Genomic DNA, 72,089 nt, shown 5'->3' with positions numbered 1-72,089 from the left:
TGATTGCTGTAGAAAAATCGTACCGTACTCCTATTGATTCTTAACGAAGAATTCACCTTTGTTACATTGATTCGATGTCATCAATCGTTGAAGCAACTTAAAAATCGAAAGTTTTCCTGCTTGAATGGAAGCTAAGGGATACAGTATTCACATTTTCTAGATGCGCGCTAGAATGCGCGGGAAATTATATTCTCGCAAGTCGCAACAATTGTTCGACATTCGTGCTATGCAATGACGATTTGTATCGCTAGTTCCTGTGTTATTTCTCGGCGGACAAATATGACCGATCTAAATGGTACTTCCCGCGGACATCACATGCTGTGATGGCGGACATGACCGCCGTGAATTTCGAGGCCTGCCTTATGGTCCGTAAAATACGGTAATAAAGTTAGAGTTTTTAATTTTCTGGAATTTGAGAATTTCTCTGGGTAATTTTCTGTTTGTCATAAGAGGATGTGACCGTGTTTGCCGAACGACGCATTACATTTTTGTGTCGTTCGGCAAACACGGTCACATCCTCTTATGACGAACGGCATTAATATCTGTGATTATAGTAGTAAAATAGTAGCAGATAGCCCTCAGAGCATAGGCTTTGAAAATGCAAAAAAGGGAATTTCTCAAAATGTCACGACTTTCTTGTTTTCGACTGTCGATATACTAATTTGCAACTACCAACGTAAACTGCATCCACTTCACAAATTAAAAAATAGGAAGTGGCTACACTTACGGCCGTTTCATGCCTTAAATGCCCGTAAATACAGCCGTTTCATGCCTTTTTTTTATGTCGCTTTTACTGCGCATGCGCGCTGTTGCTGCGTATTTTTTTCTTTTTTCACCTTCTTTTTCCAAGTAAAACACATGAAAAAACGTGCATATATAAGTTCTAAATTCAACTTCTTTTACCAAGTGAATCTGTGGCTCGTGTGATCTTTGCCTAGCTCGCACTCGATAGGTATGAGTTCGATACCACCAATGGTGTTTTTTTTTTTAAACTAAATTCTAACCCGATGTGACTCAATCGTGAGGCTACGCATTTTTATGGCCGTATTTAGTTCTGACCATCACAGCGAAAAACAGTATATGACAAACATAGCAGAGGTCTAGAAAAAGGTAGAAGCGACAAAACGTGGACGTTATAGCGTGCATGATACCAAAGCAGGACAATCAGTTTGACATATGGCACGGGCAAAGTTGTTAATGCTGTGCGAATTAATTCTTCCAAGTGTTCATTTGTCAAGGTTGCACGATATTTTGATTTTACAAAGTTATAAATTTTTATAAAAATGAATAAGTAAATTCTGGTGCTACTTATAAGCTTCAACTAATCGCTGCTTAGCGACTTTATGAAACTCTCAATTGTTGCTAACTGAACGCAAAATAAGCTAGGAGAGGCAAAATGTTGCTTTTGCGACGTCACAACTCTATTGTTTAACAATGGCTACAGTAAAAGAGAGACTCCATTTTGATCCTTGTATGGTATTGGGTGCAAATTAGATTTTGAAGAAAGTGTAAGTCACAAATTTTAAATTTTACCAACCGATTTTCGCGCCCCTATCAATGTAAGCCATGCCTGCCATACCCTAGGTAATGTAGGTATGCCACTGCTCGGTTGACAGCGCGAGATAACATATTTATAATGTATACCGGTAATCTTAATTTTTTTGTAATATTACAATTCAACACAAGAGCCACAAAATTTATGTTGACGAGCCGCAGTTTGCCCACCGTTGGTTAAGACTATAGAACATTTTAAAGGTCCTTGAAAAAAATGGTTGAAAATTAGTATATGTATACAATATGTACATGGACTACACTTGTAGATTTATTTTTTTAGCAATGCATCCAAGTGAACACAGTTTGGAATGTTAGTCAGTTCCAACAGCGGACATTGCATGATTAAAGCATTTCTCCCCATTGAATTGCCACGGTTCAATTCTTGTGACAAACTAATATGTGCAACACAAACTAATGTTACCACGAAGTCCATGGTTATCTTTCCAATATGATACTTTGGCACACAATGCTCTCTGATGATTGAAACAGTGCGCTTTTTTAAGAATTAGTAGTTTTCCATGTTTTTTTAGGTGAATGCCAATGGTAGAAGGCAATATTTTGTAATACGGCAACTACACTTGACACAAATGGATCATACTTCTTCGCAGGCTGTATAAGGATAGTTATACTAGTTAATTTATGAATCATGATTTTTGTTTTCAACAAGTAGTCAAGCACGAGTCTAGGCTACACAAAAATTGTGCAATGAAGTGTTTTTTATTTAATATCCGATTTTAATTATGATATAGGATAGAAATACGATGTAACTAATGCTGATTATTATGGATGTTTATGAGAAATTGGTGATTTTATTTAATAGTTTAACATTATAGAATGTAACTCAAGGCACACCTAGGCTTATATACTGTGTGTACTGTACAGGTATTGGAAATTCCATTAAATTAAGATTATATTAGGTGCAGTACAGTATTGAATTTGATATACTACTTAGGGAACGTTCAAATATTACGTAACGCCTTCGAGGGGGAGGGGGGGGTTTATGCAAAGCGTTACGTTAGCGTCACATTGGGGGGGAGGGGGTTCAAGCAAAACGTTATGTAACGCTTTCGAGTACGGAATGGTAGTTTTTTGTGCTGAATTCGTACTGAAAAAGCGTTACATGGGGGAGGGGGGGATTGAAAAAAGCGTTACATGGGGGAGGGGGGGGGTCAAAAATTCGGAAAAAAAGCGTTACGTAATATTTGAACGTTCCCTTACAGGTCATTTATTTTATAGATTGCTCAAGCTGACTGCAAAAATTTGTTGGAACATCTGTCTAGTTTAGCGATTTTTTAGGCCTATGTTTGTTTTTAATTTCATAATATGTGGAATGTGTCGTAAAGAAATAACTGTCTTGCAGGCTGCAGCGAGCTTGATGTGTCTGCAATGGTGCATTCTAATTATTAACACTTTTTCATGTGATACTGTATATACTTTTATTTTTGCATTTCTCAAATGCTGGCATTGGCACAACATGAACAAGCTAACCTCTCAGTGTCCCCAGGCTACTTTATTTAGAATCGATTTCACTCTAATAATGGCAAATTCAGCTTATTCTAAATAAAATATTCCATGTGATATGTCATTTAATAGTTAATAATAATATTAAAAACAATAATAGATCTATTTCCACAATTTATTAAAGAGTTATTACAATTTTTTTCGTATAGGTTTGTTTTCCTGGCACCCAACATTGATGTCACTCGCTTTCAGTTTTCTGATGGTGGAAGCCTTACTTGTGTTCAGTCCTGAAAGCAGTTTATTTCTAAAATCATTAAGGAAAACAAGGGTTTGTACCGTAATTGCTTAGTTCGTGTTTAAATTTCGAATATTGGTGCCACAACATTGCTATGTCTGGAAGTGTTATGAATATTGAATTGATATTGTGTACACCAGTATTATTTTATTGCTTGTGTTGCGCTGCAATAAAATATTGCATTTACATTGTATAAAAAGAAGTTTTTGTTCAAACCTATTGTGCAATCATGTTATTGATTTGAAATTAAAATCAACACTAGTATTCATACAAAGTTATGTTATTGTAATGTTGATGTTATTATCTTGATGTTATTGTTATTTTACATAATGTTTGCAATTTTTTTCCAACTACTAAAGATATGTATAAATAAATTACAGTATATTCAAACTGTATGAGCACTGTTTCGTTATGGTGTTTTAGGTTACTCTAAAAACGTCTATTATAAGAAGCTTTCTCAGTCCGAGGATAAAGATTCAATCAATCAAATGCCAAGCACGCTGATCCTGAATCATTTCCTTCATGCACAAACACAACCAGGAGCTTAAACTAGCATTGCGTGCTGTTAACATGAGTTGCCTTTTAACAATGGTATGTTTTTCAGGTTCGTATTCACTGGATCTTGCAAGCCTGTGCAATTGTTTCAGCTTTACTGGGATTTTCGGCCATTGTTTTGAACAAGATTCGAAATGATAAAGACCATTTTGTGACGTGGCATGGAACGTTTGGTGTCGTCACTGTTGTGTACATGGTTGCTCAAGCGTCTTTTGCCGTACTTTTGCTTTATCCTCAATTTGCTCAGAAATGGACGTATATGCAACTGAAAGTTTACCACGCTACATTTGGCCTTCTAGGCTTTACCTTGGCCTGCACAACCATCATACTTGCTTTATTTTCAACTTTCATGCTTTCGACCACCGAGGGGTTCTTATGGGGTTTATGTTTTTTCTGCCCAGCGTGGTGCGCTCTCGTTATTATGAAACAAGTCACCAAAGCTTATTTGCCCATAACAAGACCGAGGGCTTACAACCCCCCACTACGAAAAAAACGCAAAAAGTGATATTTTTGCCATATAATACTAGTTTAAAAAATTAATTGCCTCATAGGGTTTTGTACCGCAGCGCCAATCCCATATTTACCATGTTCTTGAATACGGGAGAAAACGATGAATAAATAGTTGAAAAAGGTTTTAAAGTTTATTGCTCGTTTACGGAATGGGTAATAAAGCCATTACTGCGTCTGCATCCGTTGCATTTGGGTAGCCTTTATTCTAAACACGCACTGTGATCATTTTAAGGTTTGATTTCGAGCTCGCCAGCCCAATTTATTTTTGATTCTAGTTAATTCTTACATGAAACGATGAAAAAATGACATTGTTGCCTTTGAAGTCACCTTTTGGTGATTCATTTTCGAAAGTTTTCATTCTATCATTGCGAAATTTGCAACGCAACTTGGCATGTTGCAGTGATGTTTAAAATAGGAGTCAGCACGTGGTCCCTGTGGAACTCCATGTGCATTGCAGGAAGTCGTGATCAGGTTTATTTGTATTTTTTGGCAATAAACGAGTAAAATTTACATGAAGTGGTTACACTGTTCATTTAGAATCAGCAATAGTCGATTTGGGGTATCTAGACATCCAACCTGCACTAAAATCGTTACCAAGCTTTCAGAGCTGAGATTTTACCGTAGTTCATTGCGTATCACAAAATTGTTATAATGAAATCTACATAGGCTTAGTAAAAGAATGTAACATCCAAAAACTAGACACAAAAGTGTTTGTCGATCATGCTGGAGATGTGTGAATGACACAACAATCTCTTTCTAACGACAAGTTGGACAAAAGTTGATTCATTTTCCGGCAAACAACATCGCTGGAATAATTCCCCGTAAAATTAAAGTTATAAAATAACTCGATGGCAGAAGATTCTTGCTATGAGATAAGGCTACATAAATCACCACAGAGGATCAACATGACATTAGCTTCACTTGGTATGACTAACATGTGTACAAGAGCAACCACGTTGTCAAACTGTACTTTTGGCATTTTCAAGTAAACTGCACTTACAAGTGTAATAAGGTCGTGTTTTCATAGTAACATATAGCCAGCTCATGTGACGACACTTTTCATAGTAACTCGCACTCCAACAAAAGGCACCAGAAGTCTCAAAAGCCAAACTCTGTACAATAAATTGCCTTTCAAGGCGGATCAGCATTTGAAAGAAGTTATTACCGTAACTAACTTTAACCACTCTTCTCTATCTAAATAGCCAAATCGCAGCCCCAAGTTGTGATAAGTATCAGATACGGCAGAAATCAATTCCCAGAAAATTACCTATTTTATAATCGAGACTTAATCGAAAACATATCGAGTTAAAGTTTTAATATGGTTAAAAGATCTCAATGTTCATTGCGTTAAATCTCGGTTAAAACATGCGTGGTTAATACTAATGTCTTTTCTGTGCTAGAGAGTCAAAGGTGCCAGGCAACAAGGGTGAGCTATGTGGAGAGTAAGATGAACGTCATATGGTTAATTAAAAAGCCACTCGAGTCGTGGAAAATAGATGTGACACTCCACTACGGTTAAACATCGTTTTGTTTGCAAGCAGAGTTGGGCTAGGCAAAAATTTCACATTTTATGAGAATAAGAAAAATCATCTTCCTCAAACTGCAACTAAACGTTGTGCGCAGTTTTCTCTGACGTACCATGCAACGTAATTTGACGAAGTAGCGTAACACACGAAAGATTGGATTCTTAGTTCACATTCGTTTTAAAAAGGGGCCTTTTATGAGCCATGCTAACAGCAGGTACCGTTTAAAAAATTCTGTTCTGGTACTTCTTTATCAATAAGGTCATAAATAAGCTGAACTGTCCGAATTTGACGCATCAGTGTTAGCGAGCAGACAGCTAAAAGTACTTATTGCCCAACGACAACGCATCTCTAAAATTGAAATTTCAACGTTAAGTTATTGCAATTAGTCGCAGGCACCCAAAAATATGACAATCAACATTGCAAGACATCAAATGATAAAACCAGAACACTTTCGTCTATGGCTTCATTGTTTATGAATTTTTCGTAAAGTTACACCGTTAGAGGGCGCGTCACCCTGGCCTCCAAGCTTCGACTTTTTGTCCTCGGTTTCTTCTTCAGACTCAGAAGCCTCAGTGTCACTGCGCACGTCATCAGTCTAAATGAAACATAGATGTTCGTTAAGTTTGATCCTATGTTTGTGCTGCTAACCCACGTCTGCTTGAAATAAGATAGCTTAAAGGGCGGGGAAACCCAAATTAACTTTTTGCAAGTTTTTTGTTTCAGCGTGATGTCATTGTGTACAACATGCGTTTTAGCAAAAAAAAAAATCCAAATTTTGTTGCCCTCGTCTCGCTAAGGCCGCTTTTGTTTGATACCCGTTTGCGAGGACTCGCGCGCATCAAGCTGTGATGCTGTTCGCTGTGACGTCACAAGGTACATATAATTGTGGCCAAAAGTTTAAGACCAGACTTGATTTATGACCATTTTTGCATTACTTCAAAATACTGCATCATATATTGTTTCAGTTGCATCATCTTATATCTGATGCAGTATTTTGAATTTTTTTGTTGCTAAAACGCATGTTGTACACAATGACATCACGCTGAAACAAAAAACTCGCAAAGTTAATTTGGGTTTCCCCGCCCTTTAACAGCTGACCCGATGGCTCAGTTGATAACTACCCTGATAGATTGGCGGATGGTAATGTGCGCGAACGGGCTACTTCTCCTTTATTTATTTCTTCTAAGTTTTTACGCTATGCCACTAAAAAGAAACTATCGTGCAACTTTTGTTTTATTTCTTCCTTTTTTTCCAACTTTGTGACAAACAAAGAAAACGACCAACTTTATCTCGACCAAACTAAAAACTAATAAATTTTTGCTCAACGTAGTCAAAAAATGAAACGTGTAACTTACAAAAAATGTGAGCTCATCTGAAGGCAAGCGTGAGACTAATTTAGTTTCTCGCGCGGGCTTGCGGTGATCGAAGCCAAACGTCACAGTAAGATCACGCAAAAATGGTTTAAGTCTCGGGTGTTTGTGCTTGAGCAGCACACTTCAAAGTCACCTCTCCAACCTCCATTCAGCGGCATTGAGTCATCATCATCTATTTTGCTTCTAAGAAAAGAAGCCTGGTCTTCATCCCGAAACATCAGTGTCGACCAGTTGTCTGCAGCGACTCCTCCATCTCTATTGTTGGCATTTTCAGGTTTCTTTTTGTCATATCATCTTTCAAGGCGTCATAACACGTTTTCTTTAGTCTTCCTTATCTCATTTTTTCTGTCACTATCTTACTCCAAACTCGCTTTGAAAATTGTTCTCATTCATTTGTTTAGGATGTCCATTGTCCAACCTATCTCAGACGATGACCACGCAAGTACTCTTCACTATTTTTAACATCAGTCCGCTTTCTCAAGACATCATTTATATTTTTGTCGAGAAGTGTCTTATCACACGAACCATCCTCAATTATGTCGTCTTCATTCGCCTAATATCTGCCCTCTTCATTGCTCAGTATTCACTGCTATACCACATCACGCTTCCTTCTTACGTCTTGTACAACCTTCCTTTCAATCTTAGAGAAACCATTTTGCCGTGCCTGACATTTCTTTAAACTTTTTCCAACCCGCACGTAGCCCGGATCCATAACATTGACTGCCAATACCTCATCTGTACATATTTTATTCTTGTTCTCGATGCTTTTCGTTTTATTCAGCGGCATTGAGTGAACGAAATAATGTACAAGCAACAACAAGCGTCAACTTAACTTTATCGGTGTTGGTGGCTGGGCCAGTGGACTTAAAGTAAAATATTTCGTAGTAATTAAAAGGGTTTTAGTAGTCCCTCCAAATTACGAAAACTGTTGTTCTCTCATATTTGACGTACATGGACGTCATGCTTTAATATGTCAATTATTAATTAAACAAGAACATATGCTGCCAGTCGTTTAAAAAGCTAAGGTCTAAGTCCACTCACACTGCGGTTCTGCAATCAAGACTGTTAACAGGCTTAATGTTGTAATTTATTGATTTGTAGCATTTTCGTACGATGTGAATTTCGAACAGACGAACCATAAAGTTGTATAAAGTAAGCTAACCATGCCATCCTTATAACCTACAGAACGATATTCTTCGAAAACGATAAAGCTGAAACATATCGTAAAAGATATTACAAATACAATTAGGCATATTTCGTGTGTTGAACTCAACGACAAATAAATTCTTTGAACAAATGAACTCACCTTTCCTTTATTCTTTAAAAGCTTGATAAAACCTGTCACTATGAAGGAGCACCAGTATATGTGTAATAACTGCAAAATGGCAAGCCACACGCAGAATATGTACCACGATGGAAAAGGTCCAACCACATCAAATGCGTCAAAATATATTGTATGAAGGACCCTGAAAAAGAAAAACTTTTTATTGATATTCGGACATGATACGTTCAGTTTGTTTTTTATATGCCCAACATAGCAAAGGTATAAAAAGGTAGAAGCGACAAAACCCGGACGTTATAAGGTGCATGATACCAAAGCAGGCAATTAATGTAAAACATGGCACGGTCGCCGCATGTTATGTTGCGCAGTACTCATATCGGCAGTCGACTAGAGGTAACGACCTTTTCACTTACCTTGCCTCATCTGACATAATCTGTCTTTCTGCATTGATTAAAACTCCGCAGGCGTTGAATCAATGTAAAAAGATCAAATGTTGCCAACTGAAACAGCAAGGGAGAAAAGTCGCACCAAATGCCGTTTCTCCTCAGACAAAAATTAGCTATATTCACTATTCAGCCTCAGCCAGTATACAGCACACGTAGCATATGACCACATAATAAACCTTTGTATCCTAAAATATGGATGGCATGGTGAAGTAAGAAGTCAACGAAGCATGTCAAATACCAATCAGCGAGCCGCATCAAAAGGGAGTGCAAAAGTAATGGCGAAGAGAATTTCAAGTTTTTTAGAAGCACAAGTCTTTCTGCTTTTGATGAAATCTCTCTGTTTTCAATGCTTCCACAGCAACCTTCTAACTTTGCTGACAAAGCTTCCACAACAACTATAAATCCACATTGTTTACGCAATTTGAGCCTATAGACATCAGACAATTGCAAATTAAGGGAGTTGGTTCATCACGCCATACACCAGCGACATGCTGTATTGAAACTTTCTATGTATGGAATGTACATTGACAGCACAAAGAAATAAGACAATTAAGACATTCTTTCACCATAACCCCCCTCAAAAACAATGTTTATGCATTTGCTCAGTAGTCAGTAATCAAGAAAAGTAAACTCCACATAGCTACGCAATGTAACTCATTTGCCTGATCACGCCATAATGGCATGGATCGTGGCCGCGGCATGAATACGTTTTAACAGTGCTAACAGCAATTCAATGATTGATTGGAAGTGCAGTTACAATGGTTTAACATTTACAATACTGCTGTGCAAGCAAAATCGATGTTTAAATAAACGAAGCAAACTATATTTCTCGTCGATACCCAGACAGCAAACCCAGTCGTTTTTTTACATTGATTTTCAGTGCAAAAAAACGACTGCTTTGTTTGGGATGCCTGAACTTCCCACCACCCTAACTTAAGCTGTGCACACTGCACATGCATTCAACACAATTTTAATATAATGTGTTTTAAAAGTACTGATACTGCAAGTGGTCCAAAGGCCATTGCAAATCAGGATATGGTCGCTCACATGATGACTCAAGTTAAACATAATGCATCAATGCCACAACATCATACGTCTAGCAAAGTTAATCTTGTTACATTGATTCAGCGGCTGCAAACCCCGATATAATATAAAAAGGGTGGATTTAGCTCGCTGGGTAATTATCATACATCAATGTGCTCTCACCAAAATGGAAAATATACCAATCTTGCGAGAATGAAACTCAATGCAAAAGCAATGAGGCCAAAGGTTCCCAAAACTTCTCGTTGAGTATATTTCGCTATCTTGGAACTCTGTAGAAAACAATAAGCAACAATTAGATTCAACAAAAATAAATCCAGCTTCAGTTATCGCTGGCGAAATGATCAAAGTGCATTTGGGTCTCACCGATTTACTTTCCAATCGTTTAAGATGGCTGAGAATGTATATCTAGTGCGTTAAGTAAATAGCAGAGTAGGCGGTAAATTATCATTTTTTTTTAAATTTATATTTCCAATATGCTTTCTTGTATTCCCATCAGAAATAAGATTCTGTGCAGAGTTTTCGACTCGGCAACGAAGGGGTAAGGTATGGCCAAAATAAACAATTGACATCTCCTTTAATTAAAACAGATCAGAATCGCACTTCCGGCTTCCGCCCAAATCCTTCATAAAAAGCAGGTATGGTAGCCTATCCCCAGACAACAAAATCCGTCATTATGATATCGTTGAATCAATGTAGAAATGACGAATTTGCTGTGCTGAGATTATTACCGTGAAGTAACTAAAAGCAATAAGAAAGCACTAGTTCGACTATTGAAAGAAAAAACATGATTTAATGTCAATTCAAGCTATTTTAAAATCAAATTAAAGCTGGACAAACTGTTCCTGTTATCTTACAACCACATGTAAACTGGTGCAACTTCGAACTGAGCGAAGTAACGCCGTGATTTCTAATCCAACATCGTGGAGGACTTTAGAAAAAGTTCATATCGACCTTGCAGTGCCCGTTAATTGCTTCAAATTAATTATATGATTTATTTTTATTTACTTTCTCTTCACTTTGTTTATTGTTTCATTGCCCAAAGACTTTACCGATCTCATCAAGAGCTTCAAACAAAATTTTCAGTAAAAGTGGGTCGTAGCTGAAAAAAGTTGGGAAACACTGGCGTTTACTTAATTACCTAATGTTTAATCGAGTTACTAGATTCACTAGTAAGATATTCTATCTAAACGACCCTGCGATTTCTCTTCTAAATGAATAGAAGCATCATCAAAACGAAACTTTAGAGAACGTCCGCAACGAAACGTTCATCGCCGAAACGAGCCATTATGGAAAGAAACCGCCTACCTGGCGTGTGCCTAAATTTTATGAACAGTGAATTGACAACCAAGGATTGACTACTTACCTCTAAAAAGATGTCTGAAAAATCATGAAGTAGCATAATTAGCATTCCAACGTTGAGCATGTTGATCGAGTATGAAAACGCAATGAGAAAGATCGTTGCCACGTGATGCATGAACATCACCCAAAAGTCCTGCGGAAAAGAGAGAAAGAACTTTATTTGTCAATCCGGTTGACACAAATTGGCGCTTCCGAATGTAAAAATGACGGATTTTGCTGTTTGGGATAGTACAGGAAGCTTACATCTGCACAAAGCTTACATCACAATATCACACAATTGACAAACTGAGAGAAACGGTAAAGTACGTTCAGTATTGAACAATTCAAACTGATTAGCCAGGAACAGCGAAAGACCATTTGGTCGTCCAGTTAGCTACTCCGATAAGATATAAAAAGTTCGAAGAATGACTCAAAAATGGCATTCTAAAAATCAATAATTCAAACTGAAATTGCGGTAAGTTCCGCGGTCGGTATATCTCATCTCGGTCGAGCCTCAGGACCGGGTGGCATGGGGAAATGCCATCAGACAAAGTAAGACATTCGTTAGCGTCCAACCTTCATAATACGGGCAACAAGAGACGCTAAATCAAAAAGTTATAGATAGACTCAAGACACAGTTAGATATAATAATTTATGCTCTTTTAAAATGGTATTATTAGGTCCTAATTAATTAAACTTAGCTATATAAACATTTTAACTTTAACGACACTTAAATGTTTTTCTCATTACATTATATTTATTATTACGTACCATACTAGATAACAAAATCCAAGCCTTTTTACGTTAAGTCAACGTGAGCAGTAACAAAATCATGTAAAAAAAGGGATTTTGCAAACGTTTAAAAACTGGTGATATGAAAAAATTTACATTGTCGGCAGACTACATACATCATCATCATCATGTTCCTTCTTCGTATAGACTACATAATACATGTAAGTTGAAATGCCATCTGAATAGTTAAGATTTGTAAACTTTGAATTGAAATTATAATAATAACAATAACAGCGTAATAATATTTTGCATGATTACCTTTCTCTTTATATCAAAAAATTGTGATATCGTACAAGAGGCATAAAATGCAAGCTCAGTTTGATAGTACCAATAATTGAGCGGTTTGAGAGGCTGGCCGTCGGGATAACCCTCCCAGCAGGTGCGCATCTTTGTTGGGCACTCACTCTGGAAGGTTGTTATCAGCCCATATATAAAGACAATCGTATAAAATAGAAATCTCCATCTGAAATCATATAAGTAATTGTTAGTAGCGGGTCGATAACGAGATTGATAGAGAATACAATTTCCACTTGTTGTAAAATACGTTGTTGTCCGTGATTTATTAAATGTCCAATTGGTGAGCTATTCTTGAACTGCGTTGGTCAAGCACATGCCCAGAGAGTCAAACCATTGTTTCTTGATCTTGCTATTTTTGCATTCATAATCGATCGCTTAACCCAGGGATTACCAAACTTTTTTCTCTGAGGGCCGGATTGCTGCGAGATTAACAATTGCGGGCCGGATACAAATTGCGAAAAGATATACAACTATTTAGAATTTCCATTGACTTGAATTGAGCACAATAAATAACAAAGTCAGCAGTGGAATAGCAAAGTTGTGATGAAAATCGAAAGGTTGCTGGTTATCCCCTGCTGTAATACGCTATAGGGCATCGTGCTCTTGAAAAATCATTACATCTTTCCAAATTTGGCCTAGGCTGTCCCCATTTGTGGTGGCCTAATGATAAAAACAGGACACCAACATGTAGGCTGCCTGGTGGAAAAATGTACAAATTCAACATACAACAACGAATTGCAAGAACGAACAATTTTAACAAAGAAGTCTCTATTACACAAAAAAGCAAAGCCAAAGACGGTTGCTAATGCCAAGGGAAGCACATGTACAGAATTGTAGTGCAGCTGTAATTTCCGCAGCACGTGGCGGGCCGGATGAAATCAGTTCATGGGCCGGTACCGGACCACGGGCCGTAGTTTGGTAACCCCTGGGCCCTGACTTAACCGAATGCTATTGGAGAAAAAGTATTGAACTGCACTGTCTTCAGTATGAGTTTAGTATTCAGCAGATAAAACTATGGCAACAAATATTAAAGTGCTATGTCTGTGCTACTAAAGGAAAAGTTTGCTTTTAAATCTTTATACTCAGACTAACAAGGCCTTTGACAGGTTGTTCTTGGCATTTTGCATACTTGCAGAAGCAGAGGCTTTGAACCACTGAAACAGGGCCGTTGTAACGGTCCAGGAGTGACCGCAGTCCAAGAGTTACCAATGTTGCCAAATATAATTAATTATTTTTATGAAAATAATTGAAATTTCTACTGCTCTAAAAGGTACATTGACAAATTTAGGCATTAATTAATCTTAAATGAAAAGGTATGCATTAGTTTGAGAGTAATTACTCAATTAAACTTAGTTGTAAAACTTTTGTTTTGTATCATATTGCTTTCGGAAGCGCCGGGCAGCTCTGGTTATTTGTGGTCTGACATCAAATCTACAGTGCCATGCTGAAGCAGCACGGTAACTTTTTTGAATTTTTTTAAAAAAATTGTTGGGTACCGTAGCCTAATTATCATTGCCGCTTTTACATTGTTTTAACTACGCTAAACGTTAAAATAATACCCTAACCCCAACCCTCTAACCCTAACCTCTAACCCCGACCCCTAAAACGGCAATGATAATTAGGCTACGGTACCTCATAATTTAAAAAAAAATTAAAAAAATCGCCGAATAGGGAACTCGCCGAAAAGGGCTCTCGCCGAATAGGGCACTAGCCAAATCGGACTCGCCGAAACGGGCCATTCCGGTTTTCCTGACCAGCACACCGATGTGTATAATAATTATCATCAGCACTCGGTAGGATAAAACTCACACAGTCTCTGAAAACTTTGTCAACTTGGATGGTCTATTAAGATCTCTTTTTCTATGAAACCACCTTAGCACTTGTTTCTCTTTCCAATCCAGCTGCTTGCAAAGTCCTGAAAAAGAAAAGAATGCAAATAATTTACCATTATCTACTCACAAGAACAATCAGGACAAGGAATTGAACGTCTTGTTCTGTGCAGACAGTTAGTTGCCTGCCAAATAGGTGTGCACACTGTGGCGTCAGGATATTTAGGTGCAGCACCCAGTCATTTAGGTGCTACCCTGTGTCAACTTACACTCATTATCATTTACTAAAAATGTTTGCTGATGTGACAGTTCTCTCCGCTATGTTACAAAGTGAAATTGCATTCCATATTTAAACTTTGGTAGAGAGTTCGTGTCACAATCAATGTGCAAGGCCTCGCAACGGGCTGCTTTGTATCTTGACCGAACAAGCTGTTTTGATTGTGGAATTCTTGAGCGATATGTTATTATCGGTTACTGTCCTGTAGTGACCTCTGATTGCAAAATCTTTACTATGTGACGTATTTCTAGAACATTCTACCATACGTGAAAATCTGGAAGCTTCTTTAATTTGCTTGTTTACGTGTAGTGCAACTTGAAAGAACAATGAGTTCTTATGATGTAACATTATGTAACCTTCTCGAAGTTACTAGACCGAACAACCTGCTATAAATAGTGGTGTAATTTGCGTAATTATTATGAGCTGTAGATTGTTGTTGTAGTAGCCTAGTTGGTAATAGGTGCAGAGATTATTGTTGAGAGTTGAAGTAATTGAATACAAGTAGATGAGAGTTGGTGCTGATATAAATTGTGATCGAAATTAGAGTTACATGAGAAGCTGTGAGTGAACTTCGTTAAAGTCCTTCAAGAATTTTCATTATCATTTCACTAGTAGAAGTATCCGACCATTTAATTGACTGCTTTTTGGTGATATCTCATTAAACTACATCATTAATCCTTTCCAAGTCTCTTTCCTGGTAAGAGATAGAAGGAAATCATGACAGTTTGCTTTGTTGTACCACAGGCATACAACATGCGGACAGGCATACAACATGCGGTACTCTAACTTTCTCAGAGAAATTCAATTCATGCTTTAATTAAGCTAATGACATTGCCCATCATATGTAATAATTCAATGCGTAAATACAGTGGCGTACGCAAAGAATGTGAAAGTTTATATTGCAACAACAGATAGCCTAGGCTACTTTAAAGCTTGGTCAGACTATGTAGTATTAGGCTACACTTGATCAAAAATATCAAATCATATTGAAGGCCCGCTCCAACAATAACAAAATTCTGCATACGCCACTGATTGCACTTTCAACATGCGTGGTTCACTGGGTTGAATAAGCCAATTACGTCGTCCACGTAAAACATTGTATGCGAGACGTCAAGAGTGTTGTATAATATCATATTGTTTGTTTTAAATACAAAATCTATCAAAATGAGTAACTTAGCTGTTGCAAACTAACACAATTATGATATTGTATATATACAATGTAACTTGCTGGTTATAATTAGCAAATGGACTTTCTTTCTTAGCAGTATGACTATATTTACAGTACACGACATCTGGGCGAGCCCATCTGAGCGAAGCCCTCTTGGGCGAGACCATGTGGGCGACGACCGAAGTGGGCAATGGTAGCGAAAGTTTAGCCATTCGGAACAGTGGTACCTATATAATTTATCTAGTTGATTTGCAGTGTCACGGTTTATCATGAAGCTTAAGAGAAACCTCTCAGAAAAGAGACAAACAAAGACCTCCCAAGATGAATGGCTAAAAAGTGGTTGACGTCAGTTATGAACACTCCCTTAGAACCGTTATCGAAACTTATCAGTCGCAATACCGATGCTGATAGTGCATTTTGTTGAAACATTTTTGGTATAAGCGGCAGACAGCAGAATCATCTGGCAACCACTGCAAAGTTCTGATTCCGTGTGACTTGTTGTACTAACCACACGCAAATCAGTAGCTATTATTGCTGTAGCAGCGATGTGTTTTTACTAATGTAGCACCATCTCTGGTTACATTTATGACATAAAGTACAATTTTCTACTTCAGCTCAAAATTCTGAGCCACCCTAGTTTATAGGCCTACATAATACATAAACATACTGTTCTATAAAAAATAAAAATTTTGTTAATACAATTTTCAGTAATGTACTACAAAACAGATATACTAACCTTGTAACCTTTCCCCTTCAGGATGCTTGGTAATAGAGTGATAAACTTTTTCCAAAACAATATTAGACGATGGTGGCTTGTTTGGCAAATCAGATATGTTTAACTTCTTTCCAATCGGTCGAGCAACAAGTCTGTTATGAATAAAATTTTGCTTAAGTGAACTGTTGCATACCAGAACATTTACACACAAAAAACACTAAAAATAAATAAACCTACCATACTAACCTTTCTATTAACAGCCTAATTCCATAAAGAAGGAGAGAATAAGGAATTACTATCCAAAGATCAGTTGCTTGTGCAAATGTTACTTCTTCGGTATTACGAAGGTCAGCCCAAGTAATATTATGAGGAAGCCAAAACCTTTCATTCCAAAACCAAGCCAAAAATGCAGATACAGCCATGTCAAAATATTATACTACTGCAGCAAGTCTTTACAATGTATTGACTTGACAAAAATAGCATAAACTGATAGCTAATCAAAACTTTTAATGTAGTCCATTCAAACCTAGTTAATGCAAATCAGGTAAATAGTACTGCACCTGCACCACAACATAAATAAGTAAAGCATTGCTTAAACTTCAAAATATAGACCTACCAAAAATGGTTCCCACTCATACGTGTGGTATCACAGACTGCAAAGATTGAAGAGTTGTGAAAGAACCAAATTGTTGAACCCATTAGTATGCTAGGCTATTCTAATTAGCAAGCATGAATTTGTGTTCACATTGATTCAACTTTTTTGCTGCAATGGTCTCAAACTGAAATTGAGCTTCACTTAAAACAGATTCATAAGCCCTCCGAGTCTGCTCTCTTGTTTTTGTGCAATTGTTTTGTTTGTCTGTTGTATGTAGTAGACCAATATTTTTTTGCATTGTTGTTTTGCACACCAAAAATACTCTCCGGCTCTACCGTCTGAGCCTAGAAGTGTTGTACCAAAAAAAAAACAACCCATGACTATGACTCCCTCAATAAAAGCAGAGATGATGAAAGTCTACAAGAGTAAAGGCAGGTCAGGATTCCATCATTTCCACTGCAAGTCCGCCCCGATAGCTCAATTGGTTAGCGCGTCACTTCTGGAACGAAGAAGCTTCAAGATCAAGCGGCGCTGGTTCGACTCTCGGGGTGTGCGCTTGAGCAACGCACGTTAAGGACTGCTCTCCATTCAGCGGCATCTAATGGATGGAATAGTTCCCCGCCAACAAGACTTCAACAATCGGAAACTTCACTCTGTCAATCTCGGTGACCGGGCCTGCGTCAGTGATTCAAAGCCTCTACAAGTATGCGAAACTGCCAGGATTAAGCTCTGCAAGAAAGAAGCTTTCCCAGCAGGGTTGCCAGATTCTGCAGAGCAATATATACCAAATAGTAAAAAAAAATATACCAAATATATACCAAACTTAAAAAATTATACCAAGTTTATACCAAAAAGATCTGAAAAACAAATGTTTACACAAAAATTACGTTTTGCACACCTCAACTAGCTGAACAATGTTTAATTTTTAACTTGGGCAAAGACGTTTTAGTTTGGGCTAATTTTAATATATATGACCCAAACATGAATTGATTACCACAGCGATTTTGCATGATATTTATTCAAGTTTCAGAAAACACAAAAAAATAAACGTTGCTGGAGCGTTAGTTCCTGTGATGCAGACGAGACTACGCCCACTTGGCTAATGCATAAAACCCACCATGCAACCACCAAGAACCCAACAAAATAGACTTTATTCCGAATAGCACCAAAATGACCGCGTGCCACACCTAAATGTCCCGACGTCACAGTGTGCGCACCTATCTGGCAGGCACCTAATTGTCTGCGCCCAGTGGCGTAGCCAGGAATTTTGAAAGGGGGGGTTTGACGGTCGGCGGGCGACCCAGCGACAGAGGATTGGTCACAGCGGTAAACCATAATCTCTTCGTGGGAAAATTGTAACGTAAGATTCCCGAGTCCATTAATTCGTCTGCATGTAATGACCGAAAAAGAAACACTCCTTCGAAACGTCTATTCAAATTTGTATTTCTGTAAAATTAGCCACCTGGCTGTCGAAATTGGATGTAACGCCGTACACCACTAAAACTTGTCACTACAGAACAGATTACTTAGATAAAAGACGGAAAATTTGTCCAGCTAGCAAGCACCAAGCAAACAGTTAAACTTGCGACTGACTTCCAACAAACAATTTTACGAATGACTAGAATAATTTGCGATATCTCAAATGCACGTAGACAGTAACTGTGACGCAATAATGAAAGACAATTATGAAGTCATTCAAACAGGTGTTCAAGCGGCTAATGCAATATTTCATCAGGTCTTACGACCGATGGTGCAATATTTGGACATTTTCTAGCAATTTCCATGACGTAAGATGCCAGCTAGGTTAAGTAGACCATAACGGTTTTTATATGACGTTTGATTTGGTGAACAAAATTGTCGGGAACAGGGGTATGGACCTCCCCTAAAAATTTTGAAAATTTCTTTGAATTTGGTGCACTCTGAGAGCATTTTCAACAAAAATGTGGGTATAAATATTCCTGTGAAATGGTGCTGTCCGGTGGCATAGCAAAAGTATAAGATCATGTTTTCTTCGGCATTTTTTTGGTAATACAGCAAAGTCTCTATGTTTTCTTGTTGCTAATTCCTGGCTGAGATATTTAAATGTTTGGTATTGGCAAAACTTGCTCTTTTTAATGCAGTTTCGTTTAAAATTAGGCAAACTTTGTTTTAGAGACATAGAGATTGAAAGCATCATTTTCAATATCGTGGCGTCACAGCCGTCACACGCGTGCCAAAGGGGGGGTTGTAACCCCCCCCCCCCCTGGCTACGTCACTGTCTGCGCCTAATAGACGTGCTCCGAAAATTTAGGAAATTTTTCACTTTGCCAAAGTATCAACGTCAGGGTAATAAAGAATTAATAGTAATTATGATTCAATAATTACCTACAATATAACACAATAAAGGGTATTAGTAAGCATAAAAAAAGTTTTAGTCACACATTAACAACACTGTTCAACATTTTGAAACAAAAATTTACATCCCATCAACAGCACAGTAAAAATCATAAGTCAACAACACTTGCAATGTTGCTCACTGAGAAGCTTTAACATTCTTTAACACCTTGAGATAACAATACGTTGTAAAACATTATAGATAAGCAACTCCAATGACACTCATGCTTTAGAAAACCTTTAGGTTTTTATGGTCATTGAGCTAAATCTCAAATGGTACATCTATTTTAGTATTTCAACTTAACTTTTTTAAAGAAGAAACAAGTTTTTATTGGTTAACACACTCCAAATTTGCACATTGAAAAAAATACTAGTCAATTGACACAATATTATAAAATATACCAAACTCATAAAATAACCTACCAAATGCTACAAAATATACCAAATATATACCAATATACCAAACGAAATTTTCAACTACCAAACATAAAAAAAATATACCAGATTTGTGAAATTTGGTATATAAATATACCAGATGGCAACCTTGTAATTCCCAGTCCGAGGATAAAGATTCAATCAATCAATCAATCTTTTAGAGTTTCCAATTCCAACTTTTCATTTCTAGATGAAAACTTTATTTTCTGCCAGAAACTACCAGTGTTGCCACAAACTAGGGACCACAAACACAAACGTCCGTGAAAATTGATTGATTGATTGAATCTTTATCCTAGGACTGGGAAAGCTTCTTGCAAAGCTTAATCCTGGCAGTTTCGCATACTTGTGGAGGCTTTGAATCACTGACGCAAATCAAAATATGTTGGCTAAAGACCCCAGCCAGCAAGCCCATATGGGCCCCATATACTATTTTAATGGGCTTGTGGGCATGTGGGCAGTGGCTCCGAGAGGGGGGGGAAGTCGGGCCAGTTTCCCCCCTAGCAAAACATTGTAAAGGAAAAACGAGTAGTTTTTTGTTTTTGCACTTTTGAGGGGGGCCCATTTTTAGTACTAAAGTAAAAATGTACCAACTAAATAATCAACAAATTCTTAAATGAAGTGCGTAGTTCCAAGTATTTCTCAATCATTGTAAATGTCACTCTCGATGCTTCTCATCAAGAACAAATCATTTTCGTGTTAAGGTAGGCGATGTTGAACAGCTTCAAGACGTAAAATCTAAAGCTGAAATGATTTCTGTATCACTGAACGGTTTCGATTGTATTGATAGTGTCAACTTGAAAACTGGTGCTGTTTTAGCTAAGCGGGAACTACTTTTGTTTGACAACTGAACCTTAACTTCAAAATTTGCGTTGGCCAGGCGTAGGATGTTGTATTTAAAATAAGTTATCTGGGAAAGTTAAAGGTATCAGTCCAAGCACGATTAAAGAAAGCAAATCCTGTATATTTTTTGTTTATGGATCATCATCATCAGTCATCATCACCGCCTGCAGCAGATTGCGCATCAACATGAGCTATTTGCTTCCAAGAGTGGCGATTTTGAGCCAGCTCGCCCAGTGTCGCCAAGTTGAGTCCGGTCCATGATTGGATCCCAGACAGCACTATCCGTCATTTATACATTGATTTAACGTCTGCAGATGTTCAATCAATGTGAAAATGACGGATTTTGCTGTCTGGGATGTTGTCTTGCCATCGTTTTGGTTGGCTGCCACGTTTTCTTTTTCCTTCTACTTTTCCTTCTGTGCAAACTTTGCTGATTCCGAATTGTGATCTTTTAGTGTGACCGAACAGTTTTAAAACTTTTGATTTTATTAACTTATTGCTGCAATTGGATGTAATTTTGTCGTAGTTAAAAGATCTTCTGTTTTCGTGTGGTCAAGTAACCTTTTGTTGGTCATGCTTCTCATGATGTGATTTTGGAAGGTAGTGAGTTTTTTCTTTATTTGAGTTTTTTGTTTATGAATGTTGTTGCTTAAATCTAGTTGGATTTCATAATGTTGCCTACAGACAGCGTTGTTCAAATGTCTTATCATTTTTGGAGTAATTGATTATCTGTAAGCTAGTGGCATCTTTAAAGCAGGGTTGCATTCCTGGGGGGGCTCGGGGGGGCTGATCCCCCCGAAATATGAAAAGGCTTGATGTAGGGGGGGCTCAGGGGGGGCCCGTTCAAGCTTCCATTTTTTAGCTTTTCTGGCTGAACAACAACTTCTCGACTGAACAAGTAACACTTTAACAGCTTTCTCACAGCAGAACTGCAAAAAAACACGAACATAAGTTGATAGCAATCGCCAATTATCACTTTTGTCAGAAACTCTCCAGACTGGGAATATCAACTTCGTAGTAGCTAATCGTCATGTCAAATGGACTGTTAATTCTCTACTTCAAATAAAAAAAGCTATTCAAGAAGGAAAGTATTCGTTTAATGAAGTTGTTAACTTGAGTCCCGGAAGTACAAAAAACAACTCCTTTAAAGGCACAACATTGAACCAGTTCAAAGCTCGACGAAGAGACTACCCTTCTTTTGATCGTAATCGGTTTATTCAAGCTTTGGTTGACAACATTGGAAGCAGGATGGTGGACACCAACAGTGAAAATTCTTTGAAGAGCTTGGAAATTATTGTACGAGAGTTATGGCCTGCTGCAGTCGAAGTTCCATGGCAAGAAGGGGAGCAGAGATTACGAAAAATAGAGGAGAGATTTCATGTCATCACTCCTATTTCCGATTTTCGATTGTATGTTGACAATCCTTGTCATATACCAGATACGATAAAGTTGCTCAAGAGCGTAGTACTAAACATGATTGCTATAAGTTCTGCTGAAGCCGAACGTGGATTTTCACAAATGAACTTGGTCATCACACCGCTACGATCACGGCTGACCATATCACTTGTTTCAGCATTGTTGTTCATCAGCATCAATGGAGCACCTCTTCATTTATGGAATGGCACTGCAGCAACTTAGAAGTGGTTGCAGACTCATCGGTCGGCTGTGGATATTCAAGTTAAGCATTCTAAGCTGCCCACATTGAATGAACTCAGATCTCTGCAAAAACTGTTTGCTGGCTAAAATCAAGGACTGTCGTGGTGCTTATAACTTAGCCCATAAAACCAAAGACCTGGCAGACAGGCTATTTGTTTTGTGTAATCTCGTTTGCACCAACTTGGAATATGCTTTTGCTGTAATTGGAGTTTATTAAACTGTTCGTTAATAACTAAATGAAATTTTAGTGTAACTGTCACATTGGCAGCTTATTGGTTCTTATATAGCAAATCTGCAACCACAAGCGCTCATTTCAAGAATTGCATTTCCTTACTTGCCTATAGCAGTCAATGTTTTTGCAAGTGTGCTTAGGATTGGCTCATACAAATAAGTTTACAATTGAGTTAAGAGATTGGAATTAGCTCATGCAAATCGAGTTTCAAGTGTAGGCCTACGCAGTAAAAAAAAGCAAAGGAGATTGCAGTGTAGCAACCAAGCCAAATTTCAAACTTATAATTTTATATCGGATTCAACCACGTTTTCACATTTTATTGCTTCTACCTTTTTTTGTACTTCAAGCTATGTTTTAGCATGGGTTGTTTTTCGACATGATGTTCAGAAGTAAAAACAAACTGAACTCTGAACAGTGTTTCCTTTTAAAAAAGGTAAACATTGTTGGCTAACCTACACCGATTACTTATACATACTTTGTCTATAAACACAGCTAAGTGTTAGAGCCCCCCCAAAAAAAATTTTAGGAATGCACCCCTGCTTTAAAGTTATAGCCCAGTCAGAGGAAAAATTCTGAAAAATCTAAAGAAAGCTGTCCTATCATCTTGCAAAGAAAATTTACTTCGAGAGGGTAATCAAGGCGTGGTGCAGTCAAACCCAATGCTTTACATTACCCTTTTGCAATTGAAGACCAACAAGAGCTTGATCGGAAGCTGAGTCAATGCTAAAGTAGCCTACAACTAGCAGTTTTAAATTTGTGACTGCTTTGCATTATGTGGATTACGCTCCTAAACAAGATTCACTGATGAATTTAATGAAATTAAAGGAATATGTAATCTAAGTAAGAGAAAGCTGAGAAGAGTAGGCTACTACTCGCAAGCTAAAGTGGCAGTGGCAACTATAAATTTAAAAGAAAATGATTTTCTTTTCTTGAGGACAGAACGCTTTTATAACTCCACTTAACTAGCTGAATCATTCGAAGGAAATGTATTCTACCGTACATTGCAAAGCAATCGATAGTTGTTGGTTATGAACAAACTCAAACATAATTATCGTCGATGAGTTTGAAGTTCCATGAAAATTTCATTGTATGTCTGTTGTGCAGTTGCGGGCATGTGGGACAAATTTAAGCCATTTGGAGGCTACAACAATGACATTTTTCAAGACATTTTGGATGAGTTGGTACTTTTGACAGAAAGCCACACAGCAAACTTCAGCTGCAAACCACAACGAACCACCCCATAATCTCTACACAAGGAATCATTGATTGCAACTTTCGAAAGGTTTTTCCAAATAGTTTTGTTATGATTTTTTTTTGTGTTTCAGTAGCTACCTCCAACGGTTGCGCTTTGAGAACTTGGTTTTAGCAATTACTGAAATTTGTAAAGAATTGTTTGCGCTCCAGTAGGCCTATGACTCAAAACCGATTGAAAAGCCTAACTATACATGTTGTGCATCAATTCAGATGTCGCAAAATTTTATGATTTGATGCTGTGATCCGTAACTTTGCATTGCAAAAAGTCCAGAAAGGGTTGAATTAAATCAGGGATGTCCAAAGTCCGGCCCGCGGGCTAACTCCGGCCCACGAGACGTTTTTTTTATGGCCCGCGCCTGTTGTTGTACAATGTGTTATTTTTTCGCCTGCAGACACACAAAAATCATATAAATTCAACTTGCAGTTTTCAGAAAAATTATTGTGGCTGTTGGCCCGCGAACACTTATTATCAAATCTGGTTCGCGTGGGAAAAAGTTTGGACACTCCTGAATTAAATGCTTGGTTGAACTATTTTCGTTGCCTGTAGGCCTATTGTGTGTTTACAAAGCTTTCTAGACAAAATAGTTAGCCTCAATGGCATTTTTGCTGCAAGTGTAATCCAGTGATTAATTATTATTATTGATGATTTTTACATTGAACGAAGTTATTTTCATGCTGAGGAAAGTAGGCTAATTTCAGCTTAACACGAACATGCAACGCAATATTTGCTAAAAAATATTATGGGGTCCATTTTTCGTATTGTTTCCCGACCAGTGCTGACTTCTCTCGGAGGCCCTGCATGTGGGTTCTATGTGGGTTTTTGTATTTTTGCCATATGTGCCCAATATGGGCTTTCTTACAGAATGTGTTGCTAAATGACAAGGTGGAATATAAAACTTCCAATCTTCAAATGCGTGATCATATAAATGCATTTTAATAAATTTAGCCACATAAAATTATTGATCATGGGCTAAGCATGAAATATTGATGGGCTTCCCACTTTGTTTATGGGCAGACCATGGGCTGCCCACTTTGTTTATGGACAGACCATGGGCTGCCCACATTTTTTTATGGGCAGAACATGGGTTGCCCACATTTTTTATGGGCAGACCATGGGCTGCCCACATTTTTTATGGGCAGACCATGAGCTACCCACATTTTTCATGGGCAGACCATGGGCTGCTCACATTTTTTATGAGCAGACCATGGACTGCCCACATTTTTTATGGGCAGACCATGGGCTGCCCACACTTTTTATAGACAGACCATGGGCTACCCACACAGTGATTTAAAGGTTTGTGGGCAACCCATACTAATATGATATAAGCCTACACCTCGATCAGCATTTGTCTAGACTTTGAGATTTTTTAGTTGTCTCAAACGACTTTTATTGATCTTTTAAACAAACACAAAATGAAATTGAACAAGCAAAATTACTGGGGGCACCTTGCTGTGCATTGCGCAAAGCTCACTGCTTGCAGTTGGAGCACTTTGACAAGGTTGGCAGTAGTAGGCTAATATTTTTGGTGCTTACGTACCACAAATAGGAAAATGTCACGGCGCGGATTCCCTTCGAAAAGCCGCCGACAGAAAACACGACAAGTACGGCGAGTTATATGTAAACATATTGGAAGACAGGAAGCGCCCTTGCAGGGACGTCCTGTCACTTCCGTTCGTCGTAGGCTCCCTCGGGAGCTATGCTCCGTTGAGCTCTTGGGCTTTGGCGGCCTTGGGTGTTCCTGCTCGTGGGGTAGCAGAGGTGGCTAGAAAAGTGGCCTCCCTCTCAATCGAAGGATCCCTCCGTGTCTAGAAAGCTTGGAACGTCAGGCTCACTCGTGGAGAGGCTACGTCATAGAAAAGACGATTCCAGCGATCAGAAGCTCAATCCCCCAACAACAGAAGCTCTGCAGTAAACATCCGAGCGCGCAAGACAGCAAACCTCAAAACCCGCCAGTAATTGTGTGACGTCATAGTATGTTAAATCCATTGTTTCATTATCAATTTATCTGTAAACAATTGTCGTTTCATCAGCATGCTGCAGCTCAATGAAAAATACAATCATCATCAATAAAATAAAATAGCAATATATGAATATTAAGTATATATTGCATATCGTGAATGGACTCATATCATCTATCAATGACGTAATATCATTAACAACACTGGATCTGTATTTTCATATTTTCAATATTTTAAAATATCACACACTACCTTCTCCCGATATGCTGCTCTTTCCCGCTCGGATCAACCTCGCGTTGCTTTTAACACATCGATAAACATGATTTCCCGATCAACTCGATGCAACCTCCAAAGTTTCATCCCACTATTCTATATTTTTCCTGGTAATGTAGCCTAGTCATATCTACGCTTCGATCGCTAATCCCCCCGACCCATTTGGGCGAACCTGCCTCAACGTCTGGCCAGTGCACATCAGTGCTCGTTGGTTCAACGTCAACACTTTTCCAGTAAGTAAAGCATACAATATATTCCCACATAGCCTACCTTCTTTTTTTTACACCAATTAATTGAGCCTTAATTTGCTCCAGATTTTATATAATTTTCGTCTCCCACCAGTATTCAAATCGTCCTTGTAGCTAAGCTTCTCTTCCTCGTGGGAGACCCCAAAGTTTATCCGCTCTGCCTACGGGCAGACCGGGTAGCCTATAGGAGTCAAACGTACCTGTGTTTGTGTTACGGTCACGTGATGGAGACGTGGGCGCTGCCTGGCTTTATAAAGTTTCTGTCGCCCGGCCCGTCGTGAGCTGACCTTTTTGCGTTTGCAGAAAGCTAAGCTCGTATCCCTGGCCCGTTCCGCCATTCTAACTTTTGCGGACGAGTCGCACAAAATTCTCGATCCACACTTTCCTTCCACAGGTACCTAAACTCCCCAGCCTGGCCCCCGCGACCTAAGCTGGTGGACTTCCTTCCGGGTGCATCGCCACCCCATAATCACGACGCTCCCCGCCTCCACGGGGCGTGGCAGGCCGGTTCTTTACTGCCAGCCACGTGGCTGGCAGTCTCTGACCTGGCTATGTTTGTTGTGTTCTTCTCGCCGTGTCAATTATTTTGTACTCGTGCGTCGTTGATCAAAATAAAACAGTTCATCATCGTGTGAGCAATTTCAATCATCACTAGATTCTCTATGTATTAATCAATTGTTTCGAACTGTCATACGCTGCTTTCGCCTTGTAACGCTGTTCTTGCCCGCTCGGATCAACATCGCTCCGCTTTCGATGCATCGATCAACACGATCCCCTGATCAACTCGATGCAGCCTCAAAATTTCTACCCCAATTTTTTATTTTTACCGGTCCAATTTTTACCAGCCTATCAGTGCCTCTGGTTTCGATCGCTAGCCTCCCCGACCCAGCTGGGCGAACCTGCCTCAACGTCTGGCCAGTGCACATCCGTGCTCGCCGAATGAAAGCTTACTCTTCTCCAGTGAGTATTAATTACACTCCCACCTATATACTACTCCTACTCCCACTCCCACCTATATACTACTACTACTCCTACTCCCACCCACCTTTTTTTTTTTGATTACAGTATATTGATTAATCGAGCCCCTGCTCTACATTTTTATTGAATATTCGTCTGCCACGAGAGCCAAATTATCCTTAAATGGTTCGACTCTTTTCCTCGTGGGAGACCCCAATTTTATCCGCTCTGCCTACTGGCAGACCGGGTATAAGAGTCAAAGTACCTGCGCGAGGACGCGTGAAGGAGACGTGGGCGCTGCCCTGCGGTCAATTACTGCCGGTTCCAGCGTCCACACGCGACGGGTCGCCCGGTCCGTCGCAAGGCTTCTTTCTGGGCTATGCAGAAAGAGCCTGTCTCCCTGGCCCGCTCCGCCATTCTAAATTTGCGGACGGGCCATATAGTGTTTCGATCCACACTCCCTCTACAGGTACCTCGACTCCCCAGCCTCGCCCTCGCAACCTAAACTGGTGGACTTAACCCTCCGGGTGCATCGTCACCCCATAAATCACGCCGCTCCCCGCCGCCGCGGGGTGTGGCAGGCCGGTTTCCTAAAGTCTTCGACCTGGCTATGTTTGTTTGTACTTTCTCGCCGTGTCAATCTTTTGTACCGTGAGCTACTGATGCGAATAAAACAGTTCAACACTGACGCTCTTGGCTTACGCCGATTGAGCACTTTACTGGGGGCACCTTGTTATGCATTGCGCAAACTTCACTGCTTGCAGTTTGAGCACTTTGGCATCTGTCTGCAGTTAGATATGGGCAGCCTGTATTAAATTTATGGGTTACATATGGGCAGCCCATATTAGATTTGTGGGTTGAGTGTGAGCAACCCACATGAAACCCATAAATGAATATGGGCAGCCTATATGGGGGCAATGTGATGCCCGCGGACACAATGTGTATGGGCCCCATATGGGCAGCTCACATGGGGCCCGTATATCAGCCCATATGGGTCCCCATGTGGGGCCCATATGGGCTTGCTGGCTGGGAACACATTTTGAAAATGATAGAGCTTCAGTAAAGAGTTTGTCTGGTGCGAAGCCGAGAAACGCAACTGGATATAACCTTGACTATTTAAGATTATTTATGTTAAGGTTCTGTAACTGTTAAAAATAAACGTTAATATGTAATTGGACGGCAGCCACTTAAAATCTGATTAATTAGCTGTGTCGTTGCTGCAATTGGGCTTTCACTGGGAATCAACATGTTTAAGTGGCTACTATTTGGTGTGCACATCTCATATGCAGTGTCTTTCCGGGGCAGCATGCCCCCGGATCCCCCTAGAATACGCGCGCCTTCGGCACGCTTTAACCCCCTACCAGTTTTATTGCTTCCCTTGCTCAACCCACCAGGATACGCCACTGCACATCAGGTTACGATGTCTTAAATCAAACACTTTGTCCTTCTCTTCAATTCATCAAATGTTTGCCTACCGTACCCCCCAAATTTTTTACTGGCTACGCCACTGGGTCTGCCCCTATTTCGTTTGCCGTCATTTTTCCTTCTAGTAGACTAATTGTTTTTGAATAGAATTATTGGGAATCCTGTGGTCAAAATATTTTTATTTTCTTGATTTAATTGTTCGTGGAATTTCCATGCTGGTTTCTATTCTAGATAGTAGCCTACATCTTTGTTTGTGATTTTATCCTTCCATGAAATTTTAAGCATTCTTCTATAAATCCACATTTTAAATGCCTCAAGTCGTTTAACCATTTGTGATGATAGTGTCCATGTTTCTGCATTGTAAAGTAACGTAGGCTAGTCCATAGGTTATATACAGTACGGTAGCATTTGTTAATTTTATAATCGACTTGAATAACATGTCAAGTAGCAGCCACTCTATTCTTTGTTGTTTTAAGAAAACCTCTGAAACGTCAATCGCGTCTTCGTGCTGATAGAATTATTACGTTACTTTTACAGACATAAAGCTTGTGTTTACTTAAATCCATATATCTCTCTCCAAGGAATTAGTAGTCTATCGAATTGTACGAAAACAATTTACATTTTTAGCAATTCCTTATTCTTCCCGAAACACAAGCTTAAATAATTGCTGTCAGTTTCTAGACAAGAGACTGGGCTTGCAAGGGATTGTGACTCATGAAACGGCACCAGAATATCTGTAGTGTGTTGTTTTAAAATGCTATTTTTAACTTCTATTGCTATAAAAAACAATTTATGTCATCTTGTGGGCTGAAAATTAATCGTTGTTTTTCATCATCCATTTAAACGTTGGCATAGCACAGCCAACGGTAATTCAACGTCTAAATGCTGTGTGTCTGTATGTGACTATAAATACTGGCTGAGGGCGTTATTTCTTCGAAGCCTTTCGCCGCATCTTGAAAGATGTTGTATCAACGTTGGCGAACGATTGTTATCTGCTTGCTTGCTTGCTTCAACCAAGGCATATTATTGAAGTTACTTCTTCTCTTCGCTGTCTTTAAATAACACAGTTCCTCTGTGTTTTGCTGCAATCAGCATAACAGCTTAGCATGGCAAAGTCTGTTTACTTGTGAAGCATAAACGAGCAATTCTCCTTGAGTTTTGTATTAGCTGCATTTGGTAAAACGAGATGTTTAAATCTTAACTCTTAAGCATAAATTGAGAAACTTTATGTGAAATATTTCTTGACCATTTACTAATTGTACATTTTGTATTCTATTTGAATAAGATGCACTAGTAGAATCAATTGCTGTATGACTGTTACGACTATTATTATTTGGATTATTATTTGTACGGATTATCACTTCAAGCCTTGATTGCTGTCTCGGTGAGTCTGAACTAATCACCAGCTCTATCTAGAATTGAAGTAGCCTATATCTGCCCACTAAGTTTGTTAAACGACCTTGCGACCTGCAACCCCGTAGACCTTGCGACCTGCAACCTTGTGGCTGACCTTGCGACCTGCAACCTTGTGACTGAACCTTCGACCCGCAACTTGTGATCTTGTGACCTTGTGATCTTCTGACTTGTGATCTTGCAACCTATCTGCCACAATAAACTAACAGAACTCAAGACCGCGTTCAGATTCAATCTACTTGGCTTGTTTTTCTGTCTGTTGTAGGCGCATAACCGTATTAACTGAGCGACGCATATAATAATCCAATCCACTGTTTGGCGCCAGTGAGAAAGATATTCTTTAACGTAGAATTCGCGTCAAAATTCTACAGCATTTCATAATTCGTTTTCGAGTGTTGATGTTAATTTTGTGTGTTGTTAATGTCTTTTTCATTGTTACGAAGTTGTTTCTTGCTATTTCTATTCGTCTCAATGTTTCCGTATCGCTTCTGCTATTTTTAGTTAGGCTACTGGTCCCAGATAGGTAGGCTAAAGCTTTTTTCTTGCTCGACCAGCATTCCGTCAATAGTAATATTTAAACTTGGAACATTTTCTTTTCACAATCATCGTTTTCGCCTTGTTTGTGTTGAGTTTCATGTTAGGCTATATTGCTTTCCAGTATTGTTCACTTTTTCTATTATTGTTTGGAGAGCTTCTACTGATTCCGCCAACAAAACAGTAGGCCTATCGTCTGCATATCGTAGGTTGGACATATTCATACCTGATACTGATACCTCCTATGCTGATACCCTCCATTCCATCAATCTGTCTGAAGATCATTTCAGTATACAGGTTGAATAGGCATGGAAATAGTAGCCTACGGTAGACATCCCTGGCGAACTCCACGTTTTATGTCCATTGCACTATCTTCCATCTGAATATACGCTTTTTGCGTCCAATATGGATTAGCTATCAGTCGCAGATCTTTTCCATTTAAACATAACTTATGTCAGCCAAACATTGCATCAATTTTTCGTGTTTAACTCGGCCAAAGGCCTTTTCATAGTATATAAAGCAGGTAGGTAAGCTATAATAGCCATAAACGTCTATAAAGCATGGGGGTAACGCTATAACTAGCTATAAACGTCTTTATTGATTTGGTTGTAGCGTTCACATATAGTTCTCAAATTCCTTCCCGTGTTCCCTTTCCAGGCATAAAACCACTTTGGGTTTCATTAATTTCATTTTCGATGATTTTTTTATTTCTTCTGAGAACAACTCTTAGCAAAATTTTTAGTACCGTACTGTATATGACTCACCAGACTAAGGATTCTAAATTCTGCCTACACCGGGTGGCTTTTGGCTTCTTCGCAGTTAAATATTTATTATATATATTGATAATATATATAGGCCTACTGATTAATTGAAGCGGCATCTAATGGATGGAATAATTCTTCGGCAACATGACTTCAACACTTGGAAACTTCAATCTGTCAATCTCGGTGACCGGGCCGCGAATTTTTTTCACATGAACTTTCTGCCTCATTTGCATATTTCTGTAAGTGTAGCCATTAGGCTACTTATGGTTACCGCGCGGCGAGCATAACTGTTTTTACCGATTTTCGCCCTCCAGGTCCAAATCTAAACATTGATCTTGAAAAAATACGTAGCCTGGAGACACACCTAGTCTGGTCAAGTTTAAAAAAGTTGAGAAAAGAAATTGATTCTGGTCACTAGTCTCAAAGTAAGATTTGATTAATTGATTAAGAATTAACCCTAATCCATTAGCCCTAACCTTACTTTGTTTGAAAAGCTTTCGTGCACCGCAAAAATTAATATAGGCTTAAAGAAAAAAAAATTGACTTCGATGGGCGTCGAACCGATGTCCTCACGATTATAAAGCAAGACGAAACCACTGAACCAAACGCGCCAGCGAAAAATGTTTGCATTCACACGCAGTTACGTTCGGTGGCTTAAACCAGGGGTGTGCAACCTGCCGCCTGCGGGCCAAATGCGGCCCGCGAAGAAAAATTGTGCGGCCCGCGAAAGGTGTTTATAATTTAGTTTAGTCTGGTAGGTGTGAACAGTTCATTGTAGAATGGATTATTGTACATTTCGCACCTTCTGTTAACCATCAGCACAGTTGGCCATATTTGTAAAAGGGGTGGACAAAGACTTAAACGAAACGGAACAGCTTCTGTCACTACAGTCAATGAAGGGCACGACAGCTGGTGCTGACATCTTCACTGAAGTAATGGATGCTTTTGACAAGTTCGAACAGGACTTTTCCAGCTTATGCGGAATCGCAGCTGATAGTTCTTGATCCATGTCCGGAACTGGCATTGGATTCATGGGTCTCTTGAAGTCTGCCTTGAGGGAGAGAAAAATCGATGATGACAAAGCAATTTTTTATTGTAAGCTGTCATTCACCAGCAAAACCTGTGCGCATAATGCTTGAAGTTCAAACAGGTCTTGAGCCCGGTTATTAAGGCAGTAAATTTCATTCGAGCACGAGGGCTCAACCATCGTCAGTTTCAAAAGTTCCTGGATGATCTCAACACAACACACAAAGATCTACTTTTTTCCGAGGTGCTTTGGGTAAGCAAGGGCTGCATGTTGCGACGATTTTACGAACTGCGGAAAGAAGTCGTGAATTTTTTTGAAACTTAAAGGGCACCCAATAGCTGTAATGGAAAACAAAAATTGGATATGCGATCTAGTTTTCTTGGTTGCTATAACTACGCACCTGAATGATCTCAATACAAGACTGCAGCAAAAAATTCAGTATGCAAATGAAACGTGTGGTCACATAAAAGGCTTTATGAACAAATTATGGCTTTGGAAAGCCCACATACAGACAGGAAATCTTTTCCACTTTCCAACTTTGAAAGACTATGAAATGCATCTTGAGAAGAAAACTGAATTTGCAGACCAACTTGAAAAATTAATTATTGTATGAATTTTTGGCTCGTTTCGAGGACTTCAAATCTCATGAACATTTGTTTGATATATTCTCTTCGCCACTCAACACGGACAGTGACAAAGCACCAGCTGATATCCAATTCAAACTGATTAATCTTCAAGAGAAAACGGATTTAAAAGCAAAGTATTTAGAAATGAATCTTGGCGATTTTTACCAAAAACATCTCAACCAAGATGACTTTTCATATTTGAAAAAATTCATGGCTTCAAAAATGGCTCTTATTGGCTCAACGTATTTGTGCAAACAATTTTTTTTTAAATGGGTGTCAGAAAATCTCAATATTGATCGGTTCTGACATACGAACACTTGGAAAATGGACTTCGAATTGCGAGCACTTCCATAGTAAATTTGGAAATAGTCGTCGGGAAAACAAGCCAGCTGCAAATTTCTCACTGAACTCGTTCAAAGTCGGTGTGACAATAAATTTGAATAGCAGTTTTCCTCAGAAATTTATGTATTATAACTTATTATTTCTGTAAGGAAACCCCTAATAATGCCATAAGAATAACATAAATAACAAAAAACTACTTTTTTGTGCCTGCAACTACTAGAAAGCATATGTTAAATAAACGTGCGGCCCGCGGTTTCACACAGATATTTATATCTGGCCCTCTTGTAATAAAGGTTGCACATCCCTGGCTTAAACCGTTGGGAAAGCAACTTGGAAATATTCTGCAGCAAGGTAGTAGGCATAGGGCTACCATATGTCCTCTTTTAGGAGGATTTGTCCTCTTTTTTCATAAAAAATGAATTGTCCTCCGAGGACACTTGAAAATGCTCAAATGTCCTCTTTTTTGCATTGCTATCATTTTCAACAAGGTTTTATTTTTGTGTGACTTTGCAAAAGTTAAATAAGGCTAAGCAACGATACAAAAAAAAGGAAAAGTATGTTTTCTGTGAGCTGTGGCAGAAGTAGGCTATCCTTGTTTAAGAAAAGTGTTTATTGACTTTGAGATTGACAATACATTGCTTGCTGTGGATATGGTAGATACAATTATTTCTGTGGCAAACGAAGGCAGTGTTACTCGATGACTAACTCGATGACCATGTCAAATGTATTTTTATTGTTCGACTTTTGTGTTGCCTATTTGGATCATGAATAGACCACTAATTTCATTTTTCGAGTTCACATCCTTTGATTGGATGCTTATTGCTTATGCTGTCTTACACCAAAGAATAGGATAACTCTTTTCAGCGGTGTGTGGAAGTATCTGTCAGAGAAAAATGTTGACATTGATGATGCTAAACTGTTCGATCTATACCAAAGCTAGTGCAAAGGCGTCTTAAACCTGATAGTTAGCTTGCATTAGCTTTGTTTAAATGATGGTACATTAGAAAATGGACAGAATAGTTCAAATAATGCAGAACTATAGATTTTTTTAATGAATTGCTAAAAATCGAGCAATTCTTCATCTGCAATAAGCTATGGCTCAAAATGCAAATGTAAAACGCATGTTTTCTGTTGAGAAAATCAAATGAACAGAAAAATGTTCATTGACTGAATCTGACAAATAAATATGTTATCTTTTTATTTGTCACATTTTGCTACATAGGCCTACAATCATGTAAGATAGTGGTTTTTAACTTTTTTGTTTTGGTGGACCCCTTTTGGTGCTCTCGAAGTGGTCGCGGGCCCCTAAAAAATTTATAGCATATCGCGTCTCCTTTTTCATAAGTTTTGAAACGACACAGTTGGAAGAATCTGCTGAACTCGCTACGCAATTTTGACGATTGATGACATTGACGAAGTTTTGTTATGAGCTATATCTTGGCACACAGGATCAAAAATCTGTGTTCTATATGCTGATTTAACGCTTTTCTGCAAATTTTATCGCAAATGAATAGAGTTTTTGAGACTTTAAAAAGAATTTCTCTCTTTTTTCATTAATAACCAATATTTCGTTGTAATCACAGCAATGGAAAAACCGTGAGTGCTAATGGGCTACAGACCAACGTTTCCATATCTAAATTAAGCATTGATCAACAACCTGCTGTCTCAAAAGAATTAAGTTGAACATACACAGCCTTATGAAAAGATTTTAGTCTTTTGTATGAATTTTTTTTTTAGTTGGGAAGCCGAACCTTTGTGCGACGCCCTTTGAAATTCCAAACGACGCACCACAGCGTTGCGTGGTACAATATGAAAATCATTGTAAATACACAAATAAAACACAACTAATTTTTCAATGTCGTAATTAATATATCAATTATGCTGCAAATTTGGAAACTTTCGCGGACCCCCTGAAAACGCTTCGCGGACCCTTCAGGAGTTCATGGACCCCAGGTTAAGAACTACTCCTGATCTAAGAAGATGTAAAAATTGTTTAAACGTAAAAATCCACTGGCATTTTACTTGCTTAGTAAACATGTCCTCTTTTTGGGTGATGAAAATATGGGTCTGCTACTATTCGGTGAGTTCCTAACCACTAACCCCTAACCTTAAAACGGCAATGATAATTAGGCTATGGTACCCGATAATTTAAAAAAAAATTTGAAAAAATCCCCCGCTAAGGGATCAGACTCACCGAAACGGGCCATTCCTTGAAAATATGGTAGGCTTAAGTAGGCACGAAGGGCGTAACCGTCGGGCGAAGCCCGAAGGCGTGTTGCCGAAGGCAACACTTTCAGCGAGGGGTCTGGGGGGCCTCCCCCAGAAATTTTTGAAAAACACTTCCAATTTGGTGCGCTCTGAGAGCATTTCCAAAAAAATCAAAATCTGTCAAATTGTGCTTCGCCTATGTCGTGATTATACATCCATTTAATGTTTAGAAGTCATGAACAATCTTAATTTTAACGTTGCAGGACCAAAATTCAGTGTTAAACATGGAATAATAGTTTTCTAAATATTTAATTTGTCATGAATGTTCATTCTCAGATATTCAGTTAGGCCTACACTACAAAAACTAACACTTAGGCCTAAACATTACAACCGCAAGCAATTTGTACAAAAAGCTGGATAAGTTTGCTTCCTGCGTATAGAAGCTTAACGAACTAAATATTGCATCCGCACCTGAACGTTCATTGGCGAAGTAACGTTATATCAGAGCTGTAAAAAGGGCAAAGGCATGACTATGAAAGCTTGTAGGCTAAAGCACATGGCGAGGAGACATCAAAAAACAGCAACAATCTTTTTCGCCTTTATGATGCTGTGTACCGTGACGAGAGACCATTCTATGCGTATGACCAGTTAGGCTAGTCTAGCGATTGAACGCATTGACGTCACTGGGAAAGCAACTCTAACCATAACACATCTGATTGGCTAAGCAGCTGGTGACGTTTTGCAAAACGAGTGAGGATTGGATAAAACGAAGGCGTTTTTTGACGTGGGGAAAGCAACTTTGCAAGTTGATTTCCCTGAAGCCTCAGTGGTTGTTTCTGACAGGAGCGTTTGCGTTAATTGGCATTTATAGGCAAGACATGCGGTTTGGTGAGGACTTAAACTACTCACAAGCGTTACGAGTAATTCTAGTCACGAACACAGTAATTTTCAAGTTAAAATAGACGTGATAAAAATAATAAGAAGTTAAACTTAGAATTCAATCATTATATTTTGCATAGTTTTCGCTCAGGTAAGCACTGCTTTCCCTCACCGATCGTCACTGTTCACACGGTATAAATACAAACTCTATGCAAAGTAGCAAAAAATTCGTGGGAAAAAAATTGCAACCGGGCCTGTGATTCAAAGCCTCTACGCTAAAGTCTACAAGTAGGCCATGCAAAACTGCCAGGATTAAGTTCTGCAAGAAGCTTTCCAAGTCCGAGGATAAAGATTCAATCAAACAACTCAAGCTGATAGAATAAACCATATCTCAAGAGTTTTTGTGCCTTGAAAGTCATCAATTGCGGCAGGTAGGCTAAGGTTCCTCATGTTAATAGGCAATAAATTAGTCTACCCTGATTTACTTTTGTGCTCATGGTTGTTGATGTAGTAGGTTACAGCTTCCGTCACAAGCAGTGGTCGAGTGGCTAGCGCGTTGGGCTCGCAGTCGAGAGCCTGCAAGCCCTGCATGTTCGACTCCAGCCACCCGCACTTGCTGTTGTTTCTCTGGGCAAGAAACGTTACGATAATTGCCTCTACCCAGTGATCGATTTCGAGTAATGGGTAGTACCAAATTTAAGTCATAAGTAGAGTAGACAACCGGAAACAGACATTGCCGTCTGCTGCAGCGTGGGTCAGGTGTACGTCGGAAGGCGTACACCGATGCATAGTGCTCAAGTCCTCTTTCCCGCAATGCAGGATAGATATAAAAAACAAACAAGCGTAATAACACCACGATGAGGATTTCTATGTAGGTTCGCCTATGCTTTTCTCCACTTAAAATATGTTACAAAAAAGGTCCCACTAGCCAGCCCCATTGTTGCAAATTTTCTTCACTTTTGTTACTAATTTACTGATTCAAAATGGAGTTAGTCAAACTCACACAAACTTAAAGCACTGTGCAGAACACCAACCAATGCTATTTAAGCAAAATGTAAATGGATGTGTACAGGAAGTTGTATTGTATTTGCAACAAATACAAAAGCAGTCGACTTTGTACAAAAAATGATGATGGCTACGTAGGTAACATCAGAGTCACTTCAGCTCGCACCGAAACACGTGAAAAAGCTACAACACCACAAAATATGTTGATAAAAAGTATATATACAATACATGTATAAACCGCTTGCAAGCGGAATGGTGAGTACCAAAAACTGCAGCAAAATATTGCAAAGTGCAGACTTATGGCACGCTATAAAAAACAGATTACCTATAGCAATGACGTATCAACAGCGTACCACAATACAGGATTATAGTATATGAATGTGCACAAAACAACCTTCTTCAATAGTTCACAATTTCTCATTTTAAAGGCAGCGCATAACGAAAGTTATTAAATCACAAAAGATCGATTCAAATCACGACATACAGATATTGTGTGCTGTTGTGTCTATTGAGCATTTTTTTTGTTGGGGTACAACTAAAGTGCTACACAATGGAGCACTTTCAAAGAACAGAAGCATCATGTCAGGCACAAGTTATAGATTAACGCATAGCAGCTCATGAGCTTCAAACAAAACATAAAAAATCAACTGATTAAATTGCGATGAAGCATTTGCGTCTTGAAAAAGCACCAGACGCAATATACTTGTGGCTTCACAGAACTATGGAGCTTTAACGATTTTTTTTAAAACAACTCTTTTCTATAAACAAACCAAAGGAGCAATATATGCCACCGCCCATGTATAATGTATATACCATACTAGTTAAAAGTACCGGTAGCAGAAAGCCTGAAATAAAAGCAAACGGATTTGCATGAAAAAAATCTTTGTTTCACGTATAGTCAAACTGGCAAATGCGCGGTCGGACAGTTTTTACGATAATGTGCGGTCCATCAATTCAGAGTATAAAAACAAGTATTAACAACCGGCAATTCAATTCGATAGTATCAAACCTCCATCTTTACACTCTGACTACAAAAAAGTAATTATGCCTATATCACGTGAAAGTTAAGAGTAATCAAGCATTGATTTCAACGACTTAATTTTCGCGCAAAATCAAACTTTACGACCGGTTTTGAAAACTTTGATCTTCCGCTTTGCAAGGCAGCTTGATAGAGTTACTTTGCGCTTCACATAAATTATATCACATGAAGCTCATCTACATCACATAAAACTCAGAAACATCACATTTAAAATAGTACTTCAAAACTTTCAACGTCAAAGTAATACTGCACCAAATGGACAAAAAAGCATGAAACAAAAAGAGAAATAGCTGTACCAATTTACTTCCATTACATGTCATACTTTTTCAGCTGTGAGGCATCACATATGCATACAGTTTATACAAATAGGTAACGATTTAAAGCAGCATTTATACATCTCACGATGCCCCTTGATTCAGACAGTACAGTCATAATCGCAGGAAAGAATTTACTTTCCTGCGGAGACGCAGCTAAGTTAATCAGTGATTTAGCGAGTATATACCAAGTTTGCAGACAGGCAAGGATGTTACACTATTGCAATCTACCTCTAGTTTTGTGGGGACAAGTTCAAATTAGTTTTCTGGTTATTACCCCACTGAAAAGCTTGCCATTCGATATTTGCGCAAGAAGCTGAGAGCATAAATGCAAGTCGGCCTTGTTTTTAAGACCGGACAAAATTATTCGTCTAAAATTTTCTGATAAATCAAATAGACAAAGACTACTTGGCCGATATAATCATCAAAGTTACTATTAACACTCTGGTTTGTTCACAGCTTCCTGTTCACTGAAGATGCTGTTACTATGGCAAAATGGATTCTTAATAAATTACACTTAAGAGGTTAGATTGTTGTACAAATGCCAGCATTTGATGAATACAAAATAGCAGTACCACATGTATTGTACATTTGTGTAAGGAAATTGCAGAGCAAATTCCGACACTAAGCTTTATCATACATCAACCCGATTGTTAAAAATCCGATTCGTAACTCTGTTTGGTAGCAAAACATTCTCACCAATACGGTATGCTAAAAGTAGTGACAGGCCAAAGTGTCTAGTGTATCTTCAAATATCAACTCTCCTTGCAAATACAGTGCCGGAAAGTAAAGTTTTTTAGAAAAAGTACAGTAAACGAGATGTAACATCACTTTAAACAACGATTTGGCAGATTACGTAATAACCAGTTAACCGGTTAGTTATACTGTGGGAGCAAGCATGTTTGTCCAACATCTTTCCACCAGGAGCAATCATAACTTGAACGATATCTCATGTAATCATCTCCCAAGTAAGCCTACAAACAGCAAATATTATGTCAGACAAAAATGAGTTTTTATGTAAATAAAATGAAAATTCCTATGACATGGAAAGCTAGGCAGCTCTACAATTCTTCTTCTCTCGTTTGACTTGTAGCAGCTTAGATTGGCAATGCCTCCTCGTGCAGCCAAGGTACGGTAGTTGGGTCCAGTTGTCGAATACCAGTGATTCCACTTGGGGGCCGTAAGATGGAACATTCGTGGAGTATGTGTTGCATTGTTTGTTCTACCGCTCCGCAGACACATATTGGCGTATTATGCAACCCCCACCTGACTCTACAATTACAAACTCTACAATTAAAAACCAGTCGTAATTAATTAATCGTACCTGCGCAGTGCAATTGAAACGCAAGGGTATTAGTTTTTTTGTTGCATCTTGGAACAACAAATCTTTTCCGCCTGTACTTTTGAACATGTTGAAGATATCCGCATCCTCCACTTGAGATCCAAAATACAGCTAAATAAGCAATATTTTCACATCATTAAAAGTTGAATCATCGTCATCGTGTAAGCCTCTGGGGCCGAGGGTTTATCGTTGTTCCACCCCAGATTCACGATGTACCCGAACTACACTAGTAGAAGGCTACTAGAGGGGCAGCCAGTCTTTGGTTTTATCATCCAAGACACGCAGATCTTCCATTCCGTTAGGAGGTTTGAAGATGGTACAATAAAATATTCGCTCAACGTGGGGCTCGAACCCACAGCCATTAGATTAAGAGTCCAATGCTCTACCGACTGAGCTAGCCGAGCGTGAATAAAAAGGCACAAAGCTTAAGATTAAATGCATTTTCTCAAAATCAAAACTAGGTTGAACCATGGCTACCTAAAGATTAGGTTTCCTCAGTCATGGTTGAACTAGTTGTATGTTTGACAGCGAGTCTCTGTGCGTGAGGTATACTGTACAAGTGTACATGTGATGGAACAAACATATTCGTACCTGAGCTACATGCAAAGTTTCAGTGATATCGACCTGTATGTCGGTATCTGCTCCTGATCGGAGCTTGCTGGAAATAACGATAGAGTTTGAGGGCTCCCAGAACAAGTAACAAAGCAAATAGTCATCCAAGCTTTTTCGAGACCCATCAGGACACAACAACTCATAATCCTGTGTAAAAAAAAGTTCCCGCATTATAACCACAATTTTGTTTTTATTAGACGCTTTGATCCAAACTTTTATAGTTGCACGTTTATATATATAATAAAGAAAATTTATGCCCAAGTGAAGCATTTCCAAGGCTATTTAATTGAGAAAACAATTGGGCAACAGGCTCAGGGATCCATCTTTATGGCAGTGATCTCTAACCTTTTTAAAAAGCAACCTCAAATTAAAAAGTAATGAAATTAGTGTTTACATGCGACCCCGTTTTGTTTTCCAGTATATATAGAGGAAAATCTTTTAAATTTAAGTACACATAAATCAGACTAAAACCACAACCTATGGTGAGTTATGGCAACTCCACATGAGCTTGTGGCCAACAAGTTGGAGACCAAGGTTTTATGGCACTGGAATTTCGTAGCACATTTTTAAGGATTTATATAGGAGTCACTCTTGCGATGCCACACTGCTTTTGTTTATAACTACTCGTATGGCAATAAAAAACAAGCGTTTCTCGACAGCCGAGAAACACATGTTTTTGGAAAAGTCTAGATGGCTAGTGTGGAGGCTACACCCGTACACCGGTCCAGTATGGTTAGCGAAACACAATGCTCACTGTTCTATTAGGCGGGTCAATATATGAAAAATATGGGGGCAACCCCAAAAAAATTTATACAAAAGGTTTTTTTGTTCCAAGTGTATGATTAGGTTGTACTATACCCCAGAAAAAAAGTCTACAAAAATCCGACCCCGGGAAAGTAGTTAATTAACATAACTATTGGGTCATTCCATGTCAAGTGATCCAGAAAAATGGGATTTCGTAACCCTCCGTTTCAGATTTTAATGAAAATTCACACACTGATAAAACTTTTCTTTCTGATTTCAAAAAACTAATTTTTTTTTAAATTGGTCAACTAAAACAAAAGTTACGGCCACTTAAAGTTGACTGCTTTTTGTGATCGCTGAAGCGTAAAGTCCATTTCGCTTTCACAAGTTTAACTATAGGAAGATATTTCCCAGCTTGTAAAAAATTGTACTGATTGATATTTTCAGGTATTGTAGGACATTTACTTCTTCAGCCATATCACTCAAAACTAAAGCTCTTGACCATCACCTTTGACCTTAACCTCATGTTTATTAGTAACCCAATTGTGCTCAATTATGCGGAACATAATTTTTGATCATAAATAACCCATGGTGCTCACTAGTTACAATCACATGCAATGCATCATTTTAAAGGTATTTTTAAGGAGAATTGATATCAGAAATAAAATTAATGGCTTATTGAGTATTTCACCTCACAAAGTGAAAACAAAAGCTTGTGTCTGAAAATCAGTACTATTTTTTTATTGCAAGTGCGCTACGGTATGCCAAGTTCCCCTAGTGATGTTTTGTATATTTATAATTTAAAATAGGCTCATTAAATATTATAATTGAAGAAGATTGTGCCAAACAATGCAAAAACACCCTCCACACATCCAAGACACCCATTTGAATGCCCCAAGCTCCCAACTTCCCTGGACACAACCACCCTATGGACAAATCCCACAAAAGCGACCAAGCTTGTGGCTGTGTGGGGGAGGCCATGGCTTGACCACTAAACAACTTGGAATGGCTCCTCCTCAATGACTTTCAGGGAGAGGAGCCAACAACAAGATTGTGCCAAAAATTTATGTTTTTCAACTAATATGGGTCCTGCTACTTAAAAATTTTAAGCCTTAGATCCATCTGAGCAACAATGATAAATTCTAAATTCCAGAACAACATTTTGTCACTTAGGGTACATACTCTTTCTTGACCTATTTTGAAGTTTCACTGGTGATTCACCCAAATTGCCTAAACTTTCATTTAAAATGTTCAATGAGTCACTACTGACACTATCTACCTGCAGTGATTGTATATCGCTTTCACTAGATGAAGAAGCTCTTCCAGAAGTATCTATAAATTGTTGAATTTTCATTCTGCAATTGGAACAAAGTTTTTTTCCAGGTATGAGTTTTAATGAAGGCTGACAAGATTTATATAACTTTTTCGTGCCATTCCAGACTGATAGTGCACAAACTTAAATTTCGTACAGGTTTTCTATGGACTATGAAAACGTCACAGCAAGTCTTCTGCTTTGATGAGTAAGCATCAATATACGTACAGTATGTCTGTGGAACATACAGATTGTCTCAAGAATGCATTCTCTTTTATTCTCATCTGCAACTCGAATATGAATAGGAGGAATTCTTGTCACAGGGCTGCAATAAGCAAGGGCTGATCAATATGATAAGCAACAAACTGCGAGAGAAAGGCCCCACAGTTATAAACGCTGAAGGAGATGCCGACTATGATATTGTTCAGGCAGCTATTGCAGCGTTCTCTTGATCCTTCTCCTCTATCATATGGACAGTCGGAAGAAGACAATGTATTTTCGTTCGGACAAGAGGTCTAAAGATCAGAGGGTGTACAATATTAATACCCTAAAGGAATGTCTCGGACAACAGCTATGTTCTCAGTTACTCTTCATCCATGCGTTTACAGGATGCGATACTACCTCACGAATCTTCGGAATAGGAAAGAGAACACTCTTTCAGAAAGCCACCAAAGGCGACAAAGTGCTAGAATCCTTGGCACTTGCATTTACAAAACCTGGCCAGAGGGTGGATGCAATTGAAGAGTATGGCAAACAGTCAATGGTTCTACTCTATGCTGGAAGGCAAAGCGATTCGCTGGCATCTTTGCGACATTCTGTGTTGGAAAAGAAAGTAGTTTCAGTGTCATCCTTCGTGGCGCCAGCCCGACTCCCACCAACTGCATCTTCTACAATATTCCATTCCCTGCGTGCTTACTATCAAATAATGATATGGTTAGGACTAGAAAGCAATTTGGACTCTACTGGCTGGGGTTGGAAGATTGAGGACAAACAATTCGCACCAGTAATGACTCTGAAAAACCCTGCACCGGACAAGCTGTTAAAGATTATGCATTGTAATTGCACGATCGCTTGCACAACACGGCGATGTACATGTAGGAGGTACGGATTTCCGTGTACCTCTGCTTGTGGACAATGCCAACTTGTGTCCTGTGAAAACCTAAACAATGACCTTCCATTGGATCAAGACAACACAGACAGTACCGATGATAATTGTGACGACTACTAGTACAGTATGTAACAATCATAACTTGAAAAATGGTAATTCATCTACTGACGTTTAGTGCATATACTCTTCCATCATAGGCGTCGATTCCCGGGAGGCAGGGGGGCGCGCCCCCCCGTAGAAACTGTTTGAGGGGGCAGCCACCCTGTTTTTTTGTTCTTTTTTGTAGCTTTGACAGTGTAATTTTATGGAACTGTTCAAATTTGGGTACATATTTCACACTTTTTATCATCTTGCCCCCTCAGATTTTTTCTTACATGTTAAAAAATCTACGCCTATGTCTTCCATGACATCATAATGACATCACAGACGGATTCTGATATGTTCATTTGGTGCATAGATACCATGTTTATATGTGTTTAATACATTTATAGTGTGTTAATTGAAGTAAAAAAAAATTTTGTGTACATTGAAAAATTTGGGGTTCACCATTTTCAAATTATTTAATTGACCACTTTCCCGGGGTCAGATTTTTATATACTTTTTTTCTGGGGTATATTACAACCTAATCATACACTTAGAACAATAAAACCTTTTGTATAAATTTTTTTGGGGTCAAACCTTATATTGACCCGCCTATATAGTGAATAATCAGGTAGTAGTGACGCCAGGAACGTCGCTCCTTCTCAACAATAAAAAACAACTTAGTTATAGGATAGTAAGTAAAACTTAAGGTAGATAGACATAGAAATGTATAAATTACAGTGCGATGGTATGAACTGTTGGTTTTGAAATAATCTTCCAAACTGATATGATCAATGAAGCCAACCACAGGGCCATCTCCTCTAAACAAGCATCTGTAAAATGTTATGAGTAATTGAGTATCATGATAAGATGCATAGTTGCATACCTGTCCAGTGTCCATGTACATGATATACATTATACAATAATAATAATTATTTAGTTATATCACATTTTCTCTCAGAGCTTAACAAAGCACTTTCAAAGAACAGAAGCATCATGTCAGGCACAAGTTATAGATTAACGCATAGCAGCTCATGAGCTTCAAACAAAACATAAAAAATCAACTGATTAAATTGCGATGAAGCATTTGCGTCTTGAAAAAGCACCAGACGCAATATACTTGTGGCTTCACAGAACTATGGAGCTTTAACGAGTTTTTTTTAAAACAACTCTTTTCTATAAACAAACCAAAGGAGCAATATATGCCACCGCCCATGTATATTAGGGTGAGGCTGGTGCCCCTCAAAAATTAAAAACTTGAGCTAGTCATTCGGCCCTTTGTATATATGTACTACAGCCTCTCTATAATCACTATTTGAAAGAAAAGATGTGAAAAATGACCACTTAAGGGTGCCAGTTTTAATCTGAAAAATTGAAAAAATGTGGTTTTTGTTAAAAAAAAACCCACATAAAGTGCGTTTCTAATTCAATCAAAAATTTGTTTTTGCCAAAAGAACTTCATTGTCAATACCATTTTTCACAGTTTGATGTTGTTGAAAAGACCCAAGGTTAAAATAGGAATGATTTATAAAGTCAATTTTAGTCGTTTTTTTTGGTTAGAGAAAGAGCTTTGGTTCCGCTCATGTTCCACAACTTGCAGCACATTTTGAAAGTTTTCTTCCAGCCTACATCTACTGATAAAATCACTTGTGAGTTTAACACCTTTTTCTGCACAATCATTGGTAACCAGCAGAGATTTGATAATCTTTGGCATTAACATCTTTGGCATTAAGAAAATTGATATCCGTTTTCCACGAGCAGACAGGCTTATGCAAAAACTCTGTGTTATTGTTCAACACTTCAAAGAAAAACCAAGTGTCTCGTTTGAACCAATTCTTGTATGTAACTGAGTAAGCGAAAGTGCAAATATCAGGAAACTGTGGTTTTCCAAACCCAGTGCCGTATCTTTTTAAGAGTTTTATTGTTTTTTCAAAAAACAGCAATTTTGTAGTTTTAGCTTGCTTGTCACTTTCATTTACCTTGTCACTGAACAAGATCATGAATTCACAGGGACAGATTCTGCTGTCAAATACCAAAAATGTTTTTTGAAGGCAAATAAAGCTGACTCTGCAATTTCTTCATCAATTTCTTTATAAAGAAGGATTTTTTCAGAAGCTTGATGTTATTGTAAGTAGCATCAGCAGAGGAACCACATTCTATCCACCACTGAACATAAACGAACACAACAAATTTTACAAAACGTTGAATTTTCTGCATTTGTTTTGGGGTACAAATAGTGGGACTCTTTAGAAGAGCAAGAATTACTTCGGATAAAAGTGACATTTTAACAGCATAAATCAGTTTTGCCATCCATGATGTGGCCAGTATTTGGAGCTGGTGGTATCAAACACCATACCTCCCACCGATGCTTTGCAGTTCCAATCATCAAGTAGCTTTCTGGTTGCAGTACTGATCAATTCTCCAACAGGTTCTGATGAGCTAGCAGGCAACTTAGGCGTTCTTAATAGTTTAACGCCACTAGGACCAGAAACAAGGACAGGTAGCAGCCTTTCATCAATAACCTTTAAATTGAGGCTGGACATCAGCTTTCTATGTAGGGATCTAGTTCCAGGTAACGGAGGTTGCCACTTTTCTTTAATGGCACTGGAAATTTCTTTAGCTATTTCAGTGCGATACCTCAGTGCCTGCATATAATTAAGGTTCACCTTTAACATGTCTCCACCACACGATAAATTCCCTTATCATTGTGGAAGCGGCCACAGGGTTAATTTTGTTCCTCAAACAACACCCAACTATCGAAGGATAGGCTATTTGAGAATATCATAAGGCACCCGAATCGTTGTGCCATCTTTGACGATGACATCTTTTGGAAGATGTTGGCAAAATAACTTCAGTTCCTGAGTCACTATCAGATAAAAAGTCTGCTGTTTCATCAAGTGTTGTGTCTATGAATTGTCTAAGTGGCCATGTACAATTTGTACATGATATACAATAATAATAATTATTTAGTTATATCACATTTTCTCTCAGAGCTTAACAAAGCAGACTTGGAAATGCAGCTGTAAAGTGGCGCAACCTAGTAGATTGCATAATGCACATTATGCCACATCAACATAATGAAACTAAGCTTCACTTCTTTCCGCAATAACATGTATCAGGGTTGGTTGATTTAAATCAAATGATTTAAATCATTGATTTAAATCATGATTTAAATCAAACAATAAAAATCAAAAAAATCAATTAAAAAAATCAAATGATTTTTTATTTGCTAAAATAAATACATTAACAAACGTTTCACTGCTTCTCTGTAATACAAAAATTATATTTCAATACTTAAGGCTATAGGCTATGCATGCTTTGAAAGGCAACTTAGTTTACTTGGCAGTTCACTAACGGTGTTGTTCACTAAACATAGTTTTTGAGCAAGTTTTTTCCACTTTTGGTCTGGTTCAATCAAAAGTTCGAAATCAATTGGGCACTGCAAAAGCTGGCGAGCTTGCATTTATGTACAAACTTCTCAATGCAAAATAAACTGCAATTTTGTGTCATCTGAACTTTTATTGTTTTGGTATGGTACGTCGGTAACATAATTATACTATATACACTAGGGTGTGACAGCCGCCCCATGATTTTTAAAACTTGGTTTCACAGAGCCTACCTTTTTTTTGGTGGTGAGGTTTTACCTGTATAAGATTCCTGTAAAGTTTCAAAAAAATTGGTCAAGGTTTAGAGGTGGCCCGTGGCCACTAAAGTTTTTGGGGGTGGGCGATGCATTTTTAGGGGTGTTTTTGCTATATCTCAGCTCGTAGACATGATAGAAGGTCATGCTATAGCTCAATCGATGCAGTATAGGGAAGTTTATATCAAACTTGTGAACAAATGTTCAGTCTAAAATGTTTAGTTTTTGAGTTATTTGAGAAAAACCTGTTTTTTGCATATTTGTGAGAAAAATGTTCTTAGCACCTTTTCTTCTTGGGTTAAAACACATGGAAAATCAATGAAATGATGAATTCACATGTTTAGTTAATGTTAAACAAAATCACAAAATACATTTGAGAGCAAGGAACAGCGATGATAAAAATCACAATGTAAGAAACCAACACCGAGATGGATGTAAGTATTGTTTCGGAATGGCCCATTTCGGTGAGTCCGATTCGGTGAGTCCGATCCCTTAACGGGGGATTTTTTCAATTTTTTTTTTAATTATCGGGTACCGTAGCCTAATTATCATTGCCGTTTTAGGGTTAGGGGTTAGAGGTTAGGAACTCACCGAATCAGACTCACCGAATCGGACTCACCGAATAGTAGCAGACCCGTATTGTTTACCCTGATTGGGCATAGAATTTCTGCTGTTCTCAACTACTTGAAGAATATTTTGAAATGAAGCTTCTGTCTTAGTAGTGTCTATAAAGTCTTGGCACAGTTTGACACCCCTTTCTGCTGCATCATTAACAACACAAAGATTTGAAACCCGTTTCTTTGCTCCACAGTAGCTGCCGTTCTGGCACCAATCGACAACACCAACACTTAAAAAGGTCGTGTCAATCCTCAAGATTCTGAAGAAGCTCCAAGAATCTTCTCCAACAAAGGAGCTCAAGTCATCTGTTGGTTTTGTAGCAACGGAAGGAAAGGAGGGTTTGCCAAAATCACTTGCTTCTCTTTTCAAAGAATGTCCAGGATCTTCGAAGCTTGTCAGCTTTTGAACAATTTTCTGCTTTGTCCCGTCAGACACACTGCTATCGAAAAGGGTAAGGGGGATAAGTTCTTCACTAAGATATCACATGTGCCCCTTTAGAGCTTCAAGAGCTGCTTTGGCCATACTGCTTCGATTTATTCATACTCGTTGACGTTGATAAGTTCTAGGTGCGTTGCAAGGAGCAGAAGTTGACACAAAAGTGGTTAGCCACCATGGCACATAGGAATAGACAACACGCTGAACAAATTTTTGGATTTTCTTTAGCTGTTGCTTTGAACATATAAAACCTGCAGGAAGATCTCTAGTAATAACTTTAGTGAGAAGAACGATCTTGATGCAGTATAAAATCTTGGCCATCCATCTGGCGTGGTGACAAGCACCCGGATGTAGAAAACCTCCAAAGGTCTCAGCTCCCTCACCAAGATGCAAAAGCACTAGTTTGACTAGCTCCTCATAATCATCCATCACAAATCCCTGTGCTAGGGCTTCCTAGCAGATCTTCACAATCATCCCCTTCTTGATCCTCATATCTGCTGGCCATCGCTCTGATGGTAAGATGGACTCACCTAGTCAAGCCTGAAGACAACATCCAGTTTGGGACACTTCTATCAAAGCTCAAAATAAAAGACATCAGTGAAGTCCTCCAATTAGGCAGACTGAGATGGCTTGGTCTCGTTGAGCACAGCTCAAGCTGGATCTCACAGGTCAGATGTGTTAACATCGCAGCACAGCGGGGTCAAGGTAGACCAAAACTTTTTTGGGAAGAACTTGTAAAACATGACCTTGTAGCCCTGAACATGAACTCTGTCAACCCAATAAATGAGGTGTGGAGGGGAAGACTTCGTTCTCGACAGACAGGCCACACCCTCGACATGAGGATTAATTCATGGCCTGTATAATCAAAATTGGTTGATGATGATGATCTTTAAACTGTGACATAGCATGTAATATAAATTAGAACTTACCACCATAAAAATTGCCTTAACAGTAAACAAAATGTTAGTGTTCAGTTTCTATGCTTCTAACAAAGCAAAACATGAGGTAACTTAGGTTTAAACTGTGAAGAGTTACAGCTTCTGTATATACTTCTCCAGGTGTTCCTAGGAAGAAAAAAAGTGAAAAAGATAAAACATTCAATTCATATGTAACAATTTTTCACAAAATTTTTACAAAAAACAGGTTTTTCTCAAATAACTTGCAAACTACACATTTTAGGCAAATAGTTTCTTCACAAGTCTAATACAAATTTGCTTATTCTGCATCGATTGAGCTATAGAACGACCTTCTATCATGTCCAGGAGCCGAGATATAGCAAAAGCACCCCTAAAAATACATCGCGCACCCCCCAAAAACTTTAGTGGCCACGGGCCACCTCTAAACCTTGACCAATTTTTTTGAAACTTTACAGGAATCTTATACAGGTAAAACCTCACCACCAAAAAAAAGGTAGGCAAATTCTAAAAAGGTCGGGGCGGCTGTCACACCCTAATATACACCGCACCGGTAAACTTTCTTTGCAAAAAGTCTGGTTGTAAGCTATGCATCAGTTGAGCAAAAAAGCAAAGTGATGTGCGCTCAAATGTAAGAAAAGATCTTAGTGTAGTGAGATGACAGTCTGAGACGTACCTCAATCTCGATATGCACATTATGATTTAGTATAAAGCAACATATCACACCTACTTAAAAATATGTGCAATAGACAGGCTAGCCTACAATATGATAATAAAAATGATTAAACACTTGCAAAGCAAAGCCTTTCAATCAATCAAGGGGTTAAAAATAATTCTGCTATCTTACTAAAATGATCTCTTCCCCCAAGTAGACTCGACGCTTTTTTATATAAAAAAAAATCAAAAAAATCTGATTTAAATCAAAAAAATCCGATTTAAATCAAAAAAATCCGATTTTTTTGATTTTTTTAAAAAAATCATGATTTTTTCCAACCCTGACATGTATACATTTTACACACTGTGTACACGTTTGTATCAGTATATACATTATATTTTCACAGCAATGTATGTTATTTCATACAAAAGAAATAACCTGCACCCAACATCAACAAAACTTGTAAAACTATAATTCACTCAGCAATGTGTTCATTCATGGTGGCAAGCTTCTCCGGGCCACATCCGCCTTCAAGTTTGTCCGAATATGGAACACACAACTGGGATCCAAATAAGTGAACTAATGCGTGAGGTACTTTACATGGTTCCTCGGTTAAAACACCTATCAAATTAAAGACATACAATTACCGTACGTAATGCGCCATATCAAACAATTCTTTAAATATATTTTTATGTCTGTGAATGCAGAATGCTAATTTGAAGCTTGTGTGAGCTTGTTGAAATTTATAAATGTTAGTGAAGATTTTCAACTAACTCAAAAAATTGAAGCAATAGTACAGGAGAAAACAAAACCAAATAAATCAAGGCACTGCCCAAACTTGCAATTGGTAAAGGTGTTCAATTTATTCTTCACATTACTTTGATTATAGAAATATCCAGTTACAAGTTTGACGTTTTCAACGCAGGCTCGTTTGTTCACCAATCCTTCGTGTGTTAAGTTGGCATGCAAATCAGTTTTTTGGACAACGGCAACGTAATATGATCCAAAATCATCTGCAATAATTCAATATCAAATGCAATTGCATTAAAATATCATCATTGTCTGCGATGTGTATCTGCAATTCTTCCTTGCCTTGTAATGCAATTTGGTAAAACAGCGTAAAATTGTATCATAAAACTGGTAATCCTGGTAAGTTTGCACAAAAACACTAAAACCAACATTAAGTTAATATAACTTATTTATTAATCTAAGATTAACAAAACACATTTGCAGGAGCAGGAGAACTTTGCAAATTTCGTGTGCATTTATTTAATATCCTATTCATCAATTCACCTTAATTTTATACTTTTCCATATTCAGGTGCAAATTGTGATTTTGAAGTGTAGGTGTTTAAAGTAAACAAAACTAGCAACTTTAGTAATAACCCAAGTAGAATAAGTAACAGAATCAAAAGCGGGTGGATTGAAAGTTTAGCTTTAACACACCCATGTACAAAAGTTAAAGGTCATTGCTGTCTGGGTTAGGATTTCCAATCTTACTGTTTCTGTAATCTTCAGCCATTATGGGAAGTAGCCGGTCTTCATACTTGTACAGGTTTGAATTATCAATTGTGATTACATCAGCAACATCGGTATCAATCTTGTTAACACAGTCATCAACAGACTGTCCACTAATACAACTGTACAATGGTCGAAACCCTTCAAATTGGAATGCATTTGCCATTTTTTCGCATTTTTCTAATTCTGCAGCACCAATTGTACACCACTTGACTTCTGCAATTTGTTAAACACTAAAAGTTCACATTGCATTCAAAACAAACTCTTTTTCATGACATACCATAATTGCAATTTATATGCAATGACTTTAAATTAGACCTCACCAACAAACATCAATCTACAAGAATTAGACAATGAAGTCAACATTTTGCTGTGGTTTCTTTATCAATATCTAACAGTGAAATATTGTTACTTTTAAATCTCCATAGAGAATATTATATTTTATACCGGTATATATAATAATATTTAGAGCTCGACCGATATCACTTTTTCAGGCCGATACCGATATTTATGAAATTTTTAGGCCGATACCGATATATATCGGCCGATATATATCAACTACGAAAAATTTGTTACCAACAAGGTTATTAAGCAACAAACCAGTCCAAGAAAGTGTATGCATTGGTTGCTGTCATAGGCGCCGAGTTTTCAAAATAGCTGGGCGGACGAACACATACTGTCACGTCACGTCGTGATCACCAATAATAATGTAGAACTCCACTGTTGTTTTCCTACCACCAAGGCTCCTTTGAAGAACAATGCTACAGTTTTTACACCGATTAACATCTGGCAATGTTAAAACGATGTAACAGCAGTGGAAATTGCGGTCAGACTTTTGCTGCGAATGAAGTTCCTCACAGGTTTGCGCAATTTACTTGATTTATAGCACTGGGCTTACGAGTGGCAGAGTAGAGACAAACGGCGCGGCTGGACACTTTTGCTCGTTTAACGGCGAATCAACGTTGTTTAACGTTGCATGAATGTAACATGGCAATAATTGACAAAACTAATCGCTTAATTAGTAGGTCTAGAAGGGCCCATCATATGGCGACAAAACCTTGCGAATAAGGTAAGTAGGCTAGTATTAGAAGGTGGCAGATGGTTACAGAAATTTTGGACTTAAAATTGAATTAAATTTTTTTTTAATTCCTGAAATGTCCGGCGGGCGCGGCCCACCCGCCCGGGACTCGGCGCAGGTGGTTGCTTGCTTAATTACGCCGCGTAACTTCCACCGAAAGAGGTCGTGTGGCTTCTTGCGTCACAATGCTCTGGGCACGAATCGGAAAACTTCTACAATGACGCTACTATTTTCTTCTGTGCAAAGTTTCACTAGGCTTTTTTCTTTGGGTTTATTTTTGCAACTTCTACAATGACGCTACTATTTTCTTCTGTGCAAAGTTTCACCAGGATTTTTTCTTTATTGTTGCAGCTTCTACAATGACGCTACTATTTTCTTCTGTGCAAAGTTTCACTAGGATTTTTTCTTTGGGTTTATTTTTGCATGTCATGTGAACGAAAGTTAATTTTCCCTGGACCTTTTCTTTCTTACTGTAATACCAAAACTTGACAAATTTTGCTGCATCTTGCTGCGATAGCCTACTCGTATGATCTAATTTTGTAACGAACCTTGCCTTATCAATATCACTCGGAGATCAAAGCCAGGCATTGTGACGTAAGACTTGAGATAAGCTGTGCGTGGTTAGTGTAGAAGTACACCCGCACTCCCATCGATTCTTAGCGAAAAATTCACCTTTGTTACACTGATTCAATGTCATCAATCGTTGAAGCAACGTAAAACTAGAAATTTTTCCTGCTTGCATGAAGCTAAGGGATACAGTATTAACATTTTCTAGATGCGCGCACTAGAATGGGCGGGAAATTATATTCTCACAGCCAGGCCTGGAAAAAATGGGGAATCCGGGAATGACATTCCCGGGAAATTTGTCAGTTCGTGGGAAATTTTTGCCGTCAGAATCACGTTACTAACGTCTTTCATTTACCGTCAACCGTCATCGTGATTTGCTGACACATTGCAGTTCCGACACTGATTCGTATCACTGCGTAGTGCGTATTTACGATTTCCAACTTGTACCTCAGAGCTGAACAAGTTCAGCAAAATTGCGCAAATATATTGCAGTAGTCCGCCCGAAAGCGTCGTCAAAAGCACGGGAAGTGTAATTGAAAAAATTCGAAATGTTTGCGGAGGTACAAAAACATCCACAAATAAATAAATAAAGACATTAGCAACGAGCTGCTCATTCACTGGAATGGGCCACACATAAGCAAGTGTAATAGCATCGTGAAAGAGGGTCTTAATCTACGTTTTAAAGGAAAACTATGGCATTTTAGTACTAATGACGTTCGCTCGAAAATGTACAAAGTGTCTGCTGTGGTAGATAGACCAAACAACAAGAAATTGTCACCATTTTTTATGTCCCGGTAATGTATTTGTAGTAATTTCGCATCCGGGCAAAACTTGCTTGCGGTTTCTTTGATTTACAAAAACAGCTGTTTTAGCGTCGTAATTTTGATTTTGTTGTCAAATTAATTAATGCATTTCGTTATTCTTCGTGTAACCGACTGGTTGTTTTGTAGGTTGCAGAAGTAATTTTCGCAACGTCTTGTGTTCTCACTCAGCAAAACTTGTTGTGCATTTAGCCGTCTGGCCGTTTTTTGTGCTATATGCCTATATCGCTTAATAATTAGTTATGCTATTCATGCACATTGCACATACTATCAACCCGTTCGAGCATGAAGCATCTTGTCAAGCACGTAACAAGCGGCTCGTGGTGTCGTATTGTTTCATGACATTCACACGGTGGTCGGTGAGTAAGTGGATCTAATTTGTAAGCATGCGGCGTCTAATTTATTAAGCCTATTGTTGTTGGCCAATGTATTCCGATCAAAGCGGGCACATCAGGCACAAACAGTGCGCTATGCCTGCTTACGAATACGATACCAAGATTCTTCATTGGAACTATGAAGCTACAATTGGCCGTCCATATTTTTTGTGTGAGGCTTTTCGCCGGAAAACTGTAAACGGTGTAATTATGACGTCATTATCGTGATTGTAAGCCGTGGGAAATTTTTTCGCTTAAAAACAGATTCCCGGGAAGCTAAACATTTTTTCCAGCCCTGCTCACAGCAATTGTTTGTGCTATACAAGCACGTTTGAGCAACTTGTGTTTCTTCTAAATAAAGGCATGTATGGCTGGTTTTGAGTGTGCTTTTGCTGGCCGATGTTTATCGGCGAAAAATAGCCGATACGATATATCGGCTACACCTGATATCGGCCGATACATATCGGCTGACCGATATATCGGTCGAGCTCTAATAATATTATATAATATATATATATATTATGAAATATATTATATTTATCATATACGTTCAACTTGACGGCGTCAACTTTTTGTTGACGCTGAGGCTAGCGCCGTCAATTTATTTTTTAGTTAACGAAAGTGATAGCGCCGTAAACTATTTTGCCGATTTTGAGCGTCAAGCGCTATGCGTCATTTTTTGTTTTCATGGAAAATCTTGTTTCACAATGTATTCTGGCCAGCGCGACTCATCTGAATTACTGCCTTTCGCGTTGGTTGGAATGGCTACCCGGAATAAAAGCGGAGGAAGTTCGCTATATGGTGATCACTCATATCGTGAGCAGTATCGAGAACGAGGGATCAGAGAGAGAAAGCGAAAAATCAATGGATGTCATCGCGAGGTTGAAGATACTTTATTTCAAGAGCTCTATGCCCCTGAAAAGAGCGATGTTGGTACAGTGGACCTCGTTAAAGATTTATATAGGCTACACTATCACAGCACGCTTGGAACAGTGATACCTTTCCGAGTAAACGTTTTCAAGGCCTCTTTTGAAATACAACACACCAATATACCATCCAGCGCTGCTGTAAAACGCATGTTTTCACTTGGAAAGGACATTATGCGTCCCAAACGCAGCAGATTGTCGGACAAACATTTTGAATTGCTTGTGTTTCTACAAAGCAAAAACTAATAGGCTAAGCAGCCAATTACAATACAGTCTCAAAAGTCAAAACATAATACCTGCTCTTTATTTATTGCTATTGTTAGCCTAAACTTGGTTGAAATACTTCTGTTTTGTGAGACCCTGGCTAAAATAGCGCTGACGCCGTCAATTTTTTTAAGAGCTTACGCAATACTTTACGCCGTAAAGTTTTTAGGCAATTCGCGCTGACGACGTCAATTTATTTCATTGACGCGTACAATAGGGTGGTCCTTATTTTTCAATTTTGGAAAGTTCAATGTCTGACCCTGCTAAAATGTGCTACTAGGCACAAAAACACTGTGTGTGAAATATTTTTAAAAAATATTGATGTTTAGAGGTTGCCCAAGACCAATGAAAAATCACCATACACCACCCCAATAGACGGAATGTTGTTCAGTTCATCATATTTAATTTACACCATTATATTTTTCATAAATGAATTTCTAACAATGCTTTCTTATTTTCTAAACAGATTGTTAAGCTAAGTAGAAAATAATGGCAAGTGTATCTAAAAGTCGAAAAAAGGTGTACCTTTTAGATAAGTGGTTTCTTAACTAAAAAATATCATATCAATGACTTAAACCTTTTAATAAGGCTATGTTGGCTATCTCCTACTTAATTCTTTTGAAACAGCGGATTGTTGTTCAATGTTTAACTTAACATATAGCAGATAACATAATACTGCCAACATATAGCTCATAAGTCATAGGCCTAACATAGTTTCGTCAATCTCATCAATCGTCAAGTGTGTTGCGTCATCTTGCATGGGTGAACTTATTGAAGCCGCTGAGCGAGATGCAGTTACAAAAAGTCAAAAACTATTGTAAGAATGGATGAACTACTGTAAGAATGAAGCATCTATGTAAAAGCCTGGATTCTTGCTCCACTTGCTGTTAAAGCTCCCAACAGTGACCTGTGTGTTTTGAAGAGCTTGGTTGATTATAAGTGCATCAATAAAGGCATTTCTATGACATCTTTGATGCAATTTTTTTTTTTTTGTGAAGTCATACAGAAACAAAACTTGTATCAAAGATGTCATAAATGATGATGAAAGATATTTCAATGGTGACGGCTAAGAAGATTGCGCCCATTTGTGGTAGCTTATTTATCGGAAGAATTAGTGGGTCATTTCCTGTTTGATGATGACATTTCAACAGATCTGAAAGATGAGATGGTGCAAGCAATGTCCAGCAATGCAGGAGAAGGTCTGGTAAAACAGGTTACATTAGTATTGGGTAACCCCGAAGGAAAAATGTTATGATCATTCTTCACAACTAACACAATGTAACAGTAACACATGGTCACTCTTCAAGAAACTGAAGATATCAGACTCTTTGTTTCAACATCCAGCAACAGAGTGGGAGAAAGATGGTAATTTTCAAACCGCTAAAGCATCTGTAAAGTCTCTGGCTGTTACAAACAAACATGCTGAAAGAGGAGTTGCTCTTGTGTAAGATTTCTCTGGATGTTGGACAAAAGATGAAGAAAAATTACAATTCCTTCTCTAAGTCGTTTGTGATCACTGCAAGAAATATCCACAAACCCTCAAAAAGACATTAATGCAACAATGATTGGTTGCTCACCAGTCACCATGGCTCTTGGTTGGCATATTAAATATACTGTCTAACTAAGGACATGGACAATGGACATTGTACAGTATAATATCCTAAATTAAGGGTATTAGAAATATAGAATATCGGTATATAACTATATATATTATTTGCTGTGTTATCAGTACGATTTCTAAACTGAACAAAAACTTGTGTTACTCTGTGATGGTTGATGTTCTTCTGATGAAAATCTATGACGCTAGGATTTTAAAGCATCAATTTATTAATGGTCCTTCGCCAAGCAGTTAGCTTGGCCCCCTCACAGTAAATAAAGAGATGCTAAAGTTCAAAATGTTGAATCAGAACAGGTGATGTGACTAGCCAGGCATACTCATTTCCCAGAATTTGCTACTTGCCGTTCATCGTTAGCACAGATAGCATGGACTGATGACTGCTATACAATCATGGAGTGATGTAAAAAGCACTTGTGCTCTATTTCTTTGACATCTGATATATGCACATTTTTCGCCATAAATTCCAAATTTCAACGGCTCTGGGCAACCTCTAAATATATGTATATTTTTTTCATATTTTACACAGAGTGTTTTAAAGCCGATGAGAACATTTTGGCATGGTCAGACTTGAAACTTTTACAAAAAAGAAATTTACCCTCAAATAAGGACCACCCCAGCGTACAACACTGCTCTTGATGAAACAAGTCAACATTTTTTCGAAATTGTCGAAAGTATTTTACTAAGCGTTTTAAGTAGTGTTTTACAAATATAAAAAGCATAGAAAATAAGATAATCATCAGACATATTTGCTACCTGCTAGGTAATAATCAGCAGAGAACAATCAGACATCTTTGCTAGGTAATAATCAAAAGAGAACAATCCGACATATTTAAATCGCAATCTACCATGCTCAGTAGTTTGAAAAAGAATATAACATCAGGAATTTCTGTTATAATTACTAGGTCTATACATCAGGTAGCCTACCTAACTGGATATCAAACAGGACAAGAAATATAACATAGAACAAATACCATACTTCTCATAGGTTGGTGTGCCAGAATGGTAATGGACACCATTAATAGAAAAAGAAAAGTTGCTAAAATAGCCCATATCAAATAACATCTTTCTTTTCCTTTCCCTTTATATACAACTCTCACTGGAGAGCTAGTTTCTTCTTCTTCATTGTTTGCAACTTCTCCCTATAAAGACATAGCCAATAAGTTATGATACACACTACAGCAATTCTTGTGTAACAACAAACTACCAAAAAACAGTTATTTGTCATTGGTTTACTCAAAACATAAGGTCAATCAAAGACCACATTCACTGGTTAGTTGCTACTAGAGATGTAAAAAAACGTTTTTTTTGTTTTAAAAAAAACAAGCTCGTTTTTTTGTTTTTTATCGTTTTTTTTTTTTTTTACTTACTTTGACATTAAATGTCACAATATGCAGCAATTAGGGTAAACTCATTGCAATAGCGTCTCTTTCAACAAAGAAACAGTCTCATAACTCGTATAACTTATTTCAAATCAGACTATATGTCTGGTATATTGTTTCATTGCAATTTTGTAGATTCAAGTCTCAACACACGAGCCATAAAGATTTCTCATCGTCTCAAATAGTAGTAACTATGGTTGGCACATCTCAAGTATTGTCTGTAATTTGGTTCAGCCAGTTGTTCAATGCAGTACCACACTCGTGTACAGTTTCGAAGCCACCTGGGATTTTGGTTAATGGGCATGTTAGGACCAGGTGGTCAGTGTCCCGTTTCTCTGCTTCACAAAGGCACTTTTGACCAGCACACCACACCTTTTCCAATACAACGTCAGAGTTGTTCCAGTTGATGTGCATTTGGTGCAAACTTGCAAAACTTGCAAACATACACTTTTCACTGGATTTGCAGAAGGCGTCGTTGGATTTTAAAAAAATTGTCAAATAGGGAACTCGCCGAAAAAGGCTCTAGCCAAATAGGGAACTTGCCGAATCGGACTCGCCGAACAGTAGCAGACCCAACTAACTGATGTAGAAAAATAACAAACTGATCAAATTTTTGATATCTCACACTTCCACGACTTCTTTCGCACACCTTTTGGCATTGGTTGCTTGCAGTGATTCTTTCACTCAAACAAAACGTTTTGTTTCAGCAGTTTTGCGTTATTCGATTCTTAAGTTGTGAAAAAGACTCAATTTCTCCAATATTTATCATTTGTGTTTCTTTTTTAGTCTTAGCAGAGTATAAAACTTGTAAAAGTTTTTCATCCATAAAACGTCATGAATGAAATTATATCTCAAATCTGCGCAGGCCTCGAAATTCACGGCAGACATGTCCGCCGTCACAGCATGTGATGTCCGCGAGAAGTACTATCTAGATCGGTCATATTTGTCTGCCGAGAAATAACACAGGAACTACTGATACAAATCGTCATTGCATAGCACAAACAATTGTTGCAAAAACATAATTACCCGCGCATCTAGAAAATGTGATTAGTGAATACTGTATCTCTTAGTTTCAATTCAAGGAAAACTTTCAATTTTTACGTTGCTTCAACGATTGATGACATTGAATCAGCGTAACAAAGGCGAATTCTTTGCTAAGAATCGATGAGAATACCAGTACTTCTACACTTACAGTAATCACACGCGACTTAGTTCAATTTTACGTCACAATGTCTGGCTTTGATCTCCGAGTACTATTGATAAGGCAAGGTTGGTTACAAAATTAGATTATGTAGGCTATATTACAGCAAGATGCAGCAAAATTTGTTAAGTTTTGGTAATACAGTAAGAAAGAAAACGCCCAGGGAAAATTCGCTTTCGCTCAGAAGACACGCAAAAAATAAACCTTAAGAAAAAAGCCTAATGAAACTTTGCACAGCAGAAAATAGTGGCGTTAGTGTACAAGTTTTCCGACTCATGCCCAGAGCATTGTGACGCAAGAAGCCACACGACCTCGTTTGGTGGAAGTTAATCAGTTATGCGACTTCAGCAGATACACGGCGCTTTGAATCTTCAAGCGCACGTCATTGGTCTGATGAAAGCCTTTCAGAGTGACTTTGCTGAAATTTTAAAAAGCCAAGAATAAGTCAATAAGTCATCAAGAATAAGTCAATATGATTTTTAAGGTTTACATCAGCTCCGAAGATCAGTAAAAGACAGGGTTGTCGGTATTTTACCTAACCCAAAAAAAACGGGTGTTTTTTTTCAAAAAACTCACTTAAAAACCCAAAGAAAACCATAAAAACCCAGAACACCATATTTGTCCAATTTTTATCAGAAAATTGAAAAAATGAACCAAAGTACTACAAGGTACTTAAAACAAACTTCAAATTAGGACTTGAGGATGTGATTGTGAAGGAAATTTCCAAGGATAAATTGAAAACACAGTGGATATTTCTGTACACAAAAATCAAGTAATGCTACTTTGTACTATACTAAAATTCATTTATGCAAGAAGGCCTCATGTAGCTAAACTGCCCTAGTGCATTATTTTATTTAGTTATGCCAGCAATCAGCATGCACTGTGAGTGAGAGACACTTCATAGGTAAAAAGTAGTATTTGAGGTGAAATAAGCACGAATCTACCTTTTTTGCATCTTTTATAAATAAAACCCAAAAAAACCTGGGTTTTTCTCAGCCCTGGTAAAAGATAAGGTTGTTATCTTAGGTGCAACAAGACCGTTTATCGATTGGTTTAGTGAAGATTCGTAGTCCCATTGCTTTCATTTTGAGTGATTAATGATTATGTATACTGATTTTCAATTTATTCCTACAAGACATTACATTTGAAGAAATATGTGATAAGGATGGAAGACATTACATCATGTCTTTTCAATTCAAAATGAAGTTTAAAATTTATTCTTTTTGTTCATACTCGTAATCCACCTTCAAAGTGGCATTACAAAAAACAATGTTGTATTTCAATGAAGTTTGGGTTCTGTTTTTTTTTTTTTGTTCATCTGTGCTGTAATTACCGGTCATTCTCCGTTGTTCATCCACTAAGCAGCTTAGGTTAACTGTGATTAGCCTACTTGCAACAGGAGTTATGTTGTACAGACAGTTGCTTAGCGTAACCATGCCGTGACTTACGGTATTTAATTGTGGGGCACTCCAGAAGCATAAATATTTAATTTGAGATGAAAATTTAGCCTTGGGCGATTTTTGTTCTGTAGCCTAACATTCAAAATTTTACTCATTACTCATATTCGAGTACAGGTCGAGATTTTCACAAGTGATTTTCACCTCAAAAAGCCAGGTTTGACTTATACACGGGACAAGCTGTTGTCTCCAGCTTGGCAGCCTTTAAAATTAACACATTTTTGCTGCGGCAAAATCATTGCTGACCTAGATTATGGAGTGTAAAATGGCATCGGCCAAATACTTTTGAAGGCAATTACTGTGGTGAGCCTAGTATCCACTTTTTAGATATTCCTGGGCTGCTCTTATTTCTTAACATTGCAATGTAAAATCAAAAGTGAAAATCTACATTTATCATACATCACAGTTACCGTACTGAACATTGTAGAGAAATAGCTTGATAAACAAAACTTAAGCTATGCATTTATTGACAAAAAGAATACAATACTCTAGTTGGATCAATTGCAAAAGTAAAATACTTACTAAATTGCTCATTTCTATATCTCTGTTTTCATCAACATACACAGGCAAAGGAGTTTCATCTTCCTGCAGATTCTGTGCCTGTTTGTAACGAAATCCAGACATGATTGAACCTTTTTTTTAGTTTTAAAATTCCTAGCATAAGCTAGCCTAAAGTAACTGGAAAGCAGAATAGTTACCATAGTAGCCTAAAGTATATATGCTAGTAATCATAGCAAACCATACACACTGGTCTTAATAATCATTCACTATCTCCGCTTGCAGCAGATTGTGCATCAACATGGGTTACTTGACAGGGTTCCATGTGATTTTATGAGCCTTACTGGTCTTGAGCCTTTATGGTCTTACCAACATGCAAATCCGTAAAAATGACTGAAGACCGTTAGAATTTTAAGCTTTTAGCAAAACGTGTTTTATAATTATAGGCTATATATATCTCTTTAAAATAATTGTTTTGAAAATCCCAATTGCCAAAATATGATCATTGAATTAAATAGCTGCACTTGTCACTTCGGTGCGGTCCCACGAATTACCCATAAGTACCCATAAGCACCATAAGTACCCATAAGCCCCATAAGTCGCGTCGAATTACCCATAAGTACCCATAAGTCGCGTCGAATTACCCATAAGTCGCGTCGAATTACCCATAAGCCCCATAAGTCGCGTCGAATTACCCATAAGCCCCATAAGTCGCGTCGAATTACCCATAGGCACCATAAGTAGCATTGAATTACCTAGAAGTAACGTCGAATTACCCATAAGCTTGTATAGTGTAGAGTGTAGTCTATAGCCGTCTAGAAGACTAGTAGTCGGCTGCATAGCCGAGTGGTGAGGAGCACTGGCTGGGCGTTCCAAAATATAGTTCGACCTCTGGTTCGACACCGCTCAAGAGCAGGACACTTGAAGGCATGCCTAAAGGTGGACACAAAGATTGGCTTCGTTATGGCTTCGTCCTTTGGCTTCGTCCGATAAAACACCTTAACATTGGACAATTTTCCCTATGAACCAGGTGACTGCAGCATAGCAATCGTTCTCGCACTCAGCCAGAGACTTCATTCTTGCTTTAAACTTGATAATTAAAGAAAAAAAAGAATAATGGCAAGGGTGGGAATCAAACCCGTGTCACCAAATTCAATAGCCTTTTGGCTAAATCGCTAAACCACTCTGCCACGCAAGCGCTCGTGAAACCTTCGCTTAATTTGGTTTATATGGGTAATGTTTCGAGAACGCTCACAATATTATCAGTTTGGTTTGTTTTTATTTCTGACCATCACAACGAAAAAACAATATACGACAAACTTAGCACAGATCTATAAAAGGTAGAAGCGACAAAACGCGGACGTTATTACGTGCACGATACCAAAGCAGGACAATCAGTTTAACATGACACGGTCGCAACAGCAACCTGCAGATTACATATATGCTGACATGAGGCGTAAGTAATTCCACGTTGCTTATGGGTAATTCGACGCGACTTATGGGGCATTTGGGTAATTCGACGCGACTTATGGAGCTTATGGGTAATTCGACGCCACTTATGGGGCTTATGGGTAATTTGACGCGACTTATGGGGCTTATGGGTAATTCGACGCGACTTATGGTGCTTATGGGTAATTCGACGAGACTTATGGGGCTTATGGGTAATTCGACGCGACTTATGGGGCTTATGGGTAATTCGACGCGACTTATGGGGCTTATGGGTAATTCGACGCGACTTATGGGTAATTCGACGCGACTTATGGTGCTTATGGGTACTTATGGGTACTTATGGGGCTTATGGGTAATTCGTGGGACCCGATCTCGGTGCTACTATAGAACTATAGCCTAAAGTTGGCTAAAAAGGCAAATGTGATCCCATACTTAATTCAAGTGTTGGATATGAGAAGATAGGTACCATATTCATTGCCAACTTGTCAGTTGCTTCGGAAACTTTATTATTCTCTGCTTGCTTCATGGAATTTTGTGTTTTGGCCTACGTTATCATCAATATGTTTTTTTTTGTGCGTATGCTGTTGTTGAAGCGCCGGAACGTTTCAATTATTATTTTTCTCTTGTAAGCTTATTTTAAATGGCAAAATCGTAACTTCCGTAGGGTGGCAATTGACTAGTAGACCGTATGGTCGTCTCATTGTCTCCCTGTCGGTATGGGAACTTGTGTAACTTTTGTACTGTGTATATTGCATATTTCAAACATGTACCGTACCTATGTTCCTGTTACTGACAAATAAAACATTGATTGATTGATTGATTGGTACTACGCCTTTGGCACTAAAGAAAGTAGGGCGGCCAGTTCCTTTCTTTCAGCCGTCTTTCCTGCAGCAATTATGACTACCCAATTTATTACAACCTAGGTAGAGGTGAGGGGTGCAACCTAATTCGTACCATGAACAATTCGTACCGTCAGTTTGTACCTTGAAAAGATCGACAAAAAAAATTAAAAAAGCCGAAGTCGCTGATCGCAGTTTCCGCAAACATTTTAAAAGGTACCCAAACAGAAAAGATTGAGAGAAAAAATAGAACATTGCTGATCGCAGTTTCCGTTTTTCCGCAAACATTTTAAAATTTCCATTAATGATCCTAAGAGTTTGCCGAAGTTGCTGATCGCAGTTTCCGCAAACATTTTAAAATGGTTAGGGTTGATCGGAGTTTCTGCAAACATTTTAAAAGGGTTAGGGTGTTTCCGCAAACAAACAAACTGAAAAGATCGAGAGAAAAAAATAGAACAAAGCCGAAGTCGCTGATTGCAGTTTCTATTTTTCCGCAGTTTCCGCAAACATTTTAAAATTTCCTGTAATGATCCTAAGACTTTGCCAAAGTCGCTGATCGCAGTTTCTGCAAACATTTTAAAAGGTTTAGGGTTAAGGTTGATCGCAGTTTCCGCAAACATTTTAAAATTTCTGGTAATGATCCTAAGAGTTTTTGTTTGTTTGCGGAAACTGCAATCAGCAACTTAGGCTTTTTTTAATTTTTTCTCTCGATCTTTTCAAGGTACAAACAGACAGTACGAATTGTTCATGCTATGAATTAGGTTGTATCCGAGGTGAGCGGTGTTTTCAACAACCAGCTTAAGCCGAGAGTCGAACCAGGTTTGGTTGGTTGGGTTTGAATTTTATTGTTGAAGTGTTGTTGCCAGGGAATTATTCCATTTACTTGGTGCCGCTGAATGGAGAACCGCTTGAAATGCGTTGCTGAAGCGCACACCCTGAGAGTCGAACCGGCGCCGCGTGATCTTGAGCCGAACGCGTTACCACTGAACTAGGCACCTGCGTCATTCTGGCAGAATAATTTTTCCGCTTTCCGCCTAAAAAAGTCATCCGTGAATAAGTGCGAGGTATACAATGCGACCCGAGGTACTTTTGACAAATCTCAAATAAAACTATAATCCGCAACATATGCCACTTAAATTTTACATGCATCGGATTCAGTATTGAATTACCTTTCCAGGGGTGTGCACTAATAGGTGGGCATTTGGTAGGAACTCTCAGCAGAACGGTTCAAAGATGGAGGATATATTGACGATAATCAAGAGAAAAATGCAATTTTGCATAATTGACACCTCTCTAATAAAGCTCAAATAAAACTATAATCCGCAACATATGCCACTTAAATTTTACATGCATCGGATTCAGTATTGAATTACCTTTCCAGTGGTGTGCACCAATAGGTGGGCATTTGGTAGGAACTCCCAGCAGCACGGTTCGAAGATTGAGGATATATTTACGATAATCAAGAAAATAATACAATTTTTGCAGTATTGACACCTCTCTAATAAAGCTCAAATAAAACTATAATCTGCAGCATATGCCACTTAAATTTTACATGCATCGGATTCAGTATTGAATTACCTTTCCAGGGGTGTGCACCAATAGGTGGGCATTTGGTAGGAACTCCCAGCAGAACGGTTCAAAGATTGAGGATATATTTACGATGGACATTAAAATAATGCAATTTTGCATAATTGACACTTCTCCAAACATCTTCGAATAAAACTATAATCCGCAACATATGCCACTTAAATTTTACATGCATCGGATTCAGTATTGAATTACCTTTCCAGGGGTGTGCACCAATAGGTGGGCATTTTGTAGGAACTCCCAGCAGAACGGTTCAAAGATGGATGATATATTGACGATAAACATTAACATACGGTAATACGATTTTTGCATGATTGACACCTCTCCAATAAAACTATACTCTGTGTAATTTACAAGGTTTTCCAACCGCGCCATTGAGGCAACCTCATGCGGTCGCTAGGTTTTTTGTTTAAGCAGGACCTATCGCCAGTAGCCATATTCTACCTGCCTGGAGTGAATCTTTAATGGAACAATCACGATGTGACAATTACTCTATAGTTCAATTAGGATTTACATTAAACTTGATGTTTGCGAGGTGGTATGCAAGTGATGTACTTTCTACTAATGATCCCACTCGCTCTCATTTGCACAGCATTCACCTGCTAAACTACAATCGACAATTAGCGCAACTTGTACAAACACTGCTTATGTGACATCACAAAGCCACAACAATACAAGGGAGCCACAGATTTGTGACCACGACAACAATACAAGATTTGTGACCACGAAACATCATACACGGTATGATGAAAAATCGCCCTTGATTAATGCTGTAGCAAAAGCAAATGTGCTTCCAAATTCTTATCAGCAACAATGATTCTAGCTAATTAATTATGTGAAAACAGATAAAAATGAATATGAGAAATAGCTCGCGGCAGTGGCGGTTCGTGAGCTTTGGTGATGGGGGTGCTGCAAATTTAGATGGCAAGTATGACATCACAATGTAACAGGAACAGACGAGCGCCGAAGGCGCGAGCTTCCTAGAGGGGTCTGGGGGCATGCCCCCCCAGAAAATTTTGCACTTTTATATGCTCTAAAATGCCATTCCTGGTGTTTTCAGGACAAAAAATAAAAATTTTGAGCAGTTGAAAATGTGGACTTTTAGAACTTTGCAATAAAAAAATTGCTTTTTCTTAAAGGTTAGTGCAAAATAGGAAATCTGAAGTAATAGATGAGAACATTTTGCTCATAATATGAATATCAGTAAATCATTTTATTTTTTGTCATTAACGCCTCCGAGACCAAAAAGATACTACTAACTACTGTACAACTACAATAGTCGATATAGGCTTACCAGCACGTTAATGAACGGGAAAAGGTGGCAAAACCTTGAAAGGTTTAAAACGTGCCTGAATAGAAAATCATGTAGTATAGGCTATGTCTAGTTAGCACGGCCACAAAACCCATAAAACAAACAGTAAAAAATAAAACATAAACAAGCACAAATGTAGTAATGAATGACATCCTAATGAAAAGTGTTGTGGATTGAATTTGTCAGTTCCAATGTTGATGTGGAATGAGCACTCAGCAGTAATCATAATAATAATAAGATGGAGAAAGAAAACCGAACATAAAAGAAACCCATCCTCAGGCAAAAGCCCGTTTCGATGTGGCCCAGGAGAGCAGATGTTGAGCTCTTTCTATGGTCAAACTGCACACCACACAGTAGCCTACGACGAGTCGACGATTGAGGTTTGAGATCCAGTTTAAGTTATTGTTTCTTGTCCTGGTGTGTGATGGAATGAATGAGCTGGTAGATGATGATGTCCTGATGGTGTTGATGAAGCTCTCATCTCCTTTGGTGTCGTGTTAGTTATGGAGTGTTGCGTTTGCTGTTAATATCTACAAACATAAAAGTACAGCACAAGCAGTCAACATTATTGTTAGGTAGGCCTAATCTTTTGTAAAGTAATTTGGATTTCAACTGGAATCTTTACAAGAATGCAAAAACAGCCTTTCTACGTTGTCTTTCTATTGCGTATCCGTTTTGTTTGCTTAAATGAACATTGCTTTAGTTTGTGGACAAAAAGTGACTTTGTATCACTCTTTCTAATTGAAGAAGGAAATTCGTTCCATGTTTTTGCACCTGTGAATTCTATTGAATGCTGAGTTACAAGCGTTTTTGAGAAGTATGGAATGTTTAGAGAATCATTATCATGGTTTCTTGTACACAGGCTGTAAACCTCTTTGACATATTTAAAACGGTTGGAGAAGCAATCTGGTAGTAAATTGTTGTGAAATTTAAACACAAAAACACCAATTTCCAGTTTGAACACAATTGCTCAATTGATATCGGGATCTTGTTACAACTATCATTGTTGAGACAAAAAATACGATGAATTCAAAGCAGACTTTTTCTCCTAATTTACAAGTAACAAGGAAGTGTCCAACATGAGAGTGACAATCTAGCCCAGTGTTTCTCAAACTGTTTTAGTCCATCGCCCCCTTTTCGTTATTGAAATAAAATTTCGCCCCCCTAATTTTGTCAAGTAAAATAAACATTGATAATAGAGTGATAGACAAATTTAGTTTTAGGAATTTAATCAACGAAATTGACAGTTACATGAATACATGATAATGTTCAATGGGATGGATGAGCTTGGCGACTTTTACAAAGTTTTGAAATGTTTGGCGACATCTTCGTAAAATAGAGTCGAAGATCATCCCGTTTATGAACTAGCAAGCATTTCTTTGCTTTGAAAGCATCAATGTCACAGCCGAAAACCCCTTTTCAACCATATATGAAGCAGGAAACGACAAAATCCACATTCTAGCTTCTTTCCAGAGAAGCTCATATTTGCCAGCAACCTGGCACCAAAACAAATCGTATCGATCATTTCTTAATTTCACTTGACTCATCATCTGTTTGCATATCAATGAACTGCTCTTGAAGTTCCACTTCTACAGTATGTATGTAGGTTCGGTAGAAAATGGTTGTACCACCCAGTTTGGAACATGGAGGTCCACGAGATCTGGAAAGCGAAGTTTCATGTCTTTATGAAGCATGTCTAAATGTGAGCAGTATTTTTGCCGTTGTTCTTCTGTAATAACATTCTCGCTCAAATTGGGAAACTGAGTTAAGACATTTTGACCTGCACTTATCTTGTTGTTGACGCATTTTATCGCAATATTCAGTGATTTATGCAGTTCAGGACTGAGCTTACGGGCAACCAAATGCTGACGGTGAATTACACAATGTATTGCAATATGTCTAGGAATTGCTCTTTTCATCAGTGCAATGAACCCTCGATGCTTTCCAACCATTGCCGGAGCACCATCAGTTGCGCATTGTAGAATATTCTTCAGTGGAATCCCCTTTTCTTTGTAGAAGTTTTTCATTGCATTGAAGATGCTTGATGCGCGAATATCTGTAGGAAGACTGAGCGCAAAAATCATTTCTTCTTGTTCTCATATTATGAACAAAACGCACATATCCAAGCAGCAGCGATACATTGTCGGTCAAGGTGGAATCATCTATTTGCAGTAAATGGTTTGCGCGTTGGACTGTTATTGGTGATTTGATAAATTCGCCCCCTTCGAGTGTTTTTGCCCCCCGATCGCCCCCTTTGATTTTTTCGCCCCCCTGGCGCTCAAAATCGCCCCCAGGGGGGCGATTTCGCCCACTTTGAGAAACGCTGATCTAGCCTATACAATATACACTGGTTAAAACTGTTTTGTAAATAGTTACCAGTTTTAACAAATTAGATAGGCTATTAATAGGCCTAACCCGAAACATTAAAAGATTAATTAATCAGTACATACTTAACTTTAGGATGTCTTCTGAAGATTTGATTATGTGTGTCTGTGAATATATAAATACAAAACTGTTGCCATTGATTGTCCAGACATTTCTTTTCCCAAATTGGTGTTTTGCATCATTGACAAGTTGAACTTTCCGCTAAGTAGTGAGTTACTCAGTTAAGGCCATGGATGATCCAGCAAAGTTTTTCTTTAGCTGAAATACAAGATTTCTTGTGGATTGTCTGCCAAATTTAGTATGATGGGTTATTTCATTACTATGAATAACAAATAAACAAAAGACACAAAGTTCCTACAGTGGATGCTGCACATGCACTATAACTAGGGTGGATACAACTTAGGTAAACAGTGGGATAAACTACAAAACATAAGTTACTTAGAAATAAACTGCTCCATATCAACTGGAACCAAGCTTATTTATAGACAAAATCCATTCTTCTTGTTTTCTTTTGAGCAAAAAGGTAAATGACTTTGTCATTAATGTCTGGAAGATAAAAAAATTTTTCTCCGTTGAAATGATGGCAAGAGCATTTAGTGATTAGAGCCTTTCTTGATTGATGGTACTCCTCAGAAATCTTTTGATTCTTTTTAATGTTGAAAAGCAGCGTTCAGGCTCTGCTGTGGTCATAGGAATGGTCAGGGGGAATTTTACCAGTTTGGAAATTTCGCTGAGCATCATTTAAATTACTTTTCTGAATAAATGTCAACAATTCAAATAACGCGGAATATTCATGCATGTCTGACCTGCTGCAGAATACTGCAAGTTCAGTTTCAAACTTTTCTTTTTCTATAATGATGGGATATGCTTCAACAGTTACTGCCACCTCATGTATGGGCAGTTTATTCTTAAAGCTATTGAAGCTTCTCTTGTTGAACAATTTTGCAGCTACTAATTGTTTGGGGAAGGAATATCTAGCCATTATGTCAACGCATATGCAGTCACACACCTCCTTCGCTTCAGCCATAAGTGTTTTTGAAGAATTCTCACAGTACTTTTGAGTTTCTTATCACAGAAATTGCACTTTTAAAATTGCTTATATATTCATGTACTTTCAACACATCAATATCTCGAGATTGCATTTGGTTGAAAATCACTTCAACATGAGGCATTATTTGATGAAACAGCGGCAACCAACACAGCAATTTTTGTAGGTAAGGTAATGCAAAATACCTGTTGCTTCTGAAATGGTATGATCAATGATTGATGTTGAGTGTTGACTGTATTTCATCAAGGCAGAATTTTAAAGGTTCCAAATGTTCATAAACTTTATTAACTGTTCATATATGAAAGTTCACATTGACAGCACCACGTTGCAGCTTCCCATGTCATGACCTATCCTTCTACCAGTCTACAACTTGCTGCACAAGTAGACTAGCACTTATAAACAATCAACACACAGCCTGAAAATAACAATGCGATGTGGAATTAATGTAAATATAGCAGACCCTGCTCAGCAAAATGCTGATAAAAAATCTAGCCAATTAAGAAGTTGCGTTGTTCTTACAGTTACACCCCTAGATTTTTGACCTTAACTTATATCACAAATAAACAATGAACCTAGCTTAAATTTAATTAAGTAAGAACGATAATGATAACCTAGTCTAAGCTTTATCGTTTAGTGCAGAAAGCAAAGCACATTAGTCTAACCATGTAACAGCATCAGTCGCAGCCACCTAACATTGTCCTTGAAAACGATCAAGTATACTTGCAACAATAGCTAGCCTGACAGGCAACTGCAAAATTTGCAGTTCGGAATTGTGCAGTTTTAAAGCAACCTCAGCCAAATATGACGTCACCATTCCCGTTTGTTTGTTTTTTATAAGATCGCAACTGCAGAGCTTGCAGTTTAGAGCTTCCAAATATAAAACTTGAAAAATCATAATAATTTTTAAAATTCAGAAGTTATGAAACTTCTAGTCGGTAGGATCTATAGAGAAAATAAAAAAAACGTAAAATTAATAGAAAAAATAAATTCTGAAATGTGCAGGGGGTGCTGCAGTTCTGCAGTTTCTATAGACGAGCCGCCACTGGCTCGCGGCATCCCATAGTAGGCTGTTGTAAATGGCACCCAGGTTGAGAACCACTAAATTAGACAATGGAGAATTAGTTGGAGCGAAGTTTTTTGGTAGATCTGTAAGCTATTCATAACAGTGGGTTAAGTTTGGTGCAAAAATAGTAATTCTCGAAATAAGTTAGTTAATCAGCACTTTGAAACTTCTATAAATGTGTTTGTGTCTATTCAAGTTTTGTATCGTTTAGGCTTTTAGTTTGTACGTAAAAATACATGTATCCGCAATCTTGTAGGCCTACTGCTTTTACCATGTCACTGTATGAAATGGATCGAACTAATTTGTCATCAAATTTCCAAATCGCATTGTATTTTTCGATGCAAAAGCAGACATAATGTCCATTCTCCTTTTCCTCACCTAAATG

General features: G+C 38.2%; 3 protein-coding genes and 1 non-coding gene across 5 annotated transcripts in view; 1 reads left to right on the top strand and 3 right to left on the bottom strand.

Annotated features, from left to right (window-relative positions):
* LOC145777042 (transmembrane reductase CYB561D2-like) overlaps window positions 1-4,680 on the top strand; it is a 10,320-nt gene extending 5,640 nt beyond the window's left edge. The window contains exons 2-3 of the mRNA XM_082588314.1: window positions 3,225-3,343; window positions 3,915-4,680. Of these exons, the coding sequence (XP_082444440.1) occupies window positions 3,225-3,343; window positions 3,915-4,370 (575 nt within the window). The 3' untranslated portion in view covers window positions 4,371-4,680. The remainder of the gene's footprint in view (window positions 1-3,224; window positions 3,344-3,914) is intronic.
* A 647-nt stretch (window positions 4,681-5,327) lies between these two features.
* LOC145777041 (ceramide synthase 6-like) lies at window positions 5,328-17,016 on the bottom strand. The gene is made up of 8 exons (XM_082588313.1): window positions 16,709-17,016; window positions 16,484-16,614; window positions 14,283-14,388; window positions 12,435-12,639; window positions 11,410-11,538; window positions 10,209-10,315; window positions 8,581-8,740; window positions 5,328-6,496 (listed from the first exon to the last, which is right to left on the bottom strand). Exons 1-8 carry the CDS (start codon window positions 16,882-16,884, stop codon window positions 6,365-6,367), a joined length of 1,146 nt encoding a protein of 381 aa, XP_082444439.1. The 5' UTR covers window positions 16,885-17,016; the 3' UTR covers window positions 5,328-6,364.
* Window positions 17,017-37,569: 20,553 nt separating this feature from the next.
* LOC145777643 (serotransferrin-like) lies at window positions 37,570-62,196 on the bottom strand. 2 transcript variants are annotated; one of them, XM_082589075.1, is made up of 9 exons: window positions 62,046-62,196; window positions 58,463-58,625; window positions 51,821-52,054; window positions 51,200-51,334; window positions 50,801-50,942; window positions 44,799-44,892; window positions 40,794-40,961; window positions 40,185-40,313; window positions 37,570-39,834 (listed from the first exon to the last, which is right to left on the bottom strand). In XM_082589075.1, exons 1-9 carry the CDS (start codon window positions 62,145-62,147, stop codon window positions 39,736-39,738), a joined length of 1,266 nt encoding a protein of 421 aa, XP_082445201.1. In that variant the 5' UTR covers window positions 62,148-62,196; the 3' UTR covers window positions 37,570-39,735. The 2 variants fall into 2 exon arrangements, with proteins under 2 accessions (XP_082445201.1, XP_082445202.1); XM_082589076.1 differs by having other exon boundaries at window positions 40,827-40,961.
* On the bottom strand, window positions 40,534-40,606 carry Trnak-cuu (transfer RNA lysine (anticodon CUU)). Its single transcript has one exon. It is a non-coding gene; the product is annotated as a tRNA-Lys (tRNA).
* Window positions 62,197-72,089: the final 9,893 nt, after the last annotated feature.

This window comes from Aplidium turbinatum, chromosome 9 (assembly GCF_918807975.1).
Source record: "Aplidium turbinatum chromosome 9, kaAplTurb1.1, whole genome shotgun sequence".
Classification (NCBI taxonomy): Eukaryota; Metazoa; Chordata; class Ascidiacea; order Aplousobranchia; family Polyclinidae; genus Aplidium; species Aplidium turbinatum.
The sequence above is the reverse complement of the archived record's forward strand: the minus strand, read 5'-3'. Positions and strand labels throughout refer to the sequence as shown.

Excerpts from the sequence above, each read along its gene's own strand:
- LOC145777041 (XM_082588313.1), bottom strand. The coding sequence starts at position 16,884 with ATGGCTGTATCTGCATTTTTGGCTTGGTTTTGGAATGAAAGGTTTTGG. Across the intron at positions 16,615-16,708 it reads ATTAGGCTGTTAATAGAAAG|ACTTGTTGCTCGACCGATTG; the intron begins GTTAGTATGGTA and ends TATTCATAACAG. Across the intron at positions 10,316-11,409 it reads TTTCAGACATCTTTTTAGAG|AGTTCCAAGATAGCGAAATA; the intron begins GTAAGTAGTCAA and ends TGTTTTCTACAG.
- LOC145777643 (XM_082589075.1), bottom strand. The coding sequence starts at position 62,147 with ATGTCTGGATTTCGTTACAAACAGGCACAGAATCTGCAGGAAGATGAA. Across the intron at positions 51,335-51,820 it reads GGCTGAAGATTACAGAAACA|ATGATTTTGGATCATATTAC; the intron begins GTAAGATTGGAA and ends GAATTATTGCAG. Across the intron at positions 40,962-44,798 it reads ACAGTTCATACCATCGCACT|GATTATGAGTTGTTGTGTCC; the intron begins GTAATTTATACA and ends TTTTTTACACAG.